Source organism: Anolis sagrei, chromosome 10, assembly GCF_037176765.1.
Source record: "Anolis sagrei isolate rAnoSag1 chromosome 10, rAnoSag1.mat, whole genome shotgun sequence".
Classification (NCBI taxonomy): domain Eukaryota; kingdom Metazoa; phylum Chordata; class Lepidosauria; order Squamata; family Dactyloidae; genus Anolis; species Anolis sagrei.
The window spans coordinates 11,698,836-11,770,924 of NC_090030.1; the positions used below are offsets into that span (position 1 = coordinate 11,698,836).

Consider the following 72,089-nt stretch of genomic DNA (forward strand, 5'->3'; position numbering starts at 1 on the left):
CATTTCACTATAGTATTGTATATAATGGGATTTGAGCATCCATGAATTTGGAGATGCATGGGATTATATGAGTCTACACTGAACTGATTATATGAGTCTACATTGACAAATAATCCAGTTCAAAGCAGATCATCTGGATTGTATATGGCAGTGCAGAAGGGGCTTGAGTTACCATGGTGGCCTGGCAGAGAAATAACTGGGATTGATTTCATTGTGCTTCTGGGAAAAAGTACTTTATGCCAGAAATTGGCCCCTCATTTAATTTCGGAGCTTGACTATCCCTTTTCTGGAAGCACCCAATGCTGTTAATTGCAGAGAGAAAACCTGGCATGCATTGGAGACCTGGCACGAGACAACTTTTCCTTTTTTTCCCATTTGGAAACTGCAGTTAACTCTGAATGGGGTGGGTGGGAGGACGAAAACCCCCCAACCGTTCAGCTTGCAGGGTACAAATCCTCCCTTCAATGGCCACACACCCAAGCACACACCATCCCAAGCCCTTTCGTGCAGATGTGATTCTGGAGCCGGCAGCCAAGTCTGAGAACGCCCGCCGAAAGCCAAAACCGCCTCCTGAGTTCACGAAAGTAAGCAAAGCTGTTCTCAACGTATAGAAAAGCAGAGGAAAAACTAGGCCAAAGTTGAAAGCGACAGAGAAACTGGGGGGAGCGCTTGGTTCCACTTGATGCCAAGGAGATTTCCAATGTTATTCTTCCAGTGGAGAACTTGACAACATTGCTTCTTTCTTTTTCAAAGGAATGAGGGCTTTTTCATGCAAGCAAGAAGTGTAATTCCGCTGGACGGACTCCAGTTTGCCACACATAGGACCAGCTTGCCTTTGAGCATAGTGCGCTCTCTTTCTTTGGGCGTCCAAAGGGCTGCCAAAGCTGACGGCATTTTCTGTTTGCAGATCCGCAGGGCCAAGAGCAGCGGTCAGTTTCCTCACGTAAAATGCAAGACCGCATTGCAAAACTGAGAAGCTTTTATTTATGCATTTGTTTATTTGCATTTGAGGCCCTTCCATGAATTGATAGGCTTGTTTGATTAAAAAAAAAAGGTTCAAAACTCGTTTCGGATGTAAGGGGCGGGCGCTGGTGGTTCGATTCTAAAGTCAATTCCGATTTTCACAGAAAAAAATGTTCGAAACTTTTTGAAACTTCCGAGACTTCCGAATCCTTCCCTAAACAGTTTGGGACCTGCCTACCCGCATGACTGCATCTCTGTGTATGAACCCACACGATCTCTTTGTTTATCTGGAGAGGCCCTGCTCACGATCCCACCTGCATTGCAAGCGCAATTGGTGGGGACGAGGGATAGGGCTTTCTCGGTGGTGGCCCCTCGACTCGGGAACTCTCTCCCTAAGGACATCAGGCTAGCAATCTTTAGGAGGAGCTTGAAAACGTGGTTGTTCCAGTGTGCCTGGTTTCCAGGTGGAAGGCGGTCCCAGTGAGGGTTGACTTGACGTGCCTTCCTCTTGACATGTTTCTCCCTTTCACCTTCCATTTGTTCCTCTTCGAATTCTGCAGCACTGCTGGTCACAGCTGACCTTCAATTAGAGTGCTCGGGTGCTATAAAATTCTGAAAACCACAGTGGCGCAATGGGTTAAACAGTTAAACTGTTGAATCTGCAGACCTAATAATTAGCAGTTCAAAGCCATGGGTCGGGGTGAGCTCCTGTTAGCCCTAGCTCCTGCTAACCTAGCAGTTCAAAAACATGCAAATGTGAGTTGATCAATAGGTACTGCTTCAGCGGGAAGGTAATAAAGGCACCCATGCAGCCATGCCAGCAACACAACTAGGAGGTGTCTATGGACGACAAGCTTCTTGGCTTGGAAATGGAACAAGAGCACCTCTCCATGGCTGGAGTTGAGCACCGCCTCCAGAAAGCTGGAGATGAAAGGGGAAGCCTTTACCTTTGTTCTGTGTATTTGTATGTCATTGTTATTCTACTGTATAAATCATTGAATGTATAAGTCATTGAATATTGTATTAAGTCATTGAATGTTTGCCTATCTGTGTATGTTGTAATCTGCTCTGAGTCCCTTCAAGGAGATAGAGTGGAATATAAATAACTAGCTGTGCCCTGCCACGCGTTGCTGTGGCCTATAGTAAAACTTATCAAAGTTGAGGTAGATATCTGGACTATTATGAAAGAGAGGTACCTACCTATTCCTTCCCCCTTTTCCTCCCACTTTCTCTCCTTTCTTCCTTCTCTACCTCTTTCTTTCTTTCCTTCTTTCACTACTTGGTTTCATCCTTCTCTCTTTCCTTCATTCCCTCCCCCTTTCTTCCTTTGCCTTTATTCCCTCCCTGTTTGCTTCCTTCTTTCTCTTTTTATTTCCTTTTATTTCACCACCATCATAACAATAACAATAATGCAGTGCATTGCCTCTGGGACCTGACACCTCTCCCATCCCCCCTAAAAGGGTCTCAGAGGAACAATAGCATCATAATAATCATAGAAATAACAACCTTTACCCACCACACATTGCTGTGGCCAACCTTCCCTCTTTCTCTCCTTCTTTCCCTCCTTCCTTCCTTCCCTCCCATCTTTCCTTCTCCTCTTCCTTCTCTATCTCTTTCCTTCCTTCCCCCTTTTTCTTTCTCTTCTGGTCTCTTTTCTTCTCTCTTTCCTTCTTTCCTTCCCTCCCTCTTTCTTTACATCTTCCCCCTTCCTTCACTCCCTCTTTCCTTTCTTCATTCCCTTTTTTCTTTCCTTCTCTCCTTCTTTCCTTCCCCCTTTTTCTTTCTCTTCTGGTCTCTTTTCTTCCTTCTCTCTTTCCTTCTTTCCTTCCCTCCCTCTTTCTCTACATCTTCGCCCTTCCTTCACTCCCTCTTTCCTTCCTTTATTCCCTCTTTCCTTTCCTTCTCTACTTCCTTCCTTCCCCCTTTTTCTTTCCCTCCCTCTGTCTCTCATTTCTTCCTTCTCTACTTCTTTCCTTCCTTCTCCCTTTTTCTTTCTCTTCTGCTGTCTCTCTTTTCTTTCCTTCCATCTTTCCTTTTCTTTCCTTTTCTTTCCTTTTCTTCTTCCTTCTTTCTCTAACTTTCCTTCCTCCCCCTTTTCTTTATCTCCCTTTCTCTTTCTTCCTTCTTTCCTTCCTGTCTTTCCTGGATTTTGACAGGGCGGGAAGGGGCGGAGTGGGGTTTGGAGGTGGCATGAAGTAAAAGGAGGTAAGATTGGGGCAGGGGAGTGATGGAGCGTGGGGTTGTGTGTGTGTGTGTGTGGCGGCGGGGGGAGTGATGGAGCGTGGGGTTGTGTGTGTGTGTGTGTGGCGGCGGGGGGAGTGATGGAGCGTGGGGTTGTGTGTGTGTGTGCGGCAGCGGGGGGAGTGGGGTTGCGCGTGTGTGTGTGGCGATGGGGGGAGTGATGGAGCGTGGGGTTGTGTGTGTGTGTGTGTGGCGGCGGGGGGAGTGATGGAGCGTGGGGTTGTGTGTGTGTGTGCGGCAGCGGGGGGAGTGGGGTTGCGCGTGTGTGTGTGGCGATGGGGGGAGTGATGGAGCGTGGGGTTGCGTGTGTGTGCGGCGGGGGGAGTGATGGAGTGTGGGGTTGTGTGTGTGCGTGCGGCGGGTGTGTGTGTGCGGGAAGCGGCGCGGCGGGGCTTGGAGTGGGCATGGCTTCCGCAGAGGGAACGTTGGCCGGAAGACTGTGTGCGCGCACCAGGGAACTTGCGGCTGGGCAACAATGCGCATGCTCAGTTGTTTTGCCGTTTTGTGAGTGTGTTGTTGTGTTGTTTTTCATTTTGAGTAGATATGTTTGTACCTTGTGGGTTGTGTTATGGGCATGGGAATTTTGGTTAAGTTTCGTTGGGTTTTTTTTAGTTTTGTTGTTTTGCCGTTTTGTGAGTGTGTTGTTGTGTTGTTTTTCATTTTGAGTAGATATGTTTGTGCCTTGTGGGTTGTGTTATGGGCATGGGAATTTTGGTTAAGTTTCGTTGGGTTTTTTTGAGTTTTGTTGTTTTGCCGTTTTGTGAGTGTGTTGTTGTGTTATTTTTCATTTTGAGTAGATATGTTTGTATGTTGTGGGTTGTGTTATGGGCATGGCAATTTTGGTTAAGTTTCGTTGGGGTTTTTTGAGTTTTGTTGTTTTGCCGTTTTGTGAGTGTGTTGTTGTGTTGTTTTTCATTTTGAGTAGATATGTTTGTACCTTGTGGGTTGTGTTATGGGCATGGCAATTTTGGTACAGTTTCATTGGGGGGTTGTGGAATTTTGCTGTCCGGTTGAACCAACCTAACAGATTTATATATATAGAAGTGTGTTATTATTTAAGGAGAGGTCAGGAATAAAATTAATATAGTAGTAGTAGTAGTAGTAGTAGTAGTAGTAGTAGGAAGAAGAAGAAGAAGGAGAAGGAGGAGGAGGAGGAGGAGGAGGAGGAGGAGGAGGAGGAGGAGGAGGAGGAGGAGGAGGAGGAGGAGAAGAAGAAGAAGAAGAAGAAGGAGAAGAAGGAGAAGAAGGAGAAGAAGAAGAAATAGCAGCAGTAGTATTAGTGGCAAAAGTGTTTCCAATGCCCTGCCTTTAGGATTAGGAAATATCAAGTTTAGAGAAGATGATAGCTTTGAATATGGTTTAAATCAGTTTTAAGGATTTTAACTGTTACTTTTTAATTAATAGCATTGATGTTTTAATTCTATTTTAATATTTGTATACAATTGGATTTTACATTGTATTGAAATGCATTGAATGTAAGCTGCTTTGAATTTCTTTTGTGGAGAGAAAAAAACAGGGTATAAATAACAACAATAACAACATCAACAATTTTATTCTCAACAGTGGATTGTGACCCAAGATACCTAACTTCTCAGGCCCCTTCTAGGTAAAGGTTTTCCCCTGGCTTTAAGTCCAGTTGTGTCTGACTTTGGGGGTTGGTGCTCATCTCCATTTCTAAGCCAAAGAGTTGTCCATAGACGCCTCCAAGGTCATGTGGCCGGCATGACTGCATGGAGTGTCATTACCTTCCCGCCGGAGCAGTACCTATTGATCTACTCACATTTGCACATTTTCAAACTGCTAAGTTGGCAGAAGCTGGGGCTAACAGCGGGAGCTCACTCCGCTCCCCGGATTCAAACAGGTGACCTTTCGGTCAGCAAATTCAGCAGCTCAGCGCTTTAATCCACTGCGCCCCTACATTGCCACATAAAATCCAGATTATCTGCTTAGAATTGGATTATATGGCATTGTAGACTTACATGACCCAGTTCAAAGCAGATAATCTAGATTATATGGCAGTATAGAAAGGGCCTCAGATGCCACCTGTACATGTAAACCTCAAAACTGAATGAAATCCTTGGAAATGAAGAGTCCTCATGGAAGTTTGTGGCTTCATGTGCAACCACATCCAAAGCAGGAGAGAAGACGAGCCACATTTCCTTTAAGAGCATGGGAATACAGCAAAGTCTTCCTCTTTCTCATAATGCAATTCCAGGCTTTCTTTTCCTTTTTTAACTTCATTATCATCACATCAGAGTCAACTGGGTTCACATTATATACTTCCCTTTGAAGTTGTTCAGAGGCAGCCGACCACTTCGGCCTGTCTGGGGCATCACAAGACCAAGGCAGTCCCATGATGGGTTTGATCCCGTACAGAAAGTCGGCTGAGAGCAAATGTCAGAATCCAGACAGGCTTTTGCTCCCTTTCGGCCTCATTTCTCTTATTGGCAAGATCTGAAAGAAAAGGAACTTATTTTTTAAAAAAAATATATAATTCCAAAACTTAGAAAATGTACTTGTTGAACTATAAATCCCAATGCAAAATTATAGCCATATGACTCAATGTTGACTCTTAGAGCTCCATTCTTTGGAATCTTGAACCCTTTCCACACAACTGAATAAAATCCCAGATTATCTGCTTTGAACTGAAATATATTGTTTGTTTGTTTATTTAGGGCTTTTATATATGGCAGTGTGACTCAGATAATCCAGTTGTGGGATTTTCTGCCTTGATATTCTGGGTTATATGGCTGTGTGGAAGGGCCCTAGGAATGTTGATTTTGTTTTAGCACCAAAGCTGTCTGACATAGAAGGGAAAACACATCACACACAAATCCTCAAATTCTCTAGCACTGGCCCATGGCTGTTAATGTGAAATCAAACAGAGGATGCCTCCAGGCAACAGAGGCCAAGCTACCTCTATGCCAGTGATTATCAACCTGTGGGTCTCCAGGTGTTTTGACCTACAACTCCGAGAAATCCCAGCCAATTTACCAGCTGTTTCTAGGAGTTGAAGGCCAAAACATTGGGACTCACAGGTTGAGAATCACTGCTCTAAGCAGACACCCTCACTGACTCACTTTGCAAACTTCATGGCTACTCAAATGCTAATTTAAGCTTACTAATTACATCATTCACACTTTTTAAAAAGCAGACAAGAGTTCTTTCTCCCACCCTGGACAATATTCCACAGGTATACACACCACTTGATTCACTGACAACAGAACCTCTGAAGATGGCCAGCCACAGATGCAGGCAAAACGTCAGGGGAGCTTGCTGCTGGATCATGGCCATACAGCCCGGAAAAGCTCACAGCAACCCAGTGACATCAAACTGCAATAGTGCTGCAGTGCGGATACAACCCTATTCAATACTAATTGGAATTTTTTTGGAAGTTATAGCTCAAACAAACAAACAAAATTCTTTCTCCAAGTTCGAGAAAGTTGCCCCAGAAGATTCAAAACTGGTCATAACAGGATCTCAAAAATGTAACTTTTCCAATTCCAACTTCAAAGTTGTCCTGCTAATTCAGACCCATGGGGGGGGGGTCACAAGGAGGTGTCAAAGGGGTCACTAAAGACCATCGGAAAACACAGTATTTTCTGTTGGTCATGGGAGTTCTGTATGGGAAGTTTGGCCCAATTCTATTGTTGGTGGGGTGCAAGGTGAACTATAAATCCCAGCAACTACAACTCCCAAATGGCAAAATCAATCCTGCCCCCCCCCCCCAACCCCACCAGTATTCAAATTTGGGCGTATCGGGTATTTGTGCCAAATGTGGTCCAGTGAATGAAAATACATCCTGCATGTCAGATATTTACATTACAATTAATAACAGTAGCAAAATTGCAGTTATAGAGTAGCAATGAAAATAATGTTATGGTTGGGGGTCTCCACAACATGAAGAACTGTATTAAGGGGTTGCAGTATTAGGAAGGTTGATTTCAAAGGAAACAATACCTGGAAACGCAGTTCAATAAGTTTTGACCTTTTCCGGGTCTCAAAAACAGACAAACAAGGGTGACACATAATAGTCATCCCTGGGCTTTTGGGGTTGAGTTTGAAGTAGTTTCTATTTTTAGTTACATTTATCTGTTATTTTCCTTTGATAAGCGCCATGCAGTTTTATCTATTTCTCCTCCTCCCCTCTTTTATCATGTCAACAATTCCGTTCCGCTGAGAGATAGATTGACTCACTTACGGATCTTCAAAAACTGGATCCTAGGAGTCTATAGTCCAGTTCAGATGGAACCATAGCTTAACTGGGATCCATAGCTCCCAGTCCAGCATTCTGTCCAGGTTATTTGGAACTCTGGTTGTAGTTCACCTATATCCAGAAAGCACTGTGGACTCAAACAATGGTGGATCTGGACCAAACTTGGCATGGATACTCAATATGACCAAATGTGAACACTGGTGGAGTTTGGGGGAAATAGACCTTGACATGTGGGAGTTGTAGTTGCTGGGATTTATAGTTCACCTATAATCAAAGGGTATTCTGAACCCTGCCAACAATACAGTTGGGCTAGACTTCCCACACAGAATCCCCATGACCAACAGAAAATCCTGTGTTTTCTGATGGTCTTTGATGACCCCTCTGACACCCCCTCTCAACTCTCCTAGGCGTCCCGACCCCCAGGTCCCCAGGTTGAGAAACCCTGGTCTATCTCTATCATCTATCTATCTATCTATCTATCTATCTATCTATCTATCTATCGCCATCCATCCATCCATCCATCCATGTATTATCTCTCTCTCTCTCTCTCTCTCTCCATCCATCTATGTATCATCCTATCTATCTATCTATCTATCTACCTACCTAGCTAGCTAGCTAGCTAGCTAGCTATCTTTCATCTTATCTATCTACCTATCTATCTATCTATCTATCTATCTATCTATCTATCCATCCATCCATCCATCCATCCATCCATGTATTATCTCTCTCTCTCTCCATCCATCTATGTATCATCCTACCTATCTATCTATCTATCTATCTATCTATCTATCTATCTATCTATCCATCCATCCATCCATCCATCCATCCATCTACCTACCTACCTACCTACCTACCTATCTATCTAGCTATCTTTCATCCTATCTGTCTGTCTGTCTGTCTGTCTATCTATCTATCTATCTATCTATCTATCTATCTATCTATCTATCCATCCATCCATCCATCCATCCACCCATCCATCATCCTATCTATCTATCTATCTATCTATCTATCTATCTATCTATCTATCTGATCTTTCTTTCTGGATGCATACATCTATGCCATTAGAAGACATTGTTTTATATCTGTCCGTCCATCTATCTATCTATCTATCTATCTATCTATCTATCTATCTATCTATCTTTCATCTTATCTATCTATCTATCTATCTATCTATCTATCTATCTATCTGATCTTTTTTTTCTGGATGCATACATCTATGCCATTAGAAGACCTTGTTTTGTTATTGGGGCAAACTTTGAATTACTAAGGCAGGAAACAAAAGAATCCTGTTTCCGGAAGGAACATGACAAAAACCAAACGGGAGTGTGGGTGGAGGAGTGAAGGTGTAGCGTTTTCCTGGCATTATGGGATAGCCTCGGGATAAATGTGTTTTGAATGGCCTCGTTCACATCTGAGAAGGACCGGCTTTCCGTTGTTCTTTGCTTCCCTTGGGAGAAAACCCTTTCAGTTAAGAAACGTTTGCTGGAAAAGGAGGGTTTCATGAGGCAAAGGGGAGTATGAGCTTCCAAGGCCTTTCTTAGAAGGTCTGGATGACTAAGTTCTGGGTGAGAAACACATGTCAGTCTCCTTGGACTTCACTGAGTTCAAGACATTTTGTTCCCTGAATGAAGGACAAGATGGTTTGGGTGATGGGATGCAAGGTTGGACGACTTGGATGGAGGAATAGAGGGCATGCTTATCAAATCATCCAGTGACACCAAATTAAGAGGGAATGTTAATACCCAAGAGCAGTGGTTCTCAAAGTGTGCTCCGTGGTGCTTCTCTTGCATGGCAGAAGGAGGTTGGAATGGATGGCTCCTGGGGTCTTCCACTGAAATACTGTTAAGTTTATTCTGGACAAAACGTTAGTCCATTCCTGAGATACACACATACACACACATACACATGCACACATATTGTCTATCTATATAAATAAAATGTAATGTTAGTTTGTGGAATTAACATAACCCAAAAACCACTGGACAAATTGACACCAAATTTGGACACAAGACACCTATCAGGCTGATGAGTGACCATCACTCATAAAAACACTGAAAAACACAGCAGAAGAGACTTAAAATGCCAATATATATATATATATATATATATATATATATATATATAACACACTACAACACATGCACATACACATATACACAAATATATCCACACATAATAATAATAATAATAATAATAATAATAGATTTATACCCCGCAACCATCTCCCCAAGGGGACTCGGGGTGGCTTACATGAGGCCAAGCCCAGCAATACAACAATGAAAATATACACATAAGAATACAATAATACAATATAAGGAAATAAAATAAATATAAAAACAGTATAAATAAACACCTCAGACAATATAAAATCAGAATATCTGAACACGGAAAATTGGTCACAATGGGCATATACATATACACACACACAAAACACATATACACAGACTGGGCCATAGCAACGCTTGGCAGGGGATGGTTAGCATCTGTATAAATATATGTGTGTGGATGTGGCAGAGGTGCCCACTTCTACAGACAGGCTCCCGCTTCCGCAAACAGGTTTAACACACAGGGCTGGGGAGCCACCCAAAGCCCTTCCTCAATGACATCTCAGGTTATAACGAGTGCCATGAACATGTGGTCCAACCCCTGCCAATGTCCTCCTCAAACACCATACTTCTCACCACCCAATGAATGCTTTCATTTCGGGACTTTCATCCTAGATTTTCCATGTTTCCTCCACCACAGACATCCCAGTGTTCCTTACTCTCTCCATTGGTGTGGAATTTACATGATCCCACCCACTTCCGCTCCCTTAACCCTTCCTACTCTTTTCAACTGTCTGCACAACAAACAGAGCAGAACTAATCAGCAACTAAACATACTAGAGGAGTTTGAGGGATTGACTCCTGATGATGAAAGTTGTAGTTCACCCTACATCAAGTCAGAGCACTGTGACCCTCACTGACAGTAGACCTGGACCACATTTGGCACACAGAACTCCCATAACCTAAGAAAAATACTGGAGGGGTTTTGAGGGAAATCATCTTGATTTTACAGCTGTTGTAGATACTGGGATTTATAGTTCACCTGCAATCAAAGAGCACTCTAGAACAAGTAAGAACAAAAATAATGTTATGGTTGGGGGTCACCCCAACATGAGGAACTGTATTAAGAGGCTGAGGCATTAGGAAGGTTGAGAATCACTGCCTTAATGTGTTTCACTTTGCAAACAGACCTTTTATGCTGCAATGGTGGAATGGTTTAAGCATTGGATTACAACTATAGGAGAATGTTCCATTCCAGACCAGGAAAGCCCTCTGACTTTAAACACCACAAAGCTGGGTATAAATGCAATCAGTTTATTGAAGATATTTAAAAAGCAGTAGTAGGAAAAACACTTTAAAAGAATAGGTAAATCCAATTAGGTAGAAAGATAAGCCGGACCAAATATCTCAAGAAATTAGTCCATCAAAGTTCATGTAAAACAAAGGCAAAAACTTCTATAGTAAATCCAAGAACTGGAAACATGAATCAAAGACATTTAATACTTGAATCTATCCAAAGCAAGGCTTCCAAGGAACAGCAAAGATATCTTGACTTGATTCCAAACGATGCTTCATCTGACTACAGATCCTGTACTTGAGACTTTCATCTCCTAATTACGCTATGTCCCAAGCTGCCAGAAATGGGTTTTGTTTTAGCCTTGAATTCATTATCATTCTTTCTTTGAGCCTGGCAGAACGCCTAAGCCTCGACTACTGCAACGCTCTCTACGTGGGGCTGCCCTTGAAGACGGCCCGGAAGCTTCAGCTAGTCCAGCGCGCGGCAGCCATGTTGTTAACAGGAGCAGGACGCAGGGAGCATACAACGCCCTTGTTGTCCCAGCTCCACTGGCTGCCGATTTGCTACCGGGCCCAATTTAAGGTGCTGGTGTTATCCTACAAAGCCCTAAACGGTTCCGGCCCAAAATACCTTGCAGACCGCATCTCGGCCTACGAGCCCACGAGGACCTTGAGATCATCTGGGGAGGCCCTTCTCTCGGTCCCGCCTGCCTCACAGGCACGCCTGGCGGGGACGAGAGAGCGGGCCTTCTCGGTGGTGGCCCCCCGGCTGTGGAACTCCCTCCCTGCTGAAGTTAGACAGGTGCCCTCCCTCATGGCCTTTCGTAAGGGCCTGAAAACATGGCTTTTCGAGATGGCCTTCAACTGAGTGCTATGTTATTGGAAATGATGACCGGAATGGACTACGACTATGAGATTGATTATGACCCCATGATAAGACGAAGCGGATTTTTAGTATAAGTAGATGTTATGTAGTAGTAGAATGTTGTTTTGCTGTCTTGACTTATTGTAAATTGTCTTTTCTATGTTTTTGTACACCGCCACGAATCGCCCTAGGGCTGAGAGCGGCGGTTAATAAGTGCAAGTAATAAATAAATAAATAAATAAATAAATAAGCGACTGGTCTGCTTTTCTATTTTGACTAATATCATCCTGTCTACTGGCTCATTAATTCTTCAGGTGTCGAGCTATTCTCAAGCTCCAAATAATGGGAATTCTCTGGTAGCAATTCAGGGAGCACACCATCATCCCCAAATCCTTCAGGAACATTCTCATCAGAAAATGCACTTTGAACAGGGATCTCCTGGTCATTCTCTGCATCAATAGCCACCTCATCATTGGAAACACCATTACCTACATGAACGTCATGGTCATCATTCCCAACATCCAAAGGACCCTGAACCTTAAACATAATCACAGGCTGAACTCCAACTGAGAACTGGGTTGGCCCTCAAAACCAATGGCGTGCCCTTGAACACGTCCCATTTTCTTAGCTTCAGAAGAAGGCAAAGGCCAACAAACCTTTCCAAGAAAACTGTGTGCTCGGCTCACTTTAGAATTTCTAGAAGTCAGAGATGACTTGAAGGCACACAACAACAACCAGGGGAAGGAAGAAGGAAGGAAGGGCCTCCGCTGCACAAGTCTGTCATCTGGAAAACATTGTTCTGGCTGAGGAAATGAGAGGTAAGTCCCCACCAAGGCGAGACGGCTGGACATGGAGGCTGTGTTTGTTTGTGCACTTCTGCATCTGGTCGCCTGAGCAACAGCTGCCTCCCGTGGTGAGAGAAGAAAGAAAACATATGTGTCCACATGCGCTCGTCTGACATTTTCCACTGACCACAAGCCAACTTGTGGGAATTGAGAGTGGGCGTTTGAGACGGGCTGATGGGCAGCCGTTCCCTTGACATTGCACAGTTGACTTAATGCTTTGTTCCCAAGACCAACATTCAGGAACATCCTTGCATGGGTGGGTGGGTGGATTTCAATGTTATATTGTGGGTATATCTGGGCAGTAAATACATCCTATTAATATACAGGTAAGACCTCAGTTACTTGCTTTACTTACTTGCTTAGGCGACCCCTCATTGTCTGAGTAAGATTGTCCTCCAAGTTTGGTGTTCTGGCGGTGGGTCCATAGGTGGCTGTGGAGCCCTATTCTTTATGTGCATGTTCTCCCACAGTGAGGGCATCGGTATCCAAGTGGAAGGCAGTACCGTTCGGGGTTGGCTTGATGCACCTTTCTCTTGGTTCGTTTCTCTTTTTCGCCCTCCATTCATGCCTCTTCAAATTTTACAACACTGCTGGTCACAGCTGTCCTCTAGCTGGAGCACTCAAGGGTCAGGGCTTCCCAGTTCTACAGCACTGCTGGTCACAGCTGTGCTCCCCTGCTGGACCAGCAGGGGCCAGGGCTTCCCAGTTCTACAGCACTGCTGGTCACAGCTGTCCTCCAGCTGGAGCACTCAAGGGTCAGGGCTTCCCAGTTCTACAGCACTGCTGGTCACAGCTGTCCTCCAGCTGGAGCACTCAAGGGTCAGGGCTTCCCAGTTCTACAGCACTGCTGGTCACAGCTGTGCTCCCCTGCTGGACCAGCAGGGGCCAGGGCTTCCCAGTTCTACAGCACTGCTGGTCACAGCTGTCCTCCAGCTGGAGCACTCAAGGGTCAGGGCTTCCCAGTTCTACAGCACTGCTGGTCACAGCTGTCCTCCAGCTGGAGCACTCAAGGGTCAGGGCTTCCCAGTTCTACAGCACTGCTGGCCACAGCTGGTCAATGCCACAGTTCTTAAGGTTGGCTTTGAACCCATCTTTAAATATCTTTTCCTGCCCACCAACATTCCTTTTTCCGTTCTTGAGTTCGGAGTAGAGCAAGTGTTTTGGGAGACAGTGGTTGGGCATTCAGACAACGTGGCCTGTCCAGTGTAGTTGATGGCAGAGGACCATCACTTCAATGCTGGTGGTCTTTGCTTCTTCCAGCATGCTGACATTTGTCCGCCTGTCTTCCCAAGAGATTTGCAGGATTTTCCGGAGGCAGCGCTGATGGAATCTATCCAGGAGTTGCATGTAATGTCGGTAGACAGTCCACGTCTCGCAGGTGTATAGCAGGGTTGGGAGGACAATAGCTTTATAAACAAGCAGCTTAGTATCCCTACTGATGTCCCGGTCCTCAAACACTCTCTGCTTCATTCAGATAAATGCTGCACTCACAGAGCTCAGGCGGTGTTGTATTTCAGTGTCAATGTTGACCTTTGTGGAGAGGTGGCTGCCAAGGTAGCGGAAATGGTCAGCATTTTCTAATGTTACACCATTAAGCTGTATTTCTGGCCTCAGTTAACAAAGTAGCTATTGCAGTGCTTACTTTGTCTGTTCTTATTTTCTGTGCAGAAAATGCACTGAAAATTACACATAGAATAACTCCTGAATTACAAAGATTCCCATCAGTCCTGGCTTCCCCGGCTCAGCTCTTACCTGACACGAGAAATATAATATGCGAGGAAATGAGAAAAGCCTCCCATAGGATAGTAAACATCCAGGCGTACCCTGGGCAACATCCCTGCAGACAACTAATTATTTCACACCAGGAGCAACTTGCAGTTTTTCAAGTCGCTTCTAACATGATAAAAAAGTTTCATTGGTTGATTGATTGATTTAATTTTCAGACATTTTTGGTACAAGAACAAAACTTTGGGGTTTGTTTTCAGTGTAGAAACCAACCAACCAACCAACAAACAAACAAAAAACAATGGCTGGTTAGCCCCAAATAGAATGCAACTATTACTTCCATTAATGATTACTAAATTGCATTTTCAGACTTTTTTTGGTTGCAGAAAACAATGCTCTTATCTAATTATAATTTTGTTGTTTATCTTTAATTGTTATAATTGTATTGTACTTTTAATATGCAAGATTTATTTGCCATTCATCTTATGCAGTACTTTAATATTATTGTACTTTTTAATTTATTTATGCTGCATACAATATAGCCTATGGTCTAAGTATGATTAAAACCCTTGTGCCGGCAGGACTAAAGACTGACAGGTTGGAGGTTCAAATTTGGAGAGAGCACAGATGAGCTCCCTCTGTCAGCTCCAGCTCCCTATGCGGGGACATGAGAGAAGCCTCCCACAAGGATGGTAAAACATCAAAACATCTGGGCATCCCCTGGGCAACGTCCTTGCAGATGGTCAATTCTCTCACACCAGAAGCGACTTGCAGTTTCTCAAGTCGCTTCTGACATAAAAAATATCGAAAAATAAAATGACTTCAATTCTAGTTTGAACTTACAATAGGACTGAAGTGGTCAAACTGAGTTTTTCTCAACAAGTTATCATTTTACAAAAAAGGTAATAATTTCTTCTTATGTTTGAGAAGGAAATCTAAATATGTTAGCTATACACTCCTAGATAGCTAAGGAGGATACTGCCATCTTGTGACTAATCAGGGGAAACATGGGAAAAATAGGATTCAGGGTGCATTAACAATGTATTTATTTATTGTGTCAGAAGCAAATTGGGGATACGGCTATCATGTATTTGAAAACACAAACAAAGTTAAAAACTTGGCATGATACTAGATTTCCTTTAACCAGAAGCTGGCCACTTGGAGTGCCTCTGGTGTCACTGTGAGAAAGTCCTCCATTGTGCATGTGGCAGGGCTCAGACGCACATGTCGTGGACTCCACTTTGTAGTCCAATTTCTTTTGGTTAGCTTTCATAGAATCATAGAATCCTAAAGTTGGAAGAGACCTCATGGACCATCCAGTCCAACCCCCTGCCAAGAAGCAGGAATATAGCATTAAAAGCACCCCTGACAGATGGCCATACAGCCTCTGTTTAAAAGCCTCCAAAGAAGGAGCCTCCACCACACTCCAGTGCAGAGAGTTCCACTGCTGAATGGCTCTCACAGTCAGGAAGTTCCTCCTAATGTTCAGATGGAATCTCCTTTCTTGTAGTTTGAAGCCATTGTTCCATTGCGTCCTAGTCTCCAGGGCAGCAGAAAACAAGTTTGCTCCCTCCTCCCTATGACGTCTTCTTGCATATTTATACATGGCTATCACATCTCCTCTCAGCCTTGTCTTCTTCAGGCTAAACATGCCCAGCTCTTTAAGCCGCTCCTCATAGGAATTGGTCTCCAGACGCTTGATCATTTTAGTCGCCCTCCTCTGGACACATTCCAGCTTGTCAATATCTCCCTTCAATTGTGGTGCCCAGAATTGGACACAGTATTCCAGGTGTGGTCTAACCAAGGCGTAATAGAGGGGTAGCATGACTTCCCTAGTTCTAGACACTATGCTCCTATTGATGCAGGCCAAAATCCCATTGGCTTTTTTTGCCGCCACATGACATTGTTGGCTCATGTTTAACTTGTTGTCCACGAGGACTCCAAGATCTTTTTCACACATACTGCTCTCTTTGCACTCTCGTGTTGCCAGAGTGCATCCTCTTCAGTGCCTTCCAAGTTGCCCAGCCTTCTGCCTGCTCAGGAGGGAGTTTCTCATCTGGAATCAGCCACAGATTGAGATTCCAGGTATTAGCCTGCCTCTTTTGGACTCTCGCTTGCTGAGAGTTTCCTGCAAATATCTCTGTAGAGCTTAGGAACCTATTTCTTGATTTAAAGCATTAGCTTGCTGGCTGATATCCGGACAGAGAATGGGCTGGAGATGTCAATGCCTTGGTCCTTTCATTACAGGCTGCTACTTCCCAGATGATATCAGGTGGTGCTATACTGGCTAAATATTAGATCGGCCCCTCCCTCCTGACTTTCTGAAAGAAAAAGTAAGGACCTGGATCTTTGAGCAAGCTTTTGAGAATGCAGCGGAATAAATAGCATGGAACTATGAATGATGAACATGGAATGGCCAGACTGGATAACGTTTTTAACAAGATGACACCGACGATTATATGCTTTAACGGTTTTTATTTATGTTTTATATTGTAATGTTGATTGTTTTTAACGGCACTTTTATAAATGCTTGACATCAAATTGTGCCAATCTGTAACCCACCTTGAGTTGCCATATGGCTGAGAAAGGCGGGCTATAAATATCGTAAATAAATAAATAATAAACAGTATAATTTCTCTGGCAGTTTAGGGTGTAGACATCCTGTGATAATGCGGCATGTCTCGTTAAGAGCCACACCCACTGCTTTAATGTGGTGAGATGTATTTCACACTGGGCAAGCGTATTCAGCAGCACAGTAGCAAAACATCACTTCTGGTGTGAGAGAATCAGCCATCTACAGAGACGTTGCCCAGGGGATGCCTGGATGTGTTGCTATCTTGCGGGGAGGCTTCTCTCATATTCCCCCTCAGAGCGCCTCGCAATCGGCAACAATCTGATGCCTTTCAAGCATAAGACAATATCAACTCAAAATACAAAACAACACATATACAAAAATTAAAATGAGAATGCATGACAAAACAGTATTAAAAATCAACAATATTTAAAACCAGCTTCATCTCATTGCCATCATCAAAGTTGGGTTGTTGTAGGTCTTTTCGGGCTATATGGCCATGTTCTAGAGGCATTCTCTCCTGACGTTTCGCCTGCATCTATGGCAAGCATCCTCAGATGTAGTGAGGTCTGTTGGAACTAGGAAAGTGGGTTTATATATCTGTGGAATGACCAGGGTGGGACAAAGGACTCTTGTCTGTTGGAGCTAGGTGTGAATGTTTCCACTGACCACCTTGATTAGCATTTGATGGCCTTGCAGCCAATCTTTTGTTGAGAGGTGATTAGATGTCCCTGATTGTTTCCTCTCTGTTGTTTAGCTGTTGTAATTTTAGGGTTTTTTTTTTTTAATACTGATAGCTAGGTTTTGTTCATTTTCATGGTTTCCTCCTTTCTGTTGAAATTGTCCACATGCTTATGTGCTTATATGTTTAGTCCACAGGCACTAACAAGCCACACCAAACAACTTCCAGGCCATCAAATGCTAAACAAGGTGTTCAGTGGAAACATTCACACCTAGCTCCAACAGACAAGATTTGTTAATTACCTCTTAACAAAAGTTTGCTCCAGGCACAGTCAGCCCATTGTATGCTAATCAAGGTGGTCAGTTGAAACATTCACACCTAGCTCCAGCAGACAAGAGTCCCTTGTCTCACCCTGGCCATTCCACAGACATATAAATCCTTTTCCTAGTTCCAACAGACCTCACTACCTCTGGGGATGCTTGGCACAGATGCAGGCGAAACGTCAGGAGAGAATGCCTTTAGAACATGGCCATATAGCCCGAAAAACATGGGAAAAAATACTTTTCTTGGCCACCACTTCCAGAATTCTCAACTAGCAGGTCAACTAGCAGGAATTCTGGAAATCACAGTCCAAAAAAGGAACTCTTCCAGGGTCTGACGACCACCTTTGATTCTACCAGCTATAAGACCTTGGCGTTGGGTTGGAAAACCTGAGCAAGATGTGAGATGAGAGTTGAGAGCACAGGGCTGAGCGCGTGACTCGGTTGCAGAGATGGCAATCTCACCCCGGCGGGAGAAACGGCTAACATGTTCCCCCTCTGCCACATCCTCTTCTCCACCTGCAAGCTGAGCATGAAATGTCTGACATGAAAGCCAGAGAACAAAACACCACTCTGGCTAAACAGACCACAAGATGGAAAGAAGATGAGTCATGTAAGCAAAGTTTCATTAAGGGAATGCATACAGTGGCAAACAGCACTGGCTCAAAACTTTTTGTGAGCTATGGCAATCCTAAAACAACTGTATCTTATGGTTTCCTTGTCAAGATTTGTCTTCTGAGGCCGAGAGAGTGCGACTTGACCAAGATCATTCCGTGGGTTTCCATGGCCAATCAAGGATTTGAATCCCAATCTCCAGAGTCTGGTCTCAAAATTTGGAAAAGAATCTGAGAAATGTTTTGTTGAAGGCTTTCATGGCTGGAATCACTGGGTTGTTGTGTATTTTCTGGGCTGTATGGCCATGTTCCAGAAGCATTATTTTCTGACATTTCGCCTGCATCTGTGGTCAAGGTGGCAAACATTATTAATTAAGAGCTTAAAGAGGCTGCAGCAGTTTGCTCTTGCTTGAGTGTACAGAGAAGGGCAAGATTCATTCCCATCCTCTTCTAATTGAGTGCAAATTACTGTATATACTCGAGTATAAGCCTAGTTTTTCAGCCCTTTTTTTAGGCTGAAAAAGTCCCCCTCGGCTTATATTCGAGTCAAGATTATTTATTATTTTACCCTGTTAGAAATACATAATAAATGTATTATTATTATTGTTGTTGTTATGATCATTCTACTTTATTATTGTTTTTATTACTACAGTTATTATTTTACTATATTATTACTGTTATTATTACATTTCCATTATTTTACTCTATTATTATTAGTAGCAGTATTATTACATTTATTATTTTACTCTATTTTTATTGGAAGGATATGCAAGCACATTTACATTGAAGAAGGCTAGAATAATGGTTTAATCAGAGTTCCACAGTCTTACCTTAAATTATATTTTTATGTAAATATTCAAAACATTTAACCTACTGATGCCTCAATTAATGTAATTGTATTGTATCTATTTTTATTTTGAAATTTACAAGGAGCTTCTGTATTTCCCACCCTCGGCTTATACTCGAGTCAATATCATAGAATCATAGAATCATAGAATCAAAGAGTTGGAAGAGACCTTGTGGGCCATCCAGTCCAACCCCATTCTGCCAAGAAGCAGGAATATTGCATTCAAACCACCCCTGACAAATGGCCATCCAGCCTCTGCTTAAAAGCTTCCAAAGAAGGAGCCTCCACCACACTCCGGGGCAGAGAGTTCCACTGCTGAACGGCTCTCACAGTCAGGAAGTTCTTCCTCATGTTCAGATGGAATCTCCTCTCTTGTAGTTTGAAGCCATTGTTCCGCGTCCTAGTCTCCAAGGAAGCAGAAAACAAGCTTGCTCCCTCCTCCCTGTGGCTTCCTCTCACATATTTATACATGGCTATCATATCTCCTCTCAGCCTTCTCTTCTTCAGGCTAAACATGCCCAGTTCCCTAAGCCGCTCCTCATAGGGCTTGTTCTCCAGACCCTTGATCATTTTAGTTGCCCTCCTCTGGACACGTTCCAGCTTGTCAATATCTCTCTTGAATTGTGGTGCCCAGAATTGGACACAATATTCCAGGTGTGGTCTAACCAAAGCAGAATAGAGGGGTAGCATTACTTCCTTAGATCTAGACACTATGCTCCTATTGATGCAGGCCAAAATCCCATTGGCTTTTTTTGCTGCCACATGACATTGTTGGCTCATGTTTAACTTGTTGTCCACGAGGACTCCAAGATCTTTTTCACACGTACTGCTCTCGAGCCAGGCATTGTCCCCCATTCTGTATCTTTGCATTTCATTTTTTCTGCCAAAGTGGAGTATCTTGCATTTGTCACTGTTGAACTTCATTTTGTTAGTTTTGGCCCATCTCTCTAATCTATCAAGATCGTTTTGAATCCTGCTCCTGTTCTCTGGACTATTGGCTATCCCTCCCAATTTTGTGTCGTCTGCAAACTTGATGATCATGCCTTCTAGCCCTTCATCTAAGTCATTAATAAAGATGTTGAACAGGACCGGGTCCAGGACGGAACCCTGCGGCATATGTTTTCCAGTTGTTTTTTCGGTAAAATTTGGTGCCTCGGCTTATATTCAGATGGGCTTATACTCGAGTATATACGGTACTTCTGCACTTTGAACTCAGTTTACAGCAATTGAAATAAACTGGAGACAAAGGTGGACAGTGGAAGAAGGATGGAGAAACCGGGACATTTTAACATCAGCCTAGGGATTCGGCTGATGGGATTCACTGGAATTGCCCCAGCCAAAAAAGGCACTATGGTGCTTGTGTGCATATATCTGGGCTAGACGTTGGTTGCTTGCTTCCGCCTGACACTAACCACCTCAGCAGTGTCCTTACTCACATAGATCCTCCTGTATGTAAACAAGGCTGCTGCGGTTAAACTACCGGGCAAATTCACGTGGCCTTTTTCAAACTTCCTGTTAAGAGAACCTGGCTGTACAGCTATGATAGCAGCTGCATATCGTCTGGCATTATTTCTTGCAAGGTGCTCCGAAAAGTGTGTTTCCACCTTCCAGGATTCATTGTTGCTGAAGCCGGATCATTCCAATGAGGTAAGGCTTTTAATTCACATTGTTGACTTCCAGTCCAGAAAAAAAATAATGTGTTGTTGAAGGCCTTCATGGACAGAATCACTGGGTTGCTGTAAGTTTTCCAGGCTGTCTGACCATGCTCCAGAAGCATTCTCTCCTGACGTTTCGCCCACATCTATGGCAAGCATCTTCAGAAGTTGTGATGATTGTTGGAAATGAGGCATGTGAGCTTTAGTGAGGCCATTCCACAGATATATAAACCTCATGTACCTAGTTTCCAACAGACCTCCCAACCTCTGAGGATGCCTGTCATCAGGCCCGCAGCCAAGATTTTCATCCGGAGGGGCTGAGTTTGGTTCGGGGGGGGGGGGGGCGAGTCTGAGTGAAAGAGGGTCTACCTTAGCAAACTTTTTGTATCAATACCCAATACCACCATGCATATGAGATATATTGAGCATGGTGATCAGATCATGATATGAATAAACATAACAGTTTAAATAATGTACCAGTAAGGTCTTTTCGCAGACCACCGTGAGAATTTCTGGGAGGCGGGCTGAAGCCCCCAAAGCGCCCCCCCCCCCCCGGCTACATGCCTGCCTGTCATAGATGTGGGTGAAATGTCAGGAGAGAATGCTTCTGGAACATGGCCATGCAGCTTGGAAAACTCACAGCAACCCAAAAAATATTTAGTCTGTTGTCATTAATCGCCATCAAGTCGACTTTGATTATGGTGACCTTATGAATGAGAGACCTCCAATATTTAGTAACTATTTTGTAAGGATCCATATAAAACACATCTGCACTCTAAAACAAATGCAGTTTGATACCACTTGAACTGCCATGGCTCATAGGTATAGAATGAGTTGTAGTTTTAGAAGGTCTTTAACCTTTTTTTGCCAAAGTACCTGTGTAAGTTCTTATCTCATAGTTCCCTTCACCTGACCAAACTACAAAAGCAAAGATTCCACAGCATTGAGTCAGGGCAGTTCAAGTAGTATCAAACTGCATTAATTCTACAGTGTGGATGCAACCAAAGTTTGATTAGTTGATTTGACAACTGCTTGGGCAGATGAATTTAAACAAAAAATACAAACATGTCAGAACTAATTTTTTGCCTGCTGCACCAGTGATTAGAACCCAAATGAAGAGGTCTAAATATAAGAAATAGCATTGGAAGGAGCTCCTAAATGCAGCAGAGTCTCACTTTTCCAACATAAACAGGCTGGCAGAACATTGGACAAGAGAAAATGTTGGATAATAAGAAGGGATCAAGGAGAAGCGTATTAAATGTCAAGTTATGATATTATTTTACAAATTAAGCACTAAAACATCATGTGTTACAGCAAATCGACAGAAAAAAGCAGTTCAATACATGGTAACGTTATGTAGCAATTACTGTATTTACTAATTCAGCACCAAAACAGACAAGAGTTCTTTCTTTCTCCCACCCTGGACATTATTCCACAGGTAAATATAGACTCCACTTCCCTCACCTGTGGATCCGGGCGGGAGGCAGAATGCATTGGATAATACAGAACGCTGGATAAGCGAAGGTTGGATAAGCGAGACTCTACTGTAGACTCTACAGTACAGTACTGTAGCTTTTAAGCAGAGGCTGGATGGCCATCTGTCAGGGGTGATTTGAATGCAATATTCCTGCTTCTTGGCAGGGGGTTGGACTGGATGGCCCATGAGGTCTCTTCCAACTCTTTGATTCTATGATTCTATGAAACTGTCTGACGGTGGACTTGATCCTCATGGAAAGCAATGAGCTGTCCTTTGTGAATGTAGACAAAAGTTGGCAAGACTCAGAGTATTTTAGCAATTCATTTGTTGCAATGGAAATGAGCTGATTCGGAAGACTTCTGTGAACATGTTCACCTCTTTGAGTCTCAGCAGAAACTCATCCTCCTGGAGTTCTAATTCAACATCCAAACCATGGCAACTTGCTGTCTCTTAATAGATGTTTAGTGTAATTTAAAATACCATCCAAAAAGTGCCAAAAATACAGGTTTTAAAAATGAGGAACAGTTAAAAGAATTGCCAAAACGTTTCTGGTAAACAGGTGGTGCAATACCAGCTAAACAGTATAATTTCTCCAGTGGTGTTGGGCGTAGACATCCCGTGATAATGTGGCATGTCTCATTAAGAGCCGCATCTCACCACGTCGTGGTGAGATGCGTTCCACACTGGGCATGCGTATTCAGCAGTGAAGTAGCACAAAGCACAAGGGCAGATGTATTCACTATGTCTGGTTGTGATCCTGAGTTTGTGCCAGTCAGCTTTCATATGATATTATTTCTAGCGCCCACTTTTTGTTTGATAACCAAGCAGTACTTCTTATAAGTCAGAGTATGGTCCTGAGTGACTCCCAGGTATTTGGATGTGCAGCAATGCTCCAGTGGGAATCCTTCCCTGGTAATCCTCAGAGCTTGCGATGCTTGTCTGTTCTTATGACAGTGTTTCTCAACTTTCCTAATGCTGAGACACCTTACATTTCCTCATGTTGTCCTGACTCCCAACATAAAATTATTTTTGTTGTTACTTCATAACTGTCATTTTGCTACTGTTATGAATTGTCATGTAAATGTCTGATATGCAGGATGCATTTTCATTCACTGAACCACATTTGGCATAAATACCCAGTACGTCCAAATTTGAATATTGGTGGGGTTGCGGGATAGGGATTGATTTTGTCATTTGGGAGTTGTAGTTGCTGGGATTTATAGTTCATCTACAAGAAAAGAGCATTCTGAACTCCACCAACGATGGAATCAAACCAAACTTGACACACAGAACTCTCATGACCATCAGAAAATACTTGAAGGGTTTGGGGGGCATTGACCTTGAGTTTTGGAGTTGTAGTTCACCTACATCCAGAAAGCACTGTGGACTCAAACAATGATGGATCTGGATCAAACTTGGCACAAACACTCAATATGTCCAAATGTGAACACTGGTGGAGTTTGGGGGAAAATAGACCTTGACATATGGGAGTTGTATTTACTGGGCTTTATAGTTCACCTACAATCAAAGAGAATTCTGAACTCCACCAACAACTGAATTGGTCCAAACTTCCCACACAGAAACGCCATGACCAACAGAAAATACTGGAAGGTTTTGGTGGGCATTGACCTTGTGTTTTAAAGTTGTAGTTCACCTACATCTACATGGAGTATTCGTGCCAAGATCTGGACCAAACTTGGCACGAATACTCCATATGCCCAAATGAAACAATTAAGGGCAAAGTACAAGTGTACCACGCTCCCGGTGGCACAGTGGGTTAAACTGCTGAGCTGCCAAACTTGCTGATTAAAAGGTTGGCTGTTTGAATCCAGGGAGCGGGATGAGCTCCTGCTGTTAGCCCCAGCTTCTGCCAACCTAGCAGTTCAAAAACATGGAAATGTGAGTAGATCAATAAGTACCGCTCCAGCCACATGACCTTGGAGGTGTCTACTGTCAGTAGACACCTTGGAGGTGTCTACTGACAGCATCGGCTCTTCGGCTTAGAAATGGAAATGAGCACCACCCCCCAGAGTCGGGCATGACTGGACTTAATGTCAAGGGAAACCTTTACCTTTACTTACAAGTGTTCATTGCAGCTTTATTCCCAAAGTCCTACATTTACTTCTACATTTAATGCAGGAACATTAGGTCTTTCTCTCATTCTCTATGTGTTTCTCTAGTGTTGCCCAGCAAACTGCTGCACCCTCTCTTAACTTGGGTGGTTCTTCCTTATTGATAACCTTTGCCACCATGACCACACTGTGCTTAGACACATGTGTCCCAGTTTCAAACTATGAAATGTTGGAGATTATGGTCAAATGGATGCATATGTGACACAAACAGCATGCAAGCCTTTTTGGAGGTCCATATTTGTTAAGTTTTATATTATGGAAGATGTATGATGAGGCGATAGCTGAAAATAGCCCCAAGTGCACACACTGGGTAGATTTGCCCAGCCAAATGGCTACCATCCACCTCCAAGGAGATGTTCACTTGCCATCTCCTCCCACTGCTGATTCAGCTAAACTCAGCATATAGCTTGCAAACTTGAAACAAGAAGGGAGCTGCCTTTTTGGCACCGGAAACCCTTTAAAGTACTACAGATCTGTTTTTGAATGGGTGGAGATATTACAGTCCATGCCAAGCCTTAGGAAAGAGAGAATAAACTTCTAAACAGCTACAGGGAACATTTTGTGCTGCTGCTCAAAGCTACCAAACCCAAAAGGTTAGGCAAGTTTGCCAGAAAGAGAACCGAGAGCTTTCACTCTAAGGGCTCTTTTGCACATCACAATAACAGCAATACAGTTCTACTTTCACTGCAATGGCTGCATCCTAAGGGAACTTGGACTTGCAGTAAAGGATATCTCATCCAGATTGTTTGACTGTGTTGGTGCTCAATGTTTTGAGAAAATACTGGAAGGGTTTACTGAGCATTGACCTTGAGTTTTGGAGTTGTAGTTCACCTATATCCAGAGAGCACTGTGGGCTCAAACAATGATTCACCTGGACCAAACTTGGCAGGAATACTCAATATGCCCAAATGTGAACACTGGTGGAGTTTGGGGCCAATAGATCTTGTAATTTGGGAGTTGTAGTTGCTGGGATTTGTAGTTCACCTATAATCAAAGATCATTCTGAACCCCACCAATGTTAGAATTGGGCCAAACTTTCCTCACAGAACCCCCATGACCAACAAAAAAGTACAGTATTTTCTGATGGTCTTTGGCGATCTCTCTGAGACACCCTCATGACCCCTTCCAGGGGTCCCACCCCCAGATTGAGAAACGCTGGTCTATGTACTATCTGTCTTTGTTGTTAATTGTACAACAGTTTGCCATATATGTATTCTGTAATCCGCTCTGAGTCCCCCGCTCTGAGTCTGGGGAAATAGAGTGGAATATAAATAAAGTATATTATTATTATTATTATTATTATTATTATTATTATTATTATTATTTGAAACACAACAAGATGAGTCCACAGCAGATACTCTGCCGGCTGTTGAATTGGATCACACGTCGGACACTTCCCAAGTGTCTAGGACTGTGTGATGTATCGGCAAATGATGTGTGCAGATCCCAGTAAGGTGGCCTTCTGCAGCTGGTAATTTTGTCAGCGCCAATTGTGTTTAAGTGCAGGCCAAGGTCTTTAGGCACTGCACCCAGTGTGCCGATCACCACTGGGACCACCTTTACTGGTTTGTGCCAGAGTCTTTCCAATTCAGTCTTCAAATCCTCATATCATGTCAGCTTTTCCAGTTGTTTCTCTGCAATCCTGCTGTCACCTGGGATTGCGACATCGACAATCCATACTTTGGTTTTTAACATGATTGTGAGGTCAGGAGTATTGTGCTCCAAAACTCTGTCTGTCTGAATCTGGAAGTCCCAGAGGAGTTTGGCGTGTTCATTCTCTGTAACTCTTTCCAGCTTGTGATCCCACCAGTTCTTTGTCGCAGGCAGATGGTCTTTGTGGCACAAGTTCCGATGAATCATGTGAGCAACGGTGTTGTGCCTCTGCTTGTAGTCTGTCTGTGCGATCTTCTTGCAGCAGCTGAGGATGGGATCTATTGTTTCATCTGCTTCCTTGCAGAGCCTACATTTGGGATCTGTTGTCGACTTTTCAATTCTGGCTTGGATGGCCTTGATTCGAATGGCTTGTTCTTGGGCTGCCAGAATCAGGCCCTCCTATGTCTCCTTTTTCAGAGTCCCATTTGTGAGCCACAGCCATGTTTTTTCTTTGTCAATTTGGCTCTCAAGTTTTCCCAGGAACTGTCCATTGAGAGCCTTCTTTTGCCAGTTTTCTCTTCTGCTCTGGATTGTGTTTTTATGGTATTCCCTCTTTGTCTTTTGCACTTTAAGCAGTTTACTACTCTTGACTTCCCTCAATGTTGGTTGTTGTTGTTGTTGTTGTTGTTGTTGTTATGTCAAATTCACACCGAATGTCTTCCCCAAGATGATGGTGATATATTTCATCAATAGTGAAAATTATAAACCTTTTGCCTCTTTTCTTCTTCTTTTCAGGGGGTCCAGAGACGTCATGCTTCCAGCTCACCTTGCCCTTAACAGGAGTGCAGGTGTGCCGCTGTTATCAAGCACAGGGGCAGAACACTATAATTGCAGTGAACCAACTGACAAATTCCTGCATTCCCTTTATGCAGCCACATATACGATCATATTCATCCCAGGACTCCTGACAAACAGCATGGCCCTGTGGATTTTATGCCGCTTCATCAGCAAGCAAAACAAAACTGTCATCTTCATGGTGAACTTGGCCATGGCCGACTTCATTCATGTTCTCTCCTTACCTCTCCGGATATATTATTATGTCAATTACAAGTGGCCTTTTGGGAGGTTCCTTTGCCAGGTCTGTTTCTACCTGAAGTATCTCAACATGTATGCCAGCATAGGCTTCCTCACCTGCATCAGTGTGCAAAGATACCTCTTCCTGCTCTACCCATTCAAGGCGAAAAACTGGAAGCGAAGGCATGATGTGGCCATATGTGTTGTGCTATGGGTTGTGATTGGAGCTGCTTGCCTGCCATTCCCACTTTTAAGAAGTTTTGAGAAACCAGAGAGTTGCTTCACAGATCTCAGGATCAAGCCAATTGGGGGCAAGGCCCACTCCATTGTGGTGGTCATGGTGGCTGAGATTGTTGGGTTCATCGTCCCGCTTGGCATCATTGTGTATTGTACCTGGAAGACCAAAGCGTCACTCCAAGAACGCCGCATCCTTTTGGAAAGCACCATAGAAAAGCGGAAAGCGTTACGGATGGTTTCTATGTGTGCCACTGTGTTCTTGGTGTGTTTCACACCTTATCACATTGTCTTTTTCTTCTTCATGATGGTTAAAGAAGATGTCATCCAAGACTGTGCCTTGAGCCAACCCATCCTGTACCTTCACCCTTTTTGTTTAAGCCTTGCAAGCCTGAACTGTTGCTTGGATCCCATCCTCTATTTCTTTGTGACATCGGAATTCCAGGGCCAGATACTGAGGCACAGCAGCTTGGCCATCCGGAGGCGACTGATGAGCAAAGAAAGCGCTTCCTCTGTTAAAGAATAATTCCAGCTGGATTGGCAATTGGACAGAGGACCATAGAAAAGGATTCTAGCATGTCTGGCCTTTCATCCATGAAGACCATTGTCTGCCCGGGTTGGCAACACTTCTCCTGACTTTCAGATGGGAGTTTTTGTTAGACTTACTTGGAAATGTTGAAATGGCAGGGAGAAGGTTTTAGGAAAAGAGACAAAGAGAGTTCCTGAGGTCTGGAAATGCACGGGCTTATTTCCAGCTGGGACTCTGGAGTGGAGCTGTGTCCAAAAGCAAACCAGAGCCCCGATAAAGACGTTGACTGCCCTTTTATACCCTGTAAATGCAGGCAAACAAAGAAACATGCTTCTACATACATTGACATCATTCTCTGCATCACTTTAGCATCACAGGAATATCAAATTCTATCTTCCAACATACAAAAGGCATGTCTCTGTATTTCTTTCTAAAGAGCAGCATACAGCTTACAGCTTACATTCATCAACCAAGGGGCCTACTTTGACTTGTCAGGAGGGAGAGATAGGCTCCTTACTTAGCTATAGCCTGGGCTCGGTACCAGTCTCTGTATCAATAACATGACCCCTTCCTGAAATGTTCTCCTCCCTCTTGCTGTGCCTGGATGTAGCTTGCTTGTCCTGTCAGCATTCTTTCTAATACAGAGAGAACTTGATTTTTCTATACATTTCAATGCTTGTAAAGTACATACAATTTATACATAAATCAATATCTATTTTTCCTATATCTCCCCATCAATGTCAGGGTCTCAATGTGAGAACTATTGTGGGGTGTACTCAGAAGAAGTTTCTTCAACAGGCCAAAAGAAAATCTCTGGAAGATTTAGGAGCCCTACCTGAAGATGCGAGCAACTGGAGCTCCTCTTTGCTGAATGCAGATCTTCTGAATGCATCTATCCCACCCACTGGAGTGTTATGGAGATGTAAAAGTGTTATGCGTTCTGTAAAAGTTGTGGTTATTTTTTATGTTTTCCATCAAATTGCCATCAACTAATGGTAGCTCTCCAGGAACCCTGCTCTATCAAGTCTTGCTGTGGCTTCCTTCAATGAATCCATCTGCTTGTTGGGTCGCCTCCTTTTTTCCTAGTGTCTCCTGCCTTACTAGTTTTGCAGGCTATTGTTATTAAAGCAGGGTTCACACAACCCAGAGATCCAGTTGCTAGAACTGTTCTAGTCAGGACTAACAATACCGTTTTGGTTTTATCTAACTGACTGTCTGAATTTTCAGCAATCCATCCATAAACTCATATGTTGGTATTTCCATAAACATGTTTTTGACCAATAAAAGAGTTTAGATCAATGGTTCTCAACCTTCCTAATGCCATGACCCCTTAATATAGTTCCTCATGTTGTGATGACCCCCAACCATGACATTATTTTCATTGTTACATCATAACTGTAATTTTGCTACTGTTATGAATTGTCATGTAAATATCTGATATGCAGCGTATATTTTCATTCACTGGACCAAATTTGGCACAAATATTCGATATGCCCAAATTTGAAGACTGATGGGGTTGGGGGGATTGATTTGTCATTTGGGAGTTGTAGTTGCTGGGGTTTATAGTTAATCTACAACCAAAGAGTATTCTGAACTCCAGCAATAATGGAATTGAACCAAACTTGGCACACAGAACTCCCATGAACAACAGAAATTACTGGAAGGGTTTGGTGGGCATTGACCTTGAGTTTGGTGGGCATTGACCTTGACCTTGTAGTTTACCTACATCAAGAGAGCACTGTGGACTCAAACAATGATGGATCTGAACCAAACTTGGTAGGAACACTCAATATGCCCAAATGTGAACAATGGGAGTTTTGGGAAAATAGACCTTGACATTTGGTAGTTTTAGTTGTTGGGATTTATAGTTCATCTACAATCAAAGAGCATTCTGAACCCCGCTAACGATAGAATTGGGCCAAACTTCCCACACAGAACCCCCATGCCTTGAAAGGACTTGCTGGTGTGAGCCTCCCTCCAGCCTCACACGCTCTCCCTTGCTCACACATGCACACATACTGCCATGTGCCGAGCACGCCTGCTCTCCCCACTTGGAGCCTCAGAAACAGCCCTCCCCTTGAATGAGAGGCCAGCCGAGAGGTTGATCAATCACAGTGGAGGAGAGCTTTTGGTGGGAGGATTCACCATCTGTTTCCAAAAAGGAAGGGAAGGAAAGGCAGAGAGATCTTCAGCCTTCTCTGCCAAAGGAGTTCCTAAGACTATTAGAAATACGTTTTTGGTGGTCTTTGGTGACCCCTTTGAAACCCCCACATGACCCTCCCCCGGGGTCCCAACCACCAGGTTGATAAACACTGGTTTAGATGAATAAAATAATAGTTTTGAAGAAAGAAAGTAGAGGAGTACTGCTATCCATGGATTGGTTGGATCTTCTTGTGGTCCAAGGCACTCTCAGAATTTTCCCCCAACACCACAGTTCAAAAATCTACCCAGCGATTTTTCAGATCTACATCTAATCTAAAAAGAAACCCCGAAACATGATTTTAATGACCATCTGGATTCTTGTGTAGATTTTCCCCTAATATACATATTTTTCTATGCATAGATTTTCCATTGCTGAATTAGGGGAACTGGGGAATTCATTGGTTTGAATGACCAAATTAGACCAGTTTTGAGCCATGTTTTCCCACCGCTAGCAATGTATACATTGATCCTGGGTTTAATTGCAAATTTGTAGGAATATGTTAACACAAACTATTGGTAACACGAACTATTTTGATAACACAAACTATAAAATAAGACATTTGGGAAACAGAGGAACAGTACTTTTCACACCCCACAAATATACAACATAATATACAACATAATATTCTGCTTCTTCTTTTTTCTTCTCAAAAGGCATAAGAATCTTCTTTCCACCTCCAGGTGCATCCTGTGCGTAATATTTAACGGCTGATTGTTGCCAAGACAAAGTTATCTCCTTGCTTACATGCCCCTAAAAAATGAGAAAAAAAGATGAAATTACCACAACCGCAGTAGATGGAAATAACCTTTTTAAAAGATCAGAAGTTCCAGATAATAATCAAAACCACTGATTTATTTATTTATCGTGTCAGAAGCAAATTGAGAATACAGTTATAATGTGTTTAAAACACAAGTAAAGTTAAAAACTTGGCATTATACTAGATGTTCTTTGACCAGAAGCCGGATAGGGTGCCTCTGGGGCTGTCCTAAGATCCTCCATTATGTATGTGGCAGGGCTCAGGCTGCATTGTAGTACATGGTTTGTGGTTTTCTCTTCTCCACACTTGCATGTCGTGGACTCCACTTTGTAGTCGCATTTCCTAAGATTGGCTCTGCATCTCGTGGTGACATATCACAGTCTGTTCAGTGCCTTCCAAGTCACCCAATCTTCTGTGTACCCAGGAGGGAGTTTCTCATCTTGTCTCAGCCAAGGATTGAGGTTCTAGGTTTTAGCCTGCCACTTTTGGACTCTTGCTTGCTGAGGTGTTCCTGTGAGTATTCTGTAGATCTTAGAAAGCTGTTTCTTGATTTAAGGCATTGGTGTGCTGGCTGATTTCCAAAGAGAAGATAGGATGGAGATATCAATGCCTTGGTCCTTTCATTACAGGGTGCTACTTTCCGATGGATGTCAGGTGTAGCAATATTGGATAAATAGTATAATTTTTCCAGTGGAATTGGGTGTAGACATCCTGTGATAATGTCTCATTATGAGCCACATCCACTGATTTGAAGAGATGTGTTCCACATTGGACATGAATATTCAGCAGAGGAGTAACCAAGCGCAAGGGCAGATGCCTTCACTGTGTCTGGTTGTGATCCCCAGGTTGTGTCAGTCAGCTTTCGTATGATATTATTTCTGGCACCCACTTTTTGCTTGATAGCCAAGCAGTGCTTCTTGTAAGTCAGAGCATGATCCAGAGTGACTCCCAGGTATTTGAATGTGCTGCACTGCTCCAGTGGGATTCCTTCCTAGGTAATCCTCAGAGCTCAAGATGCTGGGCTCACTGATGTTAAACCACTGACGTCTAACCCATGAATGTGGCGGTCAACTTTGCTATCTATTTAATTACGTCACTTTTATCTATCCCATATCAGCCCGAAGGTGACTCAGGGCAGTGTATGAATCGGCACAATTAGATGCCATATAAAAATACATACATCGGTTAAAAGCAAAAACAAAAACAAAACAACAACGGTACAATACATTTAAAAACTAAAAGCAATAACAATAAATATTATAAAGACTATGTCTTCTTGTTTCAAATCCTAACCAGGGCTGATCGTGCTTAGAGGACAAGAAGTTATGGGATCTGGTACCTTTTGTGATGTTTAGGTTCTTCTGTACATATCTATATAAATAAAAATGTAATGTTCGTTTGTGGGATTAACATAACTCAAAAACCACTGGATGAATTGACATGAAATGTGGACACTACACCCCTAACAGACCAACGAGTGACCATCACTCATCAGCCCCTCCCAAAAAACAGCAGAAAGGACTTAAAAACCCCAAAAGAGCTAAATGACTATACAGTGCATGTGCGAAAATGACAATGCCTAGCATTCCCTTGACCAGGCCCTTTAGGGGAGGAGGATGCGCCAAATGCACTGAAAGGTTGCTTCTCCTTGGATTTCTTTGAGAGCATCCCAATCTGTACATATTTCCTATTCCTTGACTGCAACTCCCAGCAATCCTCCAGATAGATAAGATATATAGATTAGATCAGTGTTTCTCAACCTTCCTAATGCCACGACCCCTTAATACAGTTCCTCATGTTGTGGTGACCCCCAACCATAACATTATTTTCATTGCTACTTCATAACTGTAATTTTGCTACTGTTATGAATTCTATATGAGGGATGTATTTTCATGCACTGGACCAAATTTAGAACAAATACCCAATACACCCAAATTTGAATACTGGTGGGGTTGAGGGAGATTGTTTTTATCATTTAGGAGTTGTAGTTGCTGGAATATATTAGGCTTCACCTACAATCAGAGCGCATTCTGAACTCTGCCAACGATGGAATTGAACCCAACATGGCACACAGAACTCCCATGACCAACAGAAAATACTGGAAGGGTTTGGTGGGCATTGACCTTGAGTTTTGGAGTTGTAGTTCACCTACATCCAGGGAGCATGGTGGACTCAGACAATGATGGATCTGGACCAAACTTGGGACGGATACTCAATATGCCCAGATGTGAACACTGGTGGAGATTGGGGGAAACAGACCTTGACATTTGGGAGTTGTAGTTGCTGGGATTTATAGTTCACCTACAATCAAAGAACATTCTGAACCCCACCAATGATAGAATTGGGCCAAATTTTCCACACAGAACCCCCATGACCAAAAGAAAATACTGTGTTTTCTGATGGTCTCTGGTGACCCCTCTGTCATCCCCTTGTGACCCCCCCAGGGGTCCCAACCCCCAGGTTGAGAACCACTGGATTAGATAGAGATAGATAGTAGGGAGATAGATCAATCAGGAGGACTGCTGGGAGTTGCATTCCAAGAATAGATAGGGAAGGAAGGAGAGAAAGAAAAAGGGAGGGGAAGGAAGGAAAGAGGTAGAGAAGGAAGGAAGGAAGGAGAGAAGGAAAGAAAAAAAGGGAAAGAAGGAAGGAGAGAGGGAGGGAGGGAGGCAGGAAAGAGGGAGGGAAGGTTGGCCACAGCAATACATGGTGGGTACAGTTAGTACTCAAATATATTTTGAAAAACAAAAAAAAATCCATACCAAGTTTTTGCCTGATGTTTGAGAAATCAAAACACTTTCACTAATAGTTCTGTAGAACAAAACTCCAACAAGTGGTTAAAAAACAACACCTCAGTACATGACTGATTGTATTTCCATTCCCAATTACTTTTCTTTCTGCATTGATTGTCTTGATTCTGACATCCTCAGAGGGATGCAGTGTTTAACATTAGGATGTTTGGGATGCTGTGATAGGAAGCACTTCCCCTTAAAACCTTCTCCCAACGTCCATTGTCTCTGCAGCTGCATTTCATTAAAAGGAGGGGAAAGGAAGGAAATGCCAAGACTCAAAGTGTTGTCCATTTACGAACATCCCAAATACTGAGATTTCAGAACCAAAGTACGAGACTTTGAATGGCCCCTGAATACGTAAATAAGCATGATATATTTATCAGCCATTCTTGCACACAGAGAGTGACAAACACAAAGCTGAACAAATAAAAATAAATAAATGTTTATCTGGTTGGAAATCAAGGCAGGAATCTTTAGAATCATAGAATCAAAGAGTTGGAAGAGACCTCATGGGCCATCCAGTCCAACCCCATTCTGCCAAGAAGCAGGAATATTGCATTCAAAGCACTCCTGACAGATGGCCATCCAGCCTCTGTTTAAAAGCTTCCAAAGAAGGAGCTTCCACCACACTCCGGGGCAGAGAGTTCCACTGCTGAACGGCTCTCACAGTCAGGAAGTTCTTCCTCATGTTCAGATGGAATCCCCTTTCTTGTAGTTTGAAGCCATTGTTCTGCATCCTAGTCTCCAGGGAAGCAGAAAACAAGCTTGCTCCCTCCTCCCTGGGGCTTCCTCTCACATATTTATACATGGCTATCATGTCTCCTCTCAGCCTTCTTTTCTTCAGGCTAAACATGCCCAGCTCCTTAAGCTGCTCCTCATAGGGCTTGTTCTCTAGACCCTTGATCATTTTAGTCACCCTCCTCTGGACGCATTCCAACTTGTCAATATTTCTCTTGAATTGTGGTGCCCAGAATTGGATACAATATTCCAGGTGTGGTCTAACCAAGCCAGAATAGAGGGGTAGCATTACTTCACTAGATCTAGACACTATGCTCCTCTTGATGCAGGCCAAAATCCCATTGGCTTTTTTTGCCGCCACATCACATTGTTGGCTCATGTTTAACTTGTTGTCCACGAGGACTCCAAGATCTTTTTCACACGTACTGCTCTCGAGCCAGGCATCCACCATTTTGTATCTTTGCATTTCATTTTTCCTGCCAAAGTGGAGTATCTTGCATTTGTCACTGTTGAACGTCATTTGCTAAAAGCTTAAGAGAGGGAATAGTTTGTTCTCATCTGGTAAGTCCAGATCATGGGCGATCCCCTGTAGCTGGGTTTGATGGTCTTCTAAGGATACAGTATTGGTGGAGGAGCCGTAAATGACTGTGGAGGATCCACATGCTTTTTCTTCCACAGTCAGGACATGAATTTCCAGATCGGGGTGCCAACAAAGGTTTGTTTGAGGTGCCTCCTTCCCCTTGGCAAGTTTATCCCTTTTGTCCTCTATTTGTGCCTCTTCAAAATCCATAACATTGTTGGCCACAGTAAAACACTCGAGGGCCAGGGTTTCCCAGTTCAAGGTGTTTATTCCACTGGCAATGAAAATCCACATAGTTAAAGCAATGGTATTCCCTGTAGTAACCTATGGATTGACTATAAGGAAGGCTGAGTGAAGGAAGAGAGATGCTTTTGAACTGTGGTGCTGGAGGAAAATTCTGAGAGTGCCTTGGACCGTGAGAAGATCCAACCAGTCCATACTTCAGGAAATAAAGCCCGACTGCTCAGTGGAGGGAAGGATACTAGAGGCCAAGATGAAGTACTTTGGCCACATCATGAGAAGAAAGGAAAGCTCGGAGAAGACAATGATGCTGGGGAAAATGGAAGGAAAAAGGAAGAGGGTCGACCAAGGGCAAGATGGATGGATGGCATCCTTGAAGTGACTGGCTTGATTTTGAAGGAACTGGGAGTGGTCACAGCTGACAGGGAGCTCTGGCATGGGCTGGTCCATGAGGTCACAAAGAGTTGAAAGCAACTCAACGAATAAACAACAACTTCACATTTTAAGGTTAGCTTTAAGCCCATCTTTAAATCTCTTTTGATGAAATTCCATTTTCCATTCTTGAGCTGAGAGTAAAGCAACTGCTTTAGTGTTGTCAAGCAATTTAGAGTAGTTGTGGATTATTTATTTGTCGTGTCAGAGCAACCAGTCCATTATATTACATTTCTAACAGAACAAAGCAAACAAACAGAAAAATACAAAACTTGTGAGTTTGGTAGTTGATTAGATGTCCTTTGACCAGTATCTGGCCACTTGGAGTGCCTCTGGTGTTGCTGCAAGAAGGTCCTCCGTTGTGCATGTGGCGGGGCTCAGGTTGCATTGCAGCAGATGGTCAGTGGTTTGCTCTTCTCCACACTCACATGTTGAGGATTCCACTTTGTAGCCCCATTTCTGAAGGTTGGCTCTGCATCTCGTGGTGCCAGAGCGCAGTCTGTTCAGCACCTTCCAAGTCACCCAGTCTTCTGTGTGCCCAGGAGGGAGTCTCTCATTTGGTATCAGCCATTGGTTGAGGTGCTGGGTTTGAGCCTGCCACTTTTGGACTCTTGCTTGCTGAGGTGTTCCAGTGAGTGTCTCTGTGATCCAAGCCATTGTGGGTTGCCTGGTGAGAAAAGAAGCCAGTATTCCAGAATAAATCTCACCAAGTTGAAGAGAAAGCCACCGAGGTGGAAAAGGATGATTATGGCAGTAGCCTGTCAACAAATCGACATAACCCACTGGACAGTATATATAGCCTTCAGATTCAAAAGTTCTCATGCCCCCCCCCCCGAGCTGGGGGGCTGTGACATCAGCAAGCCAGGAGGAGATCCAATGAGGGCTCTGGCCCTGCTTTTGGCCGTCCAGCCAATGGGGTTGAAAGGAGGTGGGCAAAAGGGAAACAATGAAGAAATGTCTAGCTGACTGGATTAAGAATGGCTGGTGTTTGCCAAATGGCTGGTCGATAGCTTTAGACTCTCATGCCTGGCCTGAGTTATTGTTTGATTCCTTGAATTAACATTCTTATCTAGCCCTGAGAGACCAGGTCCTTTGTCACACTGTCCTGCGATATGGAGTTTATTGATGAAGTAGATGCTAGTTTCAGGCGATCAGGATGTGGCACAACAGGGAGGTGGATGACAAATCCCTGGTTCCTTGTGGATGGAGAGATGTCCTTTGTGCTGGATGATCCAAAGTGTCTATAGACCCCATCATTACGGATGGCCTGGCTATTAGCCCTCTAAGGTCTGGTCAAACAGAGCCATTTTCTTATTGTTCATGCAAATGGGCTTGGTGAAATCCTTTGTTAGGGGATTATTGACTCAGGGAGTTTGAAAACCCCAAGAGCCATGAGTTGCTGGTTCATGAAAAGGTTGCTTTTCTTCATATTTTTTATATTAACATATAGGGAATGAGGAAAGAGGCAAGGGAGCATACACAGAGTTCATAGGAAAAGGAGGAAGCGAGCAGGGTCTAAGGGGAAGTCACGTCAGCCCCCGCCCCCAAAGTCCATAAAAGTTCATAAAGTTTGGCAAGAGTTTATTAAAGTTTCTATACAGTTCGTGAAAGTTCATAAGAACTCATAAGAGTGCATTGGGGGGGGGGATGCATGGAAGTTCAGGGGAGCACTGAGTAGTCGGCGTCCATTCATAAAAACAGGAGGAGAGATAGGGGATTATGAGATCAATTCAGCCTAGTGTCCTTGGCAATACTATGAATTCCCTGATTTTACAGAGCCCGGGGGGTGGGGAGGTCACCTCTGATCACATTAGGAAATGGTGATATTTGGGCCTTTGGAAAACACGGTCTTTGATCCAGCGAAGTGGATGGCAGAGGATCATGGTTTCAACGCTGGTGGTCCTTGTTTCTTCTCCCAGAACACTGACACTTGTCCATTTGTCTTTTCCCCAAGAGATTTGCAGTATTTTTCAGAGGAAACGCTGATGGAATCGTTCCAGAAGTCGAGGGTGACGTTTGTAGAGGTTCATGTTTTGCAGCCGTACGACAGAGTTGGGAGGACAATACGGATGTTGAAATACCAAGACGTGTTGTATTTTAGTATCAATATTTATTTTTGTGGGAAAGTATTTAACTGACTCTTGTGGGAAGAAAGCAGCCTAGCATTGTGAAGAGGTTAGATGGAAACATTCAAGAGTAAAGGTCGACGCTCCGAAGGCTGAAATCTAAATATACTTTGACTGGAGTTCTGTATGATTCTGCACTTGCAGACCTTTGTTTTGCACTATTAGACCACGGTTAGACCACAGCAGTGCAAACCATCTGCAACCATTTCCATTGCCGTCCAGTGTTTCTTGAGCTCCTGTATGTGTATTGTCAGCAGGAGGGATAAGAGTGGGGTTGGAATGGAAAAATTACAATTTAAGAGCTTCCAATGGACTCATAACTGGGATTCAAACTTCCTGGAAACAGTTCCCACGTTGGCCTCTATTTTGGCACACTGAGCCTCGAATGGAAAAGAAACCGTGGACCGAAAATAGGACACGGTTGCAAAGAATGCACAGAAAGCCAACTTTTCCTCTCATGGCAAACCTATCATTGTGATGTCATTTGTTGATTTGTTTCTGCTCCAGAAAGCTGTGGCGAGCGCCTTTCGAAAGGGAAGGAGAAACAAGATACAGGATTTCCTTTGAGTACAGTCATTGCTCCCGTCTTCGGGCTCCTGAAAAATCCGTCCAGTCAGTTTGAAAGCTCGGGTTCCCAGAAGAGCAACGGAGGCGACAGAGAAAAACCTTGTGAAACAAAATGGGCAACGCAGCTGAGCCCACAAGAAGGTCCTTTGGCTTTCCGGCATTCTCATTTCTCGATGGGGTGGCAGTCGCCGTTTGAAAGAATGGAAACTGTTGAGAGGTAAGGCCGATTTGTCTAGAGTGTGTTTCCTTTGGCGAAGCGAAAGCTGCATTTCAGAGCACAATAGCTTGGGGAAAGAAAATGACTGAAATGAATGGCTTGTCAGGCCTCTTCTGCACTGCTATATAACCCAGATTATCAAAACATAGGTAAAGGTAAAGGTAAAGGTTTCCCCTAACATTATGTCCAGTCATGTCCAACTCTGGAGGTTGGTGCCCATCTCCATTTCTAAGCCAAAGAGCCGGCATTGTCCGTAGACACCTCCAAGGTCATGTGGCCAGCATGACTGCATGGAGCACTGTTACCTTCCCGCTGGAACGGCACCTATTGATCTACTCACATTTGCATGTTTTTGAACTGTTAGGTTGGCAGAAGCTGGGGCTAACAGCAAGGGCTCACCCCACTACCCAGATTCAAACCACCGACTTTTCGGTCAGCAAGTTCAGCAGCAGAATGGTTTAACCCGCTGCAGCATCAGCGGGCCCAATAAAATAATCAATAAAACAGAAATAGATGTTTTTGTGAAACACCCTGCCTTCCTCCAAAATATAATTTTCAAGCTTGTGGTCTCCTAAAACCCTTAGATCATTATATTATATTATATTATATTATATTATATTATATTGTATTGTATTGTATTGTATTGTATTGTATTGTATTGTATCATTATATTGTATTATAATATACTATAATAGTATAATATAATATGATGTTGTATTAATATAATACAATATAACATATTAACATTATATTAAGTCTAGGTCATATGGCCGGCATGAGTGCATGGAGTGCCGTTACCTTCCCGCAGAGCGGTACCTATTGATCTACTCACATTTGCATGTTTTCAAACTGCTAGGTTGGCTGAAGCTGGGGCTGACAGCAGAAGCTCATGCCGCTCCCCGGATTCGAACCTGCGACTTTTTGATCAACAAATTTAGCAGCTCAGTGATTTAACCCACTGCGCCTATAATCCAGTTTATCTGCTTTGAACTGGTTTATATGAGTCTACACTGCCATATAATCCAAAGCAGATAATCTGGATTTTATATGGCAGTGTAGAAGGGCCCTCAGTTCCAAGTATAGTAGAGGTTTGCTGATCCAAGAGAAAAAGCAGTTCAATACACGGTGACGTTGTGTAATAATTGCGGTATTTACGAATTTAGCACCAAAACATTGCAATAAATTGAAACAGCTGTGGATCCGGATGGGAGGCAGACAGTGTTGGATAATGCAGAATGTTGGATGAGTGAAGGTTGGATAAGCGAGACTCTACTGTATAAGGAATTTGAGACACACATGTAAAAGGGCAGATGGAAAAAATCTTGTCCTGCAAGGAAGGAAATTGCATTGAATTCAGTAGAGTTTTACGAAGACAGATATTCAGGATCAGTTATAAGCCGTGATATTAATATATTATTCAAATCTATATAAATAAAAATGTAATGTTCGTTTGTGGGATTAACGTAACTCAAAAACCACTGAACGAATTAACACCAAATTTGTGCAAAATACACCTATCAGGCCAACGAGTGACCATCACTCATAAAAACACTGAAAAACACACCAGAAGAGACTTAAAAAGCCAAAAAATATATAAAAAATACATTACAACGCATGCGCAAAACCACACACATACATATATATGCAAACATACATACACACACACACAAAATACATATACATAGACTGGGCCACAGCAATGTGCGGCAGGAGATGGCTAGTCTATATAAATAAAAATGTAATGTTCGTTTGTGGGATTAGCAGAACTCAAAAACCACGGGACGAATTGACACCAAATTTGGACACAAGACACCTAACAACCCAATGTATGTCACTCACTTAAAAAAAAATTGATTTTCTCATTTGGGAGTTGTAGTTGCTGGGATTTATAGTTCACCTACAATCAAAGAGCATTCTGAACCCCACCAATAATGGAATTGAACCAAACTTGACACACAGTTCTCCCATGACCAACAGAAAATACTGGAAGGGTTTGGTGGGTAGTGTCCTTTGGTTTTGGAGTTGTAGTTCACCTACATCCAGAGATCACTGTAGACTCAAACAATGATGGATCTGGACCAAACTCTACACGAATACTCAATATGCCCAAATGTGAACACTGGTGGAGTATGGGGAAAATAGAATCTTGACATTTGGGAGTTGTAGTTGCTGGGATTTATAGTTCACCTACAATCAAAGAGCATTCTGAACCCCACCAACGATAGAATTGGGCCAAACTTCCCACACAGAACCCCGATGTGGGCCACAGCAACACGTGGTAGGGGATGACTAGTTATTAATAATTCTATACATGTATAGAAAATATATATAAGTCCATGCATAACCCTTGGGATTTGGTTCAGATGGCCAAGTGTGTCTGGCTGGCGTGCGTCTGAAAAACTGTCTTGGAAACCACGTTTTCACACATTGTTAGAACTAATAAAAAATGAGAAAGCTTCTGGATTTTGCCTTTCTATGAAGAGGAACATTTAATAACTACATCGAAACCCACAGGAATGTAAGCAAGCGCCATTGTGGAAGGGAAAGAACGAACGCCTGTTGCTTTCCAATAGTAACGGTGGCCATATCTCTCTTTGCAACTCTGCAGTGTTATTAGGATTGTAACGTGCGAGGAGTAAGATAGTTAACCTTCTCCCCTTGCAATGCAATCCTGATAAAAATAGCTCCAAATTGATATCTATTGCTCCAGAAGGGAAGCTAATACCCTTTCAAAATTTCTGAGATGGAAACCATGGCACACGTAGCCAAGCAACACCAGGTGGCAAATGTCGAGGAAGAACCGACAAGCCAGCAAAGGCTGGAGCATTAATGCAGTTCGATGTCACTTGAAAAGCCGTGACTCAATGCTGTAGAATCCTGAGGGGTTGAAGAAGCACCAAACTACAGTACTTTGAAAACTACAACTCCCAGACGTCCATAGTCATGGCTATTCAAGTGGTATCAAACTGCTTGCATTTTCCAGTGTCAAAATGCACCTTATATAAATCCTCACAACAGTAGTTCTCAACTTTCCTAATGCCGCGACCCCTTAATACAGTTCCTCATGTTGTGGTGACACCCAACCATAACATTATTTTCATTGCTACTGCATAACTGCCATTTTGCTACTGTTATGAATTGTAACGTAAATATCTGATATGCTGGAGGTTTAGCACAGCGGGTAAATCAGCAATTATAAGATCTACCAACCAAAAGGTTGCAAGTTCGAAACCCCAAGTTGGCGTGAGCTGCCAACTGTCAGCCTAGCTCATTGTTTACCTAAGCAATTCAAAAATAGCTTTAGCTGTGATTAGCGAAATTAGGTACCGCTAAAAGTGGGGGAGGTGTTTTACGACGCCATAAAGAAAAAAGATCAGAAAATGCTGGGTGACCAAAAGAAAGGAGGAAGTCCTGACGGCTCTTTGTCCTAGAGCAGTGGTTCTCAACCTGGGGTCCCCAGATGTTTTTGGCCTACAACTCCCAGAAATCCTAACAGCAGGTAAAATAGCTGGGATTTCTGGGAGTTGTAGGCCAAAAACATCTGGGGACCCCAGGTTGAGAACCACTGCCCTAGAGGATAGAGTAACAGCACCCCCAGGACTTGATCCCAACCTTTCATGGCACCAAAAACAGCTGAAACAAACCATCTCCTCTGTTCTGTCTGTCTGTGCATTGTCTATACCAGGGCTCCTCAAATTATGGCCCAGGGGCCGGATACGGCCCCCTAAGGTCGTTTACCTGGTCCTCACTTAGGGTCAACCTAAGTCTGAAAAGACTTGAAAGCACACAACAACAACAATCCTATCCCATCAGCCAAAAGCAGGCCCACACTTCCCATTGAAATACTAATAAGTTTATATTTGTTGAACTTGTTCTTCATTTTAATTATTGTATTGTTTTAAAGTGCTTTTTGAATTACAAATAAGAAATGTGCAGTGTGCATAGGAATTCATTCATGTTTTTTTCAAATTATAATCCAGCCCTCCAACAGTTTGAGGGACTGTGACCTGGCCCTCTGTTTAAAAAGTTTAAGGACCCCTGGTCTATACAAAGTGGCATTGAATGTTTGCCGTGTATATGTACTATGATCCACCCTGAGTCCCCTTCGGGGTGAGAAGGGTGGAATATAAATAAAGTGTTGTTGTTGTTGTTGTTGTTGTTGTTGTTGTTGTTATTATTATTATTATTATTATTATTATGTATTTCATTCACTAGACCAGATTTGGCACAAGTACCCAAATTTGAATACTGATAGGGTTGGGGGGATTGATTTTGCCATTTGGGAGTTGTAGTTGCTGGGATTTATTGTTCACCTACAGTCAACGAACATTCTGAACTCCACCCATGATGAAATTGAACCAAACTTGGCACACAGAACTCCCATGAGCAACAGAAAATACTGGAGGGGGTTTGGTGGGTATTGACCTTGAGTTTTTGAGTTGTAGTTCATCTACATCCAGAGAGCACTGTGGACGCAAACAATGATGGATCTGGACAAAACTTGGCGCGAATACTCAATATGCCCAAATGTGAACACTGGTGGAGTTTGGGGAAAATAGACCTTGAAATTTAGGAGTTGTCGTTGCTGGGATTTATAGTTCACCTACAACCAAAGAGCATTCTGAACCCCACCAACAATAGAATTGGGCCAAACTGTTTTCTGATGGCCTTTGGCAACCCCTCTGACATCCCCTCACGACCCTCCCCGCACAACCTGGGGGTCCCGACCCCCAGGTTGATAAACACTGCTTTACAAGGTCATGTAACATTACTTTTAACAATGGCATTATTCTTACAATTATGTGTGTAAGGCCAGAACATGACTTGAAATTTGAGACCCTTCATAATGTAAGGCTTTAAAGTAGGAGAACAGAGCATAAGTTTGAATTTCTGCAAACAGTCCTAAGACAATTTTCCGTGTGACTTGCTTTTTCCAGGGGACAGATCCCCGGCATCCAACCATGCATTGAATATACAGTAGAGTCTCGCTTATCCAATCTTCGCTCATCCAATGTTCTGTATTATCCAATGCAGTCTGCTTCCTGCCCAGATCCATAGCTGTTTCAATACATGTCAAGGGACATTATTTAATTACAGTTGGAGAGATACAAAAGTGTCTGTTGCTAGTAGACACACCCAAGCCTTGACATTAACAGGATGTTATGAATCTGGTTAAAAATAATATGACTTTAGTTCCTCTTGCTAAATTAGTCACATACTTACTGCTGTGAATTTTCCAGGCTGCATGGCCTGTCTCGGTCTCACTGGCCTCGCAAGTACATCTGGTGGGGATGAGGGACAGGGCCTTCTCGGTAGTGACCCCCCGCTTGTGGAATTCACTCCCCAGCAAGATTAGATTGCCATCCTCCCTCCTTTCCTTTAGGAAAAAAACTGAAATCATGGTTTTGGAACCGAGTTTTTGGCTAGCAGGCATAACCGGCGCTTTGGATGTTGAACTGGACCATATGATTGTTATAATAATGGAAACGGCTATATGACTGTATAATTAATGTTATTGCTTTTAATGCCCAAACATCTAAGGAGGGTATTCACTAGAACCCGATTCGAACAGACAGATACAATGGTTAAACATGGAAGGTTTAACCAAGTTCCATATAATGAACGTTTCTGTATCTGTGGGGCGATAGAGGTAGAGGATATTACACATGTACTGTTTAATTGTATTTTGCACAACAAAGAGAGAAATCAATACCTCGGACCATTCATCATACAGAAGACTCACTGGGATCCCTATATCAAAACTACATTCTTAATGGCTGGCCAGAATGCTAAGATAACACACCAAACAGCCCTTTTCCTTTATAAAGCAACGCAGCTGAGAACTGCGTATCTGGAGGCGATTGGGGTCAACTGTAGGGGTGACACAGATATCTGAAGTGGCTTGGAATTGTGTAATAGCTATTCTAACCTTCATTTTAACCTTCATTTTAATTTTTGTGGTATGAAATTTTATCTTGACATTTTAATGATAATATTTTTAGTCATCTTTTAACCTAATGTGTGTTGGTTCGCTGTTGTGGGGGTCTTGGGATGGTGATTGTTGTCTGTTTGTGCACGTGTCTGTTTTTTGTTTTTAATGTTGATGCGGTCAATAGACTATTCAATGAACTTTGCCTATTTTCTCTATTGTGTATTTATGGTTTTATGTTGTTGTTATATTGTGATATTTGCAGCATCGAATTGTTGCCAGTGTTAGTCGATCTGAGTCCCCCCTCAGGGGTTGAGAAAGGTGGGGTAGAAATGTTGTAAATAAATAAATAAATTTGTTCAAAACATAATATGACATTATATGATATTTTGCCTTTTTTTAAATAGGACTCTTCTACTCAACTCCAGTTGCCTTCGGGGATCTTGCCAACCTGATCAACATGGGAGACAACAGTTCTGTCAGGAATTGTACCGACCCATCCATGGATTTCCAGGCCACTTTGTATGCCGCCACATACACCATCATCTTCATTCCAGGCCTCCTGGGCAACGGCATTGCCCTTTGGGTCCTGTGCCGCTTCATCAACAAGAAGAATAAAGCCGTCATCTTCATGATGAACTTGGCCGCAGCTGACTTGGCCCACATCTTCTCTTTGCCCTTACGGATGTATTACTACATCAACCATAGCTGGCCTTTTGGAGGTTTCCTTTGCCAGTTATGCTTCTACCTGAAGTACCTTAACATGTATGCCAGCATCTGCTTCCTCACCTGCATCAGCATCCAAAGGTACCTCTTCCTGCGCCATCCTTTCAAAGCCAAGGACTGGAAATGCAGGTACGACGTAGCCATAAGTGTGGCCATCTGGACCGTTGTGGGGGCCGCTTGCTTGCCCCTCCCAATTCTGAGGAGTCCCAGCTTGACCAACAACACCAACACCTGTTTTGCTGATCTTGGAGTGAGACAACTGAATATGGGGACCTCCATTGCGATGGTGCTGGTGGCCGAACTCTCTGGGTTTCTGCTCCCTCTTGTGATAATCCTTTATTGCACATGGAAAATGAGGCAGTCCCTCCAGGAGTCCCACGCCCCTTTGCAACACGCTAATGAGAAGCAGAAAGCTTGGCGCATGATCTTGGGATGCGCAGCGGTGTTCTTCATCTGCTTCACGCCTTACCACGTGAACTTCCCTCTGTTTATGATGGTGAAACAGGAGGCCATCCGAGACTGCTCCGCACGCCGCAGGACTTTGTATTTCCATTCCATTTCTCTGTGCCTTGCAAGCCTCAACTGCTGCCTGGATCCAATTATCTACTATTTCATGACATCGGAGTTTCAGGAAAAGTTGTTCCGGAACTGCCGTGCCAACATCTGGAGCCGGCTCACCAATCTCGACAGCAGCAGGTCCCCAGGCTCCTCGGCAGGGGAACAGGGTGAGCGGGCTAAGAGGAACAGAAGTGTGCTAATGACATATCTTTGGACTCTTCGGCCACATAGGTCTGACCAGGATGGCATGGAGTCTCCCCTTTCTACCTAACTAAGGGGTGCTTGACACATTTATTTATTTACTTTACTCTTCTCAGCCATTAGGCGACTCAGAGTGGTTAACAACCAGTATCAGCAATACAGTACAAAATCATAATCATTAAAAACAGTAATATCAATCAATTAACATCAACATCAATACAACAGTACAGAAAACAACAATCCATCATGTCTCATCAATAGAATCAGCATCCGATCTCATTGTCCATTAATCCATATTCCAGTAATCAATCAATTGTACTGCTTAGTTGAAAGCCTGTTCGAAGAGCCAGGTTTTCACTCTCTTCCTGAATGCCAATAAAGAGGGGGCCGATCTAATGTCTGTGGAAAGGGCCACAGCCGGGGGGCCACTACTGAGAAGACCCTGTCTCTCGTCCCCGCCAGGCGTGCTTGTGAAGCCGGCGGGATCGAGAGCAGGGCCTCCCCAGACAATCTTAACATCCTAACTGGTTCATAGGAGGAGATGCGTTCGGACAGATAGGTCGGGCCAGAACCGTTTAGGGCTTTAAAGGCTAAAGCCAGCACTTTGAATTGTGCCCAGTAGCAAATTGGCAGCCAGTGGAGCTGGCACAACAGGGGAGTTGTATGCTCCCTGAGAGCCGCTCCTGTTAGCATCCTGGCTGCCGATCGTTGGACCATTTGAAGCTTCCGAGCAGTCTTCAGAGGCAACCCCACATAGAGAGCGTTGCAGTAGTCTATACGGGATGTAACCAGAGTGTGGACTACCGTGGCCAAGTCAGACTTCCCAAGGTACGGGCGCAGCTGGCACACTAGTTTTAATTGTGCGAATGCTCCCCTGGTCACCGCTGAAACCTGGGGTTCCAGTCTCAGCTGTGAGTCCAAGATCACACCCAGACTGCGAACCTGCGTCTTCAGGGGGAGTGTGACCCCGTCATGTGTGTCCTTCACTTGATTCCTTAACGGGCTTCCATTGATTGTATGGACTGACAATGTTAAAAAGTCCCGAACAGGGAATGGGGAAAGGGAAATGTGACATTTCTGTATACTTTTAGCAAGATTTGCCAGTCCCTTCCTCTGTGTCAAAAGGAGTATGACCTTCCCAAGGCCGCCCAGTGGGTTTCCATGGCCCAATAGGATGATAACCCTGGTTTCCAGAGTCATCGTCTAATGCTCAAACCACTACGCCAGGGGTCCTCAAACTAAGTCCCGAGGGCCGGATACAGCCCTCCATGGTCAGGGTCAACCTAAGTCTGAAACGACTTGAAAGCACACAACAACAACAACAACAACAACAACAACTTATTTATTTATTACATACATTTCTATCCCGCCCTTCTCACCACAAGGGGACTCAGGGCAGCTTTACACAAGCATCCAATGATTCAATCCACATATATTCCAATAAACTTACAATTAAAACAATAAAATCAATTTAAAACATTATCCAGATTCAACAGTAAACTCATCTATATAAATAAAAATGTAATATTCATTTGTGGGATTAACAGAATTCAAAAACCACTTGATGAATTGACACCAAATTTGGACACAAGACACCTAACAACCCAATGTATGTCCTCCACTCAAAAAAAATTGATTTTGTCATTTGGGAATTGTAGTTGCTGGGATTATAGTTCACTTACAATCAAAGAGCATTCTCAACCCCACCAATGATGGAATGAAAGCAAACTTGGCACACAGTTCTCCCATGACAAACAGAAAATACTGGAAGGGTTTAGTGGGCAGTGTCCTTTGGTTTTGGAGTTCACCTACATCCAGAGATCACTGTGGACTCAAACAATGATGGATCTGGACCAAACTCTACACGAATACTTAATATGCCCAAATGTGAAAACCGGTGGAGTTTGGGGAAAATAGAATCTTGACTTTTGGGAGGTGTAGTTGCTGGGATTTATAGTTCATCTACAATCACAGAGCATTCAGAACCCCACCAATGATAGAATTGGGCCAAACCTCTCACACAGAACCCCCCTGTGGGCCACAGCAACACATGGCAGGGGATGGCTAGTTAACAATAAATTAGCGTGCCAATACGCGAAAGCCAAGCCGGGAGAGTCCAATATCGGGATGTCCAAAAGTTTTTCTTTCATATTGCCGTTCCCCTCTAGTCGAATGCCTGCTTCCAGAGCCAGGTCTTCAGTTGTCTTCTAAAGGACAGGAGGGAGGTGGCCAACCTGATGTCCTTAGGGAGGGAGTTCCACAGACGGGGGGCCACTGCCAAAAAGGCCCTGTCTCTCGTTCCCACCAACAAATAGAAGAGAGTTAATGCCATCCTTCCCTATCTCCGTTGGGTAAATGGTCATGGAAGTGTGCTCCTGGGACCTAAAGCTAGCAGGGTGAGGAGGTGAGGTGTTTCACATTGAATGCCTCCTCTCACAACAAGGAACAAAGACCATACATATGTTTATTGTTGTAGGTGTATGTATGTCAGCCAATGAAAGACTTTATAGCAGCGGTTAGGGCTGGAACTAGGAACCAAAATCTGTTGTCTCTACATTCCACAGAAAACCCAACCATGGTGGACATGCATTGACTTCCCTTCAACCCAAAGACCTAATGGGAGCTTCCCAGGTAAGCTAGGGCTTTGCCTGTGCCACAATATTGATGGTCTCTCCACATCTGAAATGGATTCTTTCATTGGCAGCTGCCATTTTCCTGAATAATACTCCAGATGCATAGAACCTTTGGACTGAAGTACGCCAGGAAAAAGAAAAGAAAATCTGAAAAGAAAGTCATCCTTACGCAAATCAACAGTGAGAAATGGGATAACCAAAAAATAATAATAATAAAAGAGAGAGGGGGGGGCAATTCGTAACTATTCATCATTGTTTTGTTATTTATGAACTTGATCCCTATATTCTTTAAGGGATTTGGCACTTCTATGTTTTATGTAACTTTCCTTTCAGAGGCTGTTATCAAGAGGTTCCAAATAAAGCTGCCAAAATCACACTTGTTCTCATCTAATTCTGTGGTGTGAGTCTATTTGGAATCCTGTGTACAATTCTGGGCAAGCACAATACCAATCTATAGATAGTAAATGTGGGAAAGGTGCAAAAAATGGCAACCAATGGGTTGTTGTAGGTTTTTTCGGGCTATATGGCCATGGTCTAGAGGAATTCTCTCCTGACGTTTCGCCTGCATGTATGGCAAACATCCTCAGAGGTGGTGAGGTAGATGCAGGTGAAACATCAGGAGAGAATGCCTCTAGACCATAGCCATATAGCCCAAAAAAACCTACAACAACCCAGTGATTCCGGCCATAAAAACCATCGACAATACAATGGCAACCAACATGGTCACGATGTCAGAAGTTCCAATGTTTGGCTCTCTTTAGTTAAGAGAACTCACAAGATTGAGGTTGAATTTGGACTAGGACCGTGGTTAAGGAGGACCCGTGCCCAGCAAGCATTTACACTAGATCATGCATAAGCAAACTATCCAACTTCGGGGCCACGTGGTAGCACTCCTTGCTAGGAGAACTGGCTGCCCGGTGATGGATGGATGGAAGGAAGGAAGGAAGGAAGGAAGGAAGGAAGGGAAGTGGGAAGGGAAGTGGGAAGGGAAAAGAGAAGGAAGGAAGGACAAAAGGGAGGAAGGGTAGAATGGAAAGAGAAAGAGGGAGGGAGGGAAGGAGTGAGGGAAGAGAGAAGGAAGGAAGGGTGAAAGAGAAGGATAGGAGAAAGAGGGAGGGAAAGGAGGGAGGGAAGGAGGAAGGAAAGAGAGAAGGAAGGAAAGACAAAAGGAAGGAGAAAGACAAAAGGAAGTAGGAAAAGGTAGAAGGAAAGGATGGCAGGAAAGAAGAAGGGAAGAAGGAAGGGAAGAGATAAGGAAGAAAGGAGAAAAAGGTGGAAGGGAATGGATAAAGGAAGAAAGAGGGAAGGGAAGGAGGAAAGAGAGAAGGAAGGAAAGACAAAAGGGAGGAAGGGAAGGATGGAAAGAGAAAGAGGGAGAGAGGGAAGGAGGGAGGGAAGAGGGAAGGAAGGAAAGATGAAAGAGGGAGAGAGGGAGGAAAGAGAGAAGGAAGGAAGGACAAAAGGGTGAAAGGGAAGGATAGAAGGAGAGGGAGGGAAGGAGGAAAGAAAGAGAGAAGGAAGGAAAGACGAAAGGAAGGAGGAAAGGATGAAAAGGTGGAAGGAAAGGGTGACAGGAAGGAAGGAAGGAATGAGATAAGGAAGAAAGGAGAAAGGGAGGAACGGAAGGAGGAAAGAGAGAAGGAAGGAAAGACAAAAGGGAGAGAAAGAGGAAAGGACGAAAGGGTGATGTTAAGCCCAGTGAAATTTTGCACTAAGTCTCCCAAGTCCAAGATTATGGCGCTGTGGAATTAGTGATGCTATTCTCTTCTGCCTCATAGGCTCTCTTTACTTTTTTTTTACAGGAAATGAGACTAAAGCATTTCAAATGAGGGAGAAAGTGAAACTAATGTTCAGTTTCCGCCAATCCCCCAGGCATTGCACTCATAAAAACCTGGGTTTCAATTCCTATATTCCAATAAAATGCAATGTATTTCAGCTGTGTTCCTCTTCTCTCTTTTTTTCCAGTAAATGCTCGTTTTTCAAAACCAGTTTTTCCCAGCCTAAGAATATTGGATTCCTGCTCCAAGTATATTAGATTTTAGGGAGGCTGATTGAATTTAGAGTATATTATAATAGAGTAAATAAGGTAAATTATTATTACATCGAACCTATTATCGCCAAATAGGAGAACACATAGACAACAATAGGGAGTCCGGATGTCTGGGAATTATTGCTTCGGTTTATGTCTGTCTTGAAACAGTTTTCTGTATAGTAAACATTTTCGCAGATAAGGGATGTATCTACACTGGAGAATTAATGCAGTTTGACACTGCTTTAACTGCAATGGCTCTATTCTATGGAATAATGAGAGTTCCTCGCTTTTCCTCATACACTTTCTCCTTCTCCCCTCCCTTCCTTCCTTCCTTCCTTCCTTCCTTCCTTCCTTCCTTCCTTCCTTCCTTCCTTCCTTATTTTTTCCTTTGCTTTCCCTCATAAACCTTTCTTTCATTTTTCATTTTTCTTTCCTTCTTTTTCCTTCTTCCCTCACTTCCTTCCTCCCTTTTTCCTCTTCCCTTATTTATTCTTCCTTTCTCCCCTCCTCTCATAACCTTTGTCCTTTCTCTTTTTTCTTCCTTCCATTCTTTTTCTTTCTCTTCCTTCCTTCCTTCCTTCCTTCCTTCCTTCCTTCCTTCCTTCCTTCCTTCCTTCCTCATTTTCTCCCTCATATACATCTTACCAAGTAGCAGCCAATCCACATCACTCCCTTTGATTCCCAATCACATGACACAGGGCCACTTCACCTAACCACCTGGTGGTGGAATGGGTGAGCTACCAACTGTCAGCTCCAGCTTCCCATGCAGGGACATGAGGTAGACTCTCACAGGATGATAAAACATTTGGGCATTCCCTGGGCAACGTTCTTGCAGATGGCCAATTCTCTCACACCAGAAGCGACTTGCAGTTTCTCAAGCTGTGTAGCAATCTCTGTTCCATCTTCCAGGAGCATAGTTTGCATTACCTTTTAGTTGCATGGGATAGTGTTCTTTTGCATTTCCCCAGGGTTGCTACAGACCCAGCAGCACCCTGGAAGTTAAACAGTATCAGAGTCTGCAAAGCCGGCCTGCAGGCCCTCTGCAGTTACTGGTTTAGAAAAGTATCTCTTTGGGTCTAGGGACTGCCTTTTTTCCTGGGTTGAGATCTCCATTTTGGAATCTCCCCTGCCTCCTTCAGTAGAGAAAGAAAGCTTCAGATGTGCTGTTGGTCAGGCAGGTAGCTCTGAAAAAATCATCGTAAGTACAATTAAGATACTATAGATAGAGAGGCAGATTGAGTTATATAGATAAAGAAGCTAATTGAGGTAGATAGATAGAATAGCAATTGAGTAATTGAGCAATTGAGTTATAGATAGCAATTGAGATATAGAAAAGTTATTGAATATTATAGAGCATTGCTTCATCTCCAAAGCTAACCTTGAGCTATACATAGGGAAAAACCTGTTTTTTCTAACCATAGCAGCACAGGGTTAGGGTGAAAGGATCCCAGGATATTTTCTACCATTTGGGGAAGTGTTACCTCAGTAACTGAAGGAAAAAGAAAGAAATATCATCTCTATGGTTTACGAAATTGACTGTTTGTGTTTGTAACTTCTTCAAGCTGTGCCAAGTCTGCCAAGGACTTTGAAAATAAATATTCTGTTTGATGTTCCAAACCTGAAGTGGCCTCAGTTGCTGAGAAATTTTGAGCTTCTAAAGAAAGACACCCGCTGTCCACCCAGACAAAGAGAGAAGCACATCTTAGCTTTAACTTTATAGGGTCTGGATGTGACGGCACAGCCTCTGTGGAGCAAGCAAACAAGCACACACACTTGGATATGGTTTACCATCTAAGGAACACAGCTCAAGAATGTTAGTGTTCGAGTTAACATGCTAAATCATTGAAGACATTTTATTTGAAATGCTGAGATCTGCCAAACAAATTAAAATGTTTTGCTTAACTCCTAAAATTGTTAGCTTAAATTTATGCAAAATGGCCAACAATAAATGAAAACAATTTCGGTTGTAACTCTGACTAATGCTGTTCTTGTTTAATAATATTAATATTGTTCAAGGCTTTCATGGCTGGAATCACTAGGTTCTTGTGGGTTTTTTCGGGCTATAGGGCCATGTTCTAGAGGCATTTCTCCTGACGTTTCGCCTGCATCTATGGCAAGCATCCTCAGAGGTAGTGAGTGTTGGAAATAGGACAATGGGTTTATATATCTGTGGAATGGCTGGAGTGGGGCAAAGAGCTCTTCTCTGCTGGAGCTAGGTGTGAATGTTTCAACTGTCCACCTTCATTAGCATTTGAAGGCCTGGCTGAGCCTGGGAAAATGTTTTGTTGAGAGGTGTTAAGATGTGCCTGGTTGTTTCCTCTCTGCTGTTTTGCTGTTGTAATTTTAGAGTTTTTTTAATACTGGTAGACAGATTTTGAAATCCACAAGCATGTGGACAATTTCAACAGAAAGGAAAAGACCATGAAAATGAACAAAATCTGGCTACCAGTATTAAAAAAACTCTAAAATTACAACAGCAAAACAGCAGAGAGGAAGCAACCAGGCACATCTTAACACCTCTCAACAAAACATTTTCCCAGGCTCAGCCAGACCTTCAAATGCTAATGAAGGTGGTCAGTTGAAACATTCACACCTAGCTCCAGCAGAGAAAAGCTCTTTGCCCCACCCCAGTCATTCCACAGATATATAAACCCATTTTCCTGTTTCCAACAGACCTCACTACCTCTGAGGATGCTTGCCATAGATGCAGGCGAAACGTCAGGAGAAATGCCTCTAGAACATGGCCCGAAAAAACCCACAAGAACCTATTAATATTGTTGTTTGAAATATTTAGTGAGCAAAAGATGATAATTTAGTTGCTAGTGAATTTTTCTCAAGTCCTTAGGGAAATACGTATACAATGGGCCCCATGAGATATACAGCTCTGTCCTCCAACATCTTGCTGCCTATCAGGCCCTATCTACACTGCCATATAATCCAGTTTCTGAATCTAGATTATCTGCTTTGAATTGGATAATATGGCAGTGTAGATGGGCAGTGTATATTACATGTATATAGTAGGCATGGGCAATCCATGGTTCTAAATGATTCTCAAGTACTTACAAAACTAGAGGGTGCTGCTGCTTTGCTTCTAAAGTGTTGCTAAAGTTCTGGTGGTGAAAATTTCAGAACTCTAACAAAGCTTTCAAAATGTCATTATAAATGGCAGTTCCTAATTGGTTCTGTCGTAAAAATTGCCAATAATGAAATAATAATTAAAATTTGAAAGTTTTGTTAGAGTTCTGAAATTTTCACTACCAGAACTTTAGCAACACTTTAGAACAGTGTTTCGCAACTTTCCTCATGGCGCGACCCCTAAATACAGTTCCTCATGTTGTGGTGAGCCCCAACCATAAAATTATTTTTCTTCCTGCTTCATAACTGTCATTTTGCTACTGTTATGAATCATAATGTAAATATCTGAAATGCAGGATGTATTTTCATTCACTGGACCAAATTTGGCACAAATACCCTATATGCCCAAATTTGAATACTGGTGGGATTGGAGGGGGTTGATTTTGTCATATGGGAGTTGTAGTTGCTGGGATTTATAGTTCATCTGCAATCAAAGAACTCCCGCTGTGCTATCGCACGCTGGGCCTGTGCATAAGACTGTAGACAGGACATAAATTCCGTGTGCCCAACGGAACGTTGGGGCTGCCTCAGATTAAAGTCCCTTGGATTTCCTTAAAACATAGTCTCTAGATTGCTCAAAGGTTCAACAAAGTTCTTTATTAATGTAGACTTCCAGGGGAAAAGAATTCAGGTTTCCGTGATGGCTGACTGAAGTCCTTCAGCAAAGGAGCTGTAGGGCTGTATAACCCCGGTCAAGCTGTGGGCTGTATATCTCCCTGGCCAAGCCGTAGAAGACGAAGCTTTCTACAGGAGCTCTTGGTTTCATGTCCTGTATGGAAAGCTGCTCTGTGTGGACTGAACCCAAAATGGCTCCTATTCCCTCTAAATCCCAAAAAGGGGCGGGACCAGGGAACCTAACTATAATTGACAGGTGGCTTGCCCTATGATTGCAGCCAAAAGGAGCCACCAATCTGCAGAGTCCCTGAAACTTAGGACTACAACAAACATTCAATGCAAAGCAAACAAAATTGGAGTTCCTGGTACAGCTGTATCTGCACACCCACCAACAATGGAATTGACGAGGGACAGGGCCTTCTCGGTGGTGGCCCCGCGACTTTGGAACTTTCTCCCTCTGGAGGCCAGAACCGCCCCATCCATCCTAACATTTAGGAAACGGGTGAAGACGTGGCTGTGGAGTCAGGCCTTCAATGAATGAGACAACACCATAGGACCCTGGATGGAAGTTGATGTAGATCCATCTTAATAGGACGACTGACCACTGTAGTTTTATATATAGTATTTTTAAAGTTGTTTTTGTAATTGTGATATATGATATTTTAATGAGTGTATATGTTTTTTATGGCTGGAAACCGGGCTGAGTCCCTCAATGAGGTTGAGAAGCTCGGTATAGAAAACTGTGAAATAAATAAATAAATAAATAATTGAACTCAACTTGGCACACAGAACTCCCATGACGAACAGAAAATTCTGGAAGGGTTTGGTGGGCATTGACCTTGAGTTTTGGAGTTGTAGTTCAGAGAGCACTATAGACTCAAACAATTATGGATCTGGACCAAACTTGGCATAGATACTCAATATGCCCAAATGTGAACACTGGTGGAGTTTGGGGAAAATAGACTTTGACATTTGGGAGTTGTAGTTGCTGGGATTAATAGTTCAGCTACACTCAAAGAGCATTCTGAATCCCACCAATGACAGAATTCGGCCAAACTTCCCACATAGAACCCCCATGACCAACAGAAAATACTGTGTTTTCTGGTGGTCTTTAGTGACCCTTCTGACACTCTCTAATGACCCCTCCAGGGGTCCCGACCACCAGGTTGAGAAACAGCTTTAGAAGCAAAGCACTAGCTTTAACAACACTTTAGAAGCAAAGCACCAGCGCCCTCTAGTTTTGTAAGTACTTTAAAACTATTTAGAATCATGGATTGGCCATGCCTAGGATATAGTGTATGTATGGCACTGATGGCGCAGCGGGTTAAACCACTGAGCTACTGAACTTGCTGACCAAAATGTTGGTAGTTAGAATCTGGGGAGTGGAGTGAGCTCCTGCTGTTAGCCCCAGCTTCTGCCAACCAAGCAGTTCAAAAACATACAATTGTGAATAGATCAATAGGTACCGCTCAGGCGGGAAGGTAACGGCACTCCATGCAGTCATGCAGGCCACATGACCTTGGAGGTGTCTACAGACAAGGCTGGCTCTTTGGCTTAGAAATGGAGATGAGCACCACACCCCAGAGTCAGAAATGACTAGACTTAATGTCAAGGGAAACCTTTTCCTTTACTATTAATGGAATGTGGAGCTTAAGCTTATTTTAGGAGCCCTCGGTAGTGCAGTAGGTTAAACCGCTGAGCTGCTGAACTTGCTGACCAAGAGGTCAATGGTTCGAATCTGTGGAGCAGGGTGAGCTCCTGCTGCTAGCCCCAGTTTCTGCCAACCTAGCAGTTCGAAAACATGCAAACGTGAGTAGATCAATAGGTACCACTTCGGTGTGAAGGTAACGGCACTCCATGCAGTCATGCCTGCCACATGACCTTGGAGGTGTCTACGGACAACGCCGGCTCTTCGGCTTAGCAATGGAGATGAGCACCAACTCCCCAGAGTCGGACACAACTAGACTTAATGTCAAGGGGAAATATTTACTTATGCTTGTGTTAAGCCCTGCTCTGCCTTTTGCTTTTATTATTTGAAGAGAAATGGAACCATGAGAACTGTTGAATCTGTAACAAGACCATTTTAGATGCAAATGCTCAACTTCCTGCTCGCTTTCCATCCACATGGGGTTTGATTTGCTTCGAAGGAATGAATAAAAACATCACGTGGCATCCTGTAAATGATGCTCTCCAGCTCTAAAGATAATATTTTTTACAAACAAAAAAACCCCAGCCAGTTAACAATGTTAAACACAGAGAGAGTTGTATCAACAGCAGCACTTAACAGCAGCAGGCTTGTCCAGATCTATGCACATGAAACTTGGCAGGTCTTTGAGGCTATTGACTTCTCCACACTGCAAGCGATGTTCGGGTTCAAATTAGAGCAGTAGTTCTCAACCTTCCTAATGCTGCGACCCCTTAATACAGTTCCTCATGTTGTGGTGACCCCCAACCATAACATTATTTTCATTACTACTTCATAATTGTAATTTTGCCACTGTTATGAATTGTAAAGTAAATATCTGATATGCAGGATGTATTTTCATTCACTGGACCAAATTTGGCACAAATACCCAATACGCTCAAATTTGAATACTGGTGGGGTTTGGGGGGGGGGGGGGTTGATTTTGTCATTTGGGAGTTGTAGTTGCTGGGATTTATAATTCACCTACTATCAAAGAGCATTGTGAACTCCACCAATGATGGAATTGAAGCAAACTTGATACACAGAACTCCCATGTCTGGAAGGGTTTGGTGGGCATTGACTTTGAGTTTGGGAGTTGTAGTTCACCTACATCCAGAGAGCACTGTGGACTCAAACAATGATGGATCTGGACCAAACTTGGCACAAATATTCCATATACCTAACTAGGAACACAGATGGAGCTTGGGGAAAATAGACTTTGACATTTGGGAGTTGTAGTTACTGGGATTTATAGTTTGCCTACAATCAAAGAGCATTCTGAGCCCCACCAATGATAGAATTGAGCCACACTTCCCATGCAGAACCCCCATGACCAACAGAAAATGCTGTGTTTTCTGGTGGTCTTTGGTGACCCGTCTGACATTCCCTAGTGACCCAGGGGTCCCAACCCCCAGGTTAAGAAACACTGAATTAGAGGAACAGTGGAAGGAGTGGATATAAAATCCAGATTGGATTGTCCACTTGTCTGGTGGCACCAACTCAGCCTTAGGGAGGGCCAATGGAAACCCTCCTGAGATAGTCAACACAGGCCACAGTTGACTTGAAGGCATAGAATAATAACAGAGATTTAAGCCAATACAGAAGGTACAAACACAGTCTTTCCACACGTTAATGTCAAAAGTAGTTTCCAAACACTAGTGGAAACACACTAACAGCTTTTCAATGCATCAAGAAAGCCCCAAACTATGTCATAACCCTGAATAAAATGTGTTCAACGATTGTAGCCAGAGACACAAAGCACAAAGAGCAAGAGAAGGCGGCACTACGTGACATTTTCCTCAAGTCTCTCTCTCTCAATTCTGAGGCAATGTCAAAGCTACACAGTTCCTTGACCTCCTCCTCTTTAGAAAAGCATTTTATTTGCAAACAGAATGAACAAACCAGGTCAAGTTGTTTCATTGACCCCGAGATCTTCCTTTCCCCATTCCTTGGATCTTCCAATCCTCACAAAGCCCTTTTTTTTGGCAACAATTTGGCCAAAAAGGGTAAATTTGAGATGTCATTACTCCTGCTTTAAGTGGGTTATCCATAGTACAAGATTCCACATGGACTCTGTAGTGACATTACAGAGGGCCAATCCTTCCCCTAGCCTTTATGATGAGCTGTTCATTCGTTCAGTCGTCTCCGACTCTTCGTGACCTCATGGACCAGCTCACGCCAGAGCTCCCTGTCGGCCGTCACCACCCCCAGCTCCTTCAAGATCAGTCCAGTCACTTCAAGGATGCCATCCATCCATCTTGCCCTTGGTCGGCCCCTCTTCCTTTTGCCTTCCACTTTCCCCAGCATAATTGTCTTCTCTAGGTTTTGCTGTCTCCTCATTATGTGGCCAAAGTACTTTATGATACTGTAATCAAATTTAGGACTGCGGATAAAAGGATCCTTGCCCGGCGAGTGTTTAACCTAAACCGAAGGGACCAGGACAGAGTAACCACTCACCAGGATGAAGAGAAGCCACAGAGGTTTATTCAATCCAACCAGAAAGGACCCAAATATAAGGAGATATGCTTTAAAGGGGCAAAAGCATAATGTACATACAGAGACATGAGGTTTTATACACTTGACAGGGGGGCAATCAGCTGTGGTGACATTCCATATTAGGAAATATTAATGACCTTCCAATTGGCTTAATTGTCCAGTCCTATATGACCAAGAAATGATCTGGTTAAACAAAGGTGCAAGACTCCTGTAACAAAGGGTGATGATATCTGTAAGCAAGGTTTGGGCTTTAAATAAAGAAGTCCACAAATGTACTTATTCTGAGCTTCTGTTTACACCATCAGCAATCTCTCAGCCTAAGTGGAGCATTTGGCTAAACAAATTTCGGCTGGTTTATCAGATCTGACATGGAAACGTCCTATTTTCTTATACCCACATACAATGAGTCTTGATTATTCTCCTGGTTGGGAATAACTGGGAGAATTAGCCCAACTTTTCCTGTCTGGAAAATGTCACAGCAGGGTGTCTGAAGGATGAAGAGTTTTGGGTTTCATCTTGTTACATTTTGATACATTTGATACAGTTTGATGCTGTTGCTCCATCTTCCACACCAAGGAGCTTTTTTGTCCTTAGATATTCAATTGATGTCCTTAAGGGCGCCTTTATTACCTCCCCACTGAAAGCGATACCTATTTATCTACTCGTGTTTCTGCTTTTGATCTGCTAGGTGGGCATGGAACTGGGGCTAACAGCAGGTGCTCATCCCAACCTGGGTGTTGCACTCCAGGACAGGGAAAGCCCTCTGACTGTAAACACCACACCACTGATTGGAAAACAATCCTTTGATTGAAGATAATTAAAAAGCAGCAAAGTAAAAAAGCACTTTAAAGAAATAGGTAAATCCAATTAGGTAAGAAGATAAGCAGGAACAAAAAGTCCAGGGTAAAGTTCAGCGAAGTCCATTAAAATTATATTGATTCTCTAATATAATTCAGGAAAACAGGAAACATTAATCCAAGGCATGAGTAGGCATTCATACATTCCAAGATTCCAAACCATGAACAAGAAATACTTAGACAAGAATCTTCCAAGCTAAGCTTCCATGAACTACACTTGAATCCAACGATGCTTCATCTGACTATACTTCCCATACTTGGAACTTTTATCCCCTCGTTAAGCCATTCCACGCACTCAGAAATTGGTTTTGTTTTACTTGAGATCCCCTTATCTTTTTCTGTCGGAGCCTGGCAGAACGCCAAAGGCACTGTTCGGCCTGTCTGTTTTGATTAATTTCATCTCGCCTATCTATTTGCTCATTAAATCTCGCAGCTGGGCCAGGTGCCCAGTTGTTTTCAAGCCCCAAATCCTGGGAACCCTCTGGTAGCAATTCAGGGAGTACACTATCATCCCCACACCCTTCAGGGACATTTTCATGGAAAACTACACTTTACACATCATCCCCACATCCTTTAGGGACATTCTCATGGGAAACTACACTTTGCACAGAGGTCTCCTGAACCTTCTCTGCATCAGTATCATTGATCAAACCATTGACATCTTGAAATTCATTTGCATCACTTCCCAACACTGGGCTAAAACTGCCAACCTTTCAATCAGCAGGATTTTTCTGCAGCTAACAATTTAGCCCGCTGTGCTAAGCCCAGCATCTATAGACTTTGACCCTATAGTGCAGTGCTTCTCAACTTGGGGGTCGGGACCCCTGGGGGAGGTCACAAGAGGGTTTCAGGAGGGTCACCAAAGTCCATCTGAAAACACATATTTCTGATGGTCTTAGGAACCCTCTTGGAGAAAAGGCTGAAGATATGTCTGCCTATCCTTCTCTTCCTTTTTTGGTGTTGGTGAACTACAACTCCCAGAATTCAAAAACAGCTTGCCCCAACCCCACCAGTATTCAATATTGGCCATGTAGGTAGTGTGCCAAGTTTGGAGCAGATAAATTGTGGGGTTGGTTCAGAGTGCTCCTTGATGGTAAGTGAACTATAAATCCCAGCAATTACAACTCCCAAATATCAAGAGCTATTTTCCCCAAACTCTACCAGTGTTCACATATTGGGCATATTGAGTATTCATGCCAAGTTTGGTCCAGATTGTCACTGTTGGAGTCCACAGTGCTCTCTGGATGTAGGTGAACTACAACTCCCAAAACTCAATGCCTACCAACCCCTTCCAGTATTTTCTGTTGGTCATGAGAGTTGTGTGTGCCAAGTTTGGTTCGATTCCATTGTTGGTGGAGTTCAGAATGCTCTTTGATTGGAGGTGAACTATAAATCCCAGCAACTAAAACCATTCATAACAGTAACAAAATTCCAGTTATGAAGTAGCAACAAAAATGATTTCATGGTTGGGGGTCACCACAACACGAGGTACTGTATTCAGGGGTCGCGGCATCAGGAAGGTTGAGAACTAGGCCTGGGTAACAACGGAAAAATTTGTTTCTAAAATCGATTTGTTTTTTGGGGGTTTTTTGCGTTTTGTTATTTAAAATAATTACAAAATTTTCCTTTAAAAAAGTTCGATATTTACGAAATTTTGTAAATGTGAAAAAAATTACAAAACATTAACGAATTGATTTCCGAAACAATAACGAATCGATTCATTAATGGCGGACGCGACCGCGAAATACGCTAAAAAACCTCCAAAAACTTCTGAAGCTTCCCTCTCCCTCTGTTGTTGACTGTTGGTGTGATATTATAATTTTTTTTCACTAATTAAACAAAAAACAACCATAAAACTTGCCCCAACCATAAAACATGCGGAAATAATAACGAAATGACCTCAAAACAATAACGAAACGAATACAATAACGAAATACGAAGCATTTACAAAATTATTTAAAAATTCGTTTTTTTAAAAAATTGCTCCAGAATGGTTTGTTATCGTTTTGTAATTGGAAAAATTAGCGAATTATTAACGAATTATGAATTAACGAAACGAAACCGCCCAGCCCTATTGAGAACCACTGCTATAGTGGGACTGTAGTGGAATAGTGGGTTCGTGCAATAAAGTCCTCTGTACTGTATACCCATCAATCTTTGAGGGATACCAAGTAGTAGAATAAAAAAATATCTCTATTTGCGACCACAGAATCATCCATGACTCGAGATGAGTCTGAATCCCATTTTGAGAAGAAAAAACCCTTGCCTATATATAGAAGCAGTGACTTTTCTACCTCTGCCACGTGACAGGCACTGAACTCTGTCTGGGGCGCACATCGTGCCCAACGTTGCTCTCTTTCAAAAGTGGCCTCAGTCACAAGGTGCTCTCTTCCTATTGGAAAAAAAAAAAATCAATGCTGCATGCGCTGACAGCAAGGCATTTGCAAAAGCCTTCCAGAAGCATGATGACAACGTTACGACAGGGGCTTGCTTTGCGATCTTGATCACGCTTTGAAAACCCAGAGTTGTTGCAGTTTTTATTTCTAAATTAAGCATGAGGTGAGAAACCGGTGGGTGCGTGACATTCGTGGTTAGAGTTGTATCGATCCCTTGCAGAATTCAGTTGAAGCCAAGACAGAAATTAGGAAAGGTAGGTCTTATTGCTCTATTATTCCGCTATCTGGTTGCCTTGCTGATGACCGTATCTTATAAGAAATTTGACTGTGAATCCATTCTAACTAGTCTCATAGTAGATTTCTCTCATCCAAAAGGCTTTCAATGAAAGAATATCTTCCCAAAGGATGAGCTTATTGATTTTTATTCAAAGTTTAAACAATTATGAGTGGAATTGATGGTGGTGGGGAAGGCAATCTAAGCAAAACAGCAGCTAACAAGAGAGAGGAAAATATAGCCAGGATGAATTTCTTGGAACAGCATGAAGGCACATCCATCCTTCATCCAAGTGGAAATGAGAATATCTTTATATGTATGGTTTGTGCAAATATAAAAGGGAAATCAGAGCATTCGACCTTTCATTATGTTATTTTGCACTGTTTATTTCATTTTGTTACTTTATATATTTTGTTGTGATGTAACTTTTCAGTTGTTTTGTATATTATTTGCTGCATTGTAAGTTTCGGGCTTAGCCTCATGTTAGCCGCCCCGAGTCCTGTTTGGGGAGATAGTGGCGGGGTATAAATAAAGTTTATTATTATTAAAAAGCAGTGTGTTCAAAGGGTCTTATACTAAGATCATTTTCAAAAATTCTGCAGAGAGATTGGTATTGAAATATTTTTTTAAAATCTAACTCATTTGCAAGGAAAAATTAGCAATGTAACATTATCAAAAGGTCTGTTTTAATTCTGTTTTTTCCCCCATGTCTGGAGCTACTTGAGAAACTGCAAGTTGCTTCTGGTGTGAGAGAATTGGCCATCTGCAAGGACATTGTCCAGGAGATGCCCGGATGTTCTACTATCCTATGGGAGGCTTCTCTCATGTACACACATGAGAAGCTGGAGCTGACAGATGGGAGCTCACAGCACTCCAGGGATTCGAACCTCTGACATTTCGGTCAGCAGTCCTACTGGCACAAGGGTTTAACCCAGGGGTCCTCAAATTTTTTAAACAGAGGGCCAGGTCACAGTCCCTCAAACTGTTGGAGGGCCGGATTATAATTTGAAAAAAATGAATTACTCCTATGCACACTGCACATATCTTATTTGTGGTGCAAAACCACTTAAAAACAATACAATAATTAAAATGAAGAACAATTTTAACAAATATAAACTTATTAGTATTTCAATAGGAAGTGTGGGCCTACTTTGGCTAATGAGTAGGGTTGTTGTTGTTGTTGTTGTGTGCTTTCAAGTCATTTCAGACTTAAGTTGACCATGAGCGAGGGCTGGGTAAAAGACCTTGGAGGGCCGCATCCGGCCCCCGGGCCTTAGTTTGAGGACCCCTGGTTTAACCCATTACACCACTGGGGCCTCCATTCTGTCTATACAACATTTTCTAATATATTATAGCCAAGCTTGCCTCTGCTTTGGAGCAAACCAATCGAAGTCCATAGAACATAATAGTTACATTAAGTTTACTAAGTTTCCATTTAATTCAGTGCCGTGGCTCTAAGAATGAGTATATCAGAATTTAGCTCCATATATGTTTATGGCTTGATAAAGAAATTGCGGTGGCGCAGTGGGTTAAAGCACTGAGCTGCTGAGCTTGTTGATCGAAAGGTCGCAGGTTCGATCCCGGGGAGCGGCGTGAGCTTCCGCTGTCAGCCCTAGCTTTTGCCAACCTAGCAGTTTGAAAACATGCAAATGTGAGTAGATCAATAGGTACCGCTCTGGCAGGAAGGTAACGACGCTCCATGCAGTCTTGCCGGCCACATGACCTTGGAGGTGTCTACAGACAACGCTGGCTCTTCGGCTTAGAAATGGAGATGAGCACCACACCCCAGAGTCAGACATGACTGGACTTAATGTCAGGGGACTACCTTTAATAATGCCAAATTACAATTATATTCATTGCTGGCAGTCATGTTCTTTTTATCTGTAAACATAGCAGAGCCAAAATTCGGGCCCCTTCCACACAGCTGAATAAAATCCCACATTATATTCTTTGAACTGGAATATATGGCAATGTGGACTCAGATAATCCAGTTCAAAGCAGATACTGTGGGATTTTCTGCCTTGATATTCTAGGTTATATGGCTGTCTTGTACTTCGGTAATAAAAGTTACCCTGTTTTCCAATGCACTTTGATAGTGGAGCATAAACAGAAAAGATACAACTCTGCATCTCTCCATACAGATATATAAATTCAGTAAATGTTTTCACTGTTGATTTTGTGAGCTGTTCTTTATTTACTGTTCTGTTGTTGCATTTTATCCTTCAATGGATTGTAAACAACCCAGAGGACTCTGCTTCTTGGATGATTTTGGACTGGGCACTCAGCCAATCAATCGATCGGTCAATCAATCAATATACCAAAGGTTTTTTTTTTTCATGGAGCGGCTGCTGCTGAGAAGCACAAATTCCATGAAATGTTTATGCGGCACCTGTAAGCTTGCCAGATGAAATAATAATTAGGAAGAACTTCCTGACTGTGAGAGCCGTTCAGCAGTGGAACTCTCTGCCCCGGAGTGTGGTGGAGGCTCCTTCTTTGGAAGCTTTTAAGCAGAGGCTGGATGGCCATTTGTCAGGGGTGATTTGAATGCAATATTCCTGCTTCTTGGCAGAATGGGGTTGGGCTGGATGGCCCATGAGGTCTCTTCTAACTCTTTGATTCTATGATTCTAAGATTTCCTGTAGTTTTCACAGTTGTATAGGAATGGGGTTTTTAGCAAATGTTAGCATCCAAGCAATACTGCTGGAATTGCCTCTTCTACACCAGAATTTCTCAAATTGTTCTCCTCCAGATGTTTTGGACTTCAGCTCCCACAATTCCTAACAGCTGGTAAACTGGCTGGCATTTTTGGGAGCCAAAGTCCAAAACACCTGGAGGAGCACAGTTTGAGAAACACTGTTCTACACAACCATGAAAAGGATGGGTTATTGTTGTGTGCCTTCCAGTCCTTTCTAACTTCTGGAAACCCTATCACAAGGGGTTTCATTGCAGGAGTTTGGAGGGGTTGTCGAAGGCTTTCATGCCTGTAATCACTGGGTTGCTGTGAGTTTTTTGTGCTTTTTGACCATGTTCCAGAAGCATTCTCTCCTGACGTTTCACCCACATCTTTGGCAAGCATCCTCAGAGATGGTGAAGTCTGTTAGAAATTAGTTTTCCAGACTATCTGGTCATGTTCCAGAAGCATTCTCTCCTGACATTTTGCCCACCTCTATGGCAGGCATCCTCAGAGCTTATGATGTCTGTTGGAAACTAGGCAAGTGAGGTTTATATCTCTGTGGAAGGTCCAGGGTGGGAGAAAGAACTCTTGTCTGTTGGAGACAAGTGTGAATGTTGCAATTGGCCACCTTGATTAGAATTGAATGGCCTCGCAGCTTCAAAGCCTGGCTGCTTCCTGCCTGGGAGAATCATTTGTTGGGAGGTGCTAGCCCTTGTTCTAATGTTTAATACTACTGTATATTAGAATACTAAAAATCCCCCTCGTTGTATGCCTTTCACAGTATATTGCTGGATTTTCCATTGGTATAAACTGCCCACATTTATTTTTAACTGCTGAAAGTATGGTGTGACATTTCCAGGCCGCCTCATCTTGACTCAGTTTAGCACTTTTTGACTCAGGCTGTTCTTGTGGTGCAGGACAGGTTCACAACTTCACACAAGTGAGCTCCTGGGAATGTATTGACACCAGTGCCTTCCACTGCAGCTTGACACCACATGAACTGCCATGGCTCAGTGCTATGGCATCACCCTGTCTCCCCAAAGGGACTTGGACCGGATTCCTACATAATAATGGGCAAACATTCAATGCCTATATAAACAATTCAGAGCTAGATATAGATTTATAATGATATGCACTAATTTCACATATGCATTTCCCCCTGAAATGGGTTGTTGTAGGTTTTTTCGGGCTGTATAGCTATGGTCTAGAGGCATTCTCTCCTGACGTTTCGCCTGCATCTATGGCAAGCATCCTCAGAGGTAGTGAGGTCTGTTGGAACTAGGAAAAAGGGTTTATATGTCTGTGGAATGACCAGGGTGGGACAAAGGACTCTTGTCTGCTGGAGCTAGGTGTGAATGTTTCAACTGACCACCTTGGTTAGCATACAATGGGCTGACTGTGCCTGGAGCAAGCTTTTGTTGAGAGGTAATTAGATGTCCCTGCCTGCTTCCTCTCTGTTGTTGTGCTGTTGTAATTTTAGAGTTTTTTTTAATACTGGTAGCCAGATTTTGTTCATTTTCATGGTTTCCTCCTTTCTGTTGAAATTGTCCACATGCTTGTGGATTTCAGTGGCTTCTCTGTGTAGCCTGACATGGTGGTTGTGAGAGTGGTCTAATCAAGGTGGTCAGTTGAAACATTCACACCTAGCTCCAGCAGACAAGAGTCCTTTGTCTCACCCTGGTCATTCCACAGATATATAAACCCAATTTTCCTAGTTCCAACAGACCTCACTACCTCTGAGGATGCTTGCCATAGATGCAGGCGAAGTGTCAGGAGAGAATGCCTCTAGACCATGGCCATACAGCCCGAAAAAACCTACAACAACCCAGTGATTCCGGCCATGAAAGCCTTCGACAATACATCCCCTTGAAATGTTTGCAAATCCTCCCTCTTTATGTGCATTTCCCTCCTGCAATATGTGCAAGCCCTATATATCTATATTCATATATATCTATCTAGACATCTCTCTCTCTATAAATAGATAAATATATCTATATAGGATTTGCAAAGACTTATACATACACATAAACACACAGATATACAGATATATAGGTACCTCTATATATTTATCTATATCCATATCTATATAGGATTTGCAGAGACTGGCAAACATGTGAGGGGAAAATTAATATAAAAATAATGTGTGTGTCTCTATCTATCTATCTATCTATCTATCTATCTATCTCTGTCTATCTATCTATCATCTATCTATCTATCTATCTATCTATCTATCTATGTATCTATCTATTTAGATGTCTACCTATCTATCTCTGTCTAGATATACAGGTACACAGAAATCTCTAGATATCTGTATGCATATAGGATTTGCAAAGACCTGCAAACATACAAGGGGAAAACTTGTATATCTATATAAATAAAATGTAATGTTCATTTGTGGGATTAATATAACTCAAAACCCACTGGACGAATTGCCACCAAATTTGGCCACAAGACACCTACTAACCTAAAGAGTGACCATCACTCAAAAATTGATTTTGTCATTTGGGAGTTGTAGTTGCTGGGATTTATAGCTTACTTACAATCAAAGAGCATTCTGAACTCCACCAATGATGGAATTGAACCAAACATGGCATACAGGACTCCCATGACCAACAGAAAACACTAGAAGGGTTTGGTGGGCATTGACGTTGAGTTTGGAAGTTGTAGTTCACCTACATCCAGAGAGTACTGTGGACTCAAATAATGATGTATCTGGACCAAACTTGGCACGAATATTCCATATGCCCAAATACGAACACCAATGGAGTTTGGGGGAAATAGATCGTGACATTTGGGAGTTGTAGTTACTGGGATTTATAGTTCACCTACAATCAAAGAGCATGCTGAACCCCACCAAGGACAGAATTGGGGCAAACTTCCCACACAGAACCCCCATACTTAAGGCCATCCAGACCAACTCCCTTCAACAGGGGAAGAAACGTAATCAAAGCCCTCCTGACAAAGAGCCATCCAGCCATAGATATAGATGGATATGATTCACACAGAGAGAGATATAGTATCATAGATGTGAAAGGGATTCCTAAAGAAGGACAATTGTATGTTGCCTGTTCCAAAGTAGGCAAACCAGACAATCTCCACATCAACACTGACAAAGAAACAGCAAGAAATACTGTTTACTCACAAGCATAAAGAAATTACATATATTAGAAACCAACACTTTCTCATTACTTTATTTTCCAGATCACCAGACTGGGCCACAGCAACGCGTGGCAGGGGACGGCTAGTACTATATATATGTATATTTATAAAGCTTGTATATACTATATATATGGTATGTTAAAAGTTTATTCTCAGATTAACACAGTTTATTATTCTTGAACCTTGTGGTCCCTGCTAACAACAAAGTGGTCTCTGGTCCAAAAAAAGGTTAGGTCTAAATGCACCCTTGCAGGTTTCTCATTCATAGGGTTTCTTTAAGTCGAAGCCAACGTGATATCGATTTGCAAATTGTTTTGTTTTTCCCAACGACTTAACATTAGGCAATGTGTTTTATTCATTGCAATCAAATCCAAGTTAAGTGTATGCACTTTGAAACTAATGGCTTCGCTGCTGTTAAGAACTCCATCTATCATGCCATTCTGACGTGAGCAATAAAACACGGTAAGGAATGCAGTGGCTGGAAGCCCTCCTTCCAAGGGACTGATGGATTGAAGGAATCAAAGGCAAAGCTTTCTTGAAGCTTCATTGCTCTGTCGGGAAGATGCATTTCTATTTACCTGACTGTACTCTGCGTCTCCATCCAAAATCCCACACCACTGCTTTTTCATCTGACTGGAAATGTTTGAGAGTTTGCAAAAAAAAAAAAAAAAAAAAAAAAGTCAATGCCTTTGAAGGAGAGAGAAAATCTATGGTTCCACCTACTTAGGCGATTCTTCATAGCTCGAGAATGATTGTCCTCCAAGCAGGCCCGTAGCCAAGATTTTGTTTGGGGGGGGGGCTGAGTTTGGTTCAGGGGGGGGGGCTGAGTCTGAGTGAAAGAGGGTCTACCCTAGCAAACCTTTTGTATCGTTACCCCAATACCCCCATGCATATGGGATATATTGAGCATGGTGATCAGATCATGATATGAATAAACATAACAGTTTAAATAATGTATCAGTAAGGCCTTCTCGCAGACCACCATGAGAATTTCGGGGGGGGGGGCTGAAGCCCCCCAAGCCCCCCCCCCCCCTGGCTGCATGCCTGCCTCCAAGTGTAGTGTCTTGGTGGTGGCTGTGGAGCCCTATTCTTGATCCGCGTGTTCTCCCACAGTGAGGGCATCGGTTTCCAGGTGGAAGGTGGTCCTGGTTGGGGTTGGCTTGACATGCTTTCCTCTTGGCATGTTTCTCCCTTTCGCCCTCCATTCATGCCTCTTCGAATTCTGCAGCACTGCTGGTCACAGCTGACCAAGGGCCAGGGCTTCCCAGTTCTCAGTGTCTATGCCACAGTTTTGAAGGTTGGCTTTGAGCCCATCTTTAAATCTCTTTTCCTGCCCACCAACATTCCATTTTCCATTCTTGAGTTCAGAGTAGAGCAACTGCTTTGGGAGACGGTGATCGGGCATCCAGACAATGTGGCCGGTCCAGCGGAGTTGATGGCGGAGGACCATCGCTTCAATGCTGGAGGTCTTTGCTTCTCCCAGCATGCTGACATTTGTCCACCTGTCTTCCCAAGAGATTTGCAGGATTTTTCGGAGGCAACACTGATGAAATAGTTTCAAGAGTTGTGTATGATATTTGTGGACAGTCCATGTTTCGCAGGCATATAGCAAGGTTGGAAGGACAATGGCTTTATAAACAAGCACCTTGGTCTCCCTATGGATGTCCCAGTCCTCAAACACTCTCTGCTTTATTCAGAAGAGTGCTGCACTCACAGAGCTCATACCACAGAATATGCCCTCTGTGAGAACATGTTAGGTCCTTCAAGAAATTCTATGGTATGTGTCCAATTCCATCATTGGCGTTCAGAATGCTCTTTGATTGTAGGTGAACTATATATCCCAGCAACTACAACTCCCAAATGATAAAATCAACCCCCACCCCAACCGCACCAGTATTCAGATTTGGATGTATCTGGTATTTGTGCCAAATTTGGTCCAGTGAATGAAAATACATCCTGCATATCAGATATTTACATTACGATTCATAACAGTAGAAAAATTACAGTTATGAAATAGCAACAATAATAATTTTATGGTTGGGGGTCACCACAGTATGAACTTTATTAAGGGGTCGCAGCATTAGGTAGGTTGAGAAACACTGCCTTAGCATGAGAACAACCATTAGATTTTGCATTGTGTAAAAATGCACTGGAACTTAACAGATGTTTGTGTTCTTCTTCACCTGTAGATGTGTGATAACCATTTGCAGCGAAGGAACAGCAGTATGGTTTCCCATTAAAAGTGGCCCTCAGAATGGAGTCAAAGATCTTTCCATGGCTGTAGCTGCACCAGAAGACGTCTTCAACCTGCTTCTTTTTCATCATGCCTTTTTCTTGTGATGGATACAGACCCAAAGACACCCTCATCCTCAGCTTGTTTGTGAAGCAGCATGGCCGTGGTGTGTGGATTATTTCATGTGAGCTTGTTTCCCCCCAAAATCAAATGGCAACGTGTTAAATATGCTTCTGGATAAATTCACATTCAAGAGAATGACAATGGAAGAGAAAAGAATCCTTCAGTATCTCTGAATTATTACAAAAACAAACCCAAACATCTCCAAAACAAACGAAATGAATCCTCCAAAAAGCACAAGGATTTTGGGACAAGCAGCATTTATGTAAGATTTGGTTTCATTACATAATGTCAAGAAAGCAGGCAACACATGGATTCTGCATTTGCTGCTTCTCAAATGGCCCTATTTCCTTTCTTTGAAGGCTCAAATCAGCTCAAATCTTGAGCTGATCATCTTACCCTTTTCCAGCACTTCGTGGAAAGCACAATGGTGGCGGACGGCGCTGGATGCAACGGAGAGAACGATTTCTCAAAGCGTTTCTACGCCATCACGTACACCATCATCTTGGTGCCAGGACTGATCTGGAACATTCTAGCTCTCTGGGTGTTTTATGGCTATATGAAAGAAACCAAGCGAGCGGTGATTTTCATGATGAACCTCGCCGTGGCAGACTTGGCGCAGGTTCTGTCTTTGCCCCTTCGGATTTTCTATTATCTGTCCGAAAGCTGGCATCTGGGCAGAGAAGTCTGCATGTTTTGCTTCTACTTGAAATACGTCAACATGTACGCAAGCATCTTCTTTTTAGTCTGCATCAGCGTGCGGCGTTTTTTATTCGTCATGTATCCCTTCAAGTTCAGTGACTGCAAACGCATCTATGACATCTACATCTCCTTGGCAGGGTGGATTGTCGTCTGTGCGGGTTGCCTGCCTTTCCCCCTTCTACGGCTTACCTCCAACGAGACCCACACAAGCAACAAATGCTTCGTGGATCTTCCAGTTAAGGCCGTAGATGGGACCATCTCCATTGTGATGATGACCGTCGGCGAACTGGTTGGATTTGTGACTCCTTTGCTGATCATCCTGTACTGCTCGTGGAAGACCATCTTGTCTCTCAAGGAGAAGAACTTGGTCTCTCAAGACCTTGGAGAGAAACGGAAAGCTCTCAAGATGATCTTGACCTGTGCGGTGGTCTTCCTGATCTGCTTTGCTCCCTACCACATCAGCTTTCCTCTGGATTACTTGGTGAAAGCCAACAAGATCAAGGATTGCTATGCTCGAAAGGTGATTTTGATATTCCATGCAGTGGCCTTGTGCCTTGCCAGCATGAACTCTTGCGTGGACCCGGTCATTTATTATTTTACCACCGACGAGTTCCGAAGACGGCTCTCAAGGCAGGATTTACAGGACAGCATTCAGCTCCACAACAGACGCTACAGAAACCGGGTTGACTCAATGCAAGGGAGTGCCATTGAGGATATAGTGGAAAAATCCAATAATACTACCTGATATGGCTTCAGGGGTCTAGGGAGCTCTGAATTATATTGGTGTGGCATGAGCAAGGTTCTGATATTCTTGCCAATCTATGGACTACTTAACTTTTAAACAATCTACTAGTACAGTGTTTCTCAACCTTCCTAATGCCACATCTCTTAACACAGTTAAGAGATGTTGTGATGACCCCAACCATAAACTTATTTTTGTTGCTACTTCATAATTGTAATTTTGCTACTGTTATGCATCGTAATGTAAATATATGCTATTCAGGATGTATTTTCATTCACTGGACCAAATTTGGCACAAATACCCGATATGTACAAATTTGAATACTGGCGAGGTTGGAGGAGATAAT

At 43.0% G+C, this 72,089-nt stretch overlaps 3 protein-coding genes across 4 annotated transcripts in view; all 3 read left to right on the plus strand.

Moving 5' to 3' along the window:
- Window positions 1-20,700: 20,700 nt before the first annotated feature.
- On the plus strand, window positions 20,701-29,226 carry LOC132763161 (putative P2Y purinoceptor 10). The gene is made up of 2 exons (XM_060756551.2): window positions 20,701-20,878; window positions 26,884-29,226. The coding sequence occupies exons 1-2, from the start codon at window positions 20,874-20,876 to the stop codon at window positions 27,920-27,922; spliced, it is 1,044 nt and encodes a 347-aa protein (XP_060612534.2). The 5' UTR covers window positions 20,701-20,873; the 3' UTR covers window positions 27,923-29,226.
- An 8,448-nt stretch (window positions 29,227-37,674) lies between these two features.
- On the plus strand, window positions 37,675-49,003 carry LOC132763005 (putative P2Y purinoceptor 10). 2 transcript variants are annotated; one of them, XM_060756312.2, is made up of 3 exons: window positions 37,690-38,577; window positions 44,914-45,957; window positions 48,556-49,003. In XM_060756312.2, exons 2-3 carry the CDS (start codon window positions 44,967-44,969, stop codon window positions 48,582-48,584), a joined length of 1,020 nt encoding a protein of 339 aa, XP_060612295.2. In that variant the 5' UTR covers window positions 37,690-38,577; window positions 44,914-44,966; the 3' UTR covers window positions 48,585-49,003. The 2 variants fall into 2 exon arrangements, with proteins under 2 accessions (XP_060612294.2, XP_060612295.2); XM_060756311.2 differs by lacking the exon at window positions 48,556-49,003 and having other exon boundaries at window positions 37,675-38,577; window positions 44,914-46,231.
- Window positions 49,004-70,427: 21,424 nt separating this feature from the next.
- GPR174 (G protein-coupled receptor 174) overlaps window positions 70,428-72,089 on the plus strand; it is a 1,675-nt gene continuing 13 nt past the window's right edge. The window contains exon 1 of the mRNA XM_060756550.2: window positions 70,428-72,089. This exon is cut by the window's right edge and continues 13 nt beyond it. Within this exon, the coding sequence (XP_060612533.2) occupies window positions 70,727-71,746 (1,020 nt within the window). The 5' untranslated portion in view covers window positions 70,428-70,726 and the 3' untranslated portion in view covers window positions 71,747-72,089.

Bases quoted from the DNA above. Each gene is read 5' to 3' on its own strand.
- LOC132763005 (XM_060756311.2), top strand. From the start codon at position 44,967: ATGGGAGACAACAGTTCTGTCAGGAATTGTACCGACCCATCCATGGAT.